Raw genomic sequence first — 72,089 nt, forward strand, 5'->3', positions numbered from 1 at the left:
TTTGTTTCACGCAATTTTATTTACTACTGTTCCGACCGTCGCTAGGTACAGACATGTTGTCTGTAATAGTAGTATTTGATTCATGTAATTTTATCCTCCAGTTCTGACGGTTCCAGTCGACAGACATGTTGTCTGTGGCAGGATGTATTTCATGTTATTTTAGCCAGACATAATGACTGTGGAAAGATATGTTCAATACGTTGTGATCAAGAATAGTTTCTCGTGTCTATATCGAATAAAAACGCGAGTGGCATCCCAAATGAGTTATAGTTTATTCGTAGCAGCAGTTCCTTGCGAAGTTAATTTCAGCCTCAAGAAAAAGAATCCACGACCTGCGTGCTGTTTTCTGCGCTAGGGACATCATCATCATGGAGACAGCAGGTTCGTGAAGTGTACAAGAACTTATGTATTCCACACAGGGCAGTGGAAACAACTAGGCACCTCACGTGTACTGCATGCACAGTACAAATGTGCTCAGTGACACGTCATCTGCAGTAATGCAGAGGAGGTAAAGAAGGATGAAAGTATTAACTCTATCCCACTTTTATTCCTTTTTTCTTGCCGTAAAGTGTATTGTGCTACCCCATTGGAAACTGCTGAATGGACGTCAGCGTGTTCGTCGCCACAAAAATGCTACGGTACTTCTCCTTCTCCATGACAACGCAAGGCCTGACAGAAGTCTGCGCATTAGAGAGGAGCTCGCAAAATTTCATTGGATTGTTCTTCCTCGTCCATTCTACAACCCGGATTTCGAACCTTCCGACTTCCATCTCTTGCGCTCAATGAAGGATGGACTCCGCAGGAAGCAGTACGTGGATGAGGGTGAGGTTACTGGTGCAGTAAGACGGTGGCTCCGATGCTGACAAGTGAAGTGGTAGCTTGTGGGCATGTAGGCGCTGCCAGTAAAGTGATGTAAAGCCGTCGAACTGATAGGAGATTGTGTTGAAAAATAAAATTTAGTGGCCAAAAGAGTGGAGAATAATATGGTGTATTCGAATACTGAATAAAACCAACCTACTTTCACAAAAAAGTGTATTTCGTAACCCATTGAACGTCCCTCGTAAATGTTCACATGCAGAAGAAGAACTGTGATACGTGGACAGAAGGAAGACTGCATTTATAATAGTCGAAGACATGTAAGGGAAGCAGTAGCTGATACTTGAGTAGCTATCCCCGATGTTATTCAGTCCGTATGTTGAGCAAGCTGTAAAGGAAACGTAGGAGAAATTTGTAAAAGTAATTATGGGACAAAAGATAAAACCTTTGTATGCCAATGGCATTTTAATTCTGTCAGAGGCAGCAAAAGACTTGCAAGAGCAGTTGAACGAAATGGACAGTATCTCGAAAATATGTTATGAAATAAACATCAACAAAACTTGAACAAAGATAACTATGTAGACGAATTAAATCAAGTGATAGATTAGGAAATAAGCCACCAAATGTAGTAGATGAGTTTTGCTATTTGGGCAGCAAAACAACTGATGACGGCTGGAGAAGAGAGGATGTAAGACTCAAATTCGCTGTAGCTATAGTTCCGAAAAAGAGGAATTCGTTAACATCGAATGTAAATTTAAGTGTTCCGGTGCGAAGCGGTTCAGACAAGAAGACAACAGAATCTTTCGACTGTGGTAATACAGAAGAGTGCTGAAGATTAGATGGATAGACCGCGTTACTAACGGGAAGTGCTGTATCGAATTGCTAAGAAAAGAAGTTTGTGGCATGACTTGAAGGGATCGGTTAATAGAACACATCCTGAGGTATCACGGAACTATCTGTTTGGTAATAGAGGTAATTGTGGAAGGTAGAATTTGGGGAGAGCGAGCAGGGGATAAATACAGTAAGCAGTTTCAAATGGGAGTAGGTTGCAATAGGTATTCCGAGATGAAAAAGCTTGCACGGGTAGACCAGCATGCTGTAACAAAATATTCTTCTACGTCTACATCTATACAGGGTGTTACAAAAAGGTACGGCCAAACTTTCAGGAAACATTCCTCACACACAAATAAAGAAAATATGTTATGTGGACATGTGTCCGGAAACGCTTAATGTCCATGTTAGAGCTCATTTTAGTTTCGTCCACCTACGCTCAATGGAGCACGCTATCATGATTTCATACGGGATACTCTACCCGTGCTGCTAGAACATGTGCCTTTACAAGTACGACACAACATGTGGTGCATGCACGATGGAGCTCCTGCACATTTCAGTCGAAGTGTTCGTACGCTTCTCAACAACAGATTCGGTGACCGATGGTGTGATAGAAGCGGACCAATTCCATGGCCTCCACGCTCTCCTGACCTCAACCCTCTTGACTTTCATATATGGGGGCATTTGAAAGCTCTTGTCTACGCAACCCCGGTACCAAATGTAGAGACTCTTCGTGCTCGAATTGTGGACGGCTGTGATACAATACGCCAATCTCCAGGACTGCATCAGCGCCTCAGGGATTCCATGCGACGGAGGGTGGATGCATGTATCCTCGCTAACGGAGGACATTTTGAACATTTCCTGTAACAAAGTGTTTGAAGTCACGCTGGTACGTTCTGTTGCTGTGTGTTTCCATTCCATGATTAATGTGATTTGAAGAGAATAAAATGAGCTCTAACATGGAAAGCAAGCGTTTCTGGACACAAGTCCACATAACATATTTTCTTTCTTTGTGTGTGAGGAATGTTTCCTGAAAGTTTGGCTGTACCTTTTTGTAACACGCTGTATATTTAGTCCACGAGCTATCGTATCTTGCACAGCGGAGAATACTCTGTACCACTACTAGACATTCCATTTCCTGTTACACTCGCAAATAGAGCGAGGGAAAAACGACGATCTAGCCTTCGTATGAACCCTAAATTTCTCTTATCTTTGTGGCTCTTACTCGAAATGTACGTTGGCGGCAGTAAAATCGTTCTGCAGTCAGATCCAAAGGCCTTTGCTCTAAAGCTTCTCAACAGTGTTCGTACAAAAGAACGCTGGCTTCTTTCCATGGGTTCGCGTTTGATTTCCCGTTGCATCTCTGTAATACTTGCGTGAAGTTCGAACTTACCGGTAACAAATCTAGCTCCCCGTCTCTGAACCGGTTCGATGTCTTCGTTTAATCCGACCTGGTGCGGATCCCAAACAGTCGAACCGTACTCAAGATTGGGTCGTTTACAGATGAACCACACTTTCCCAAAATTCTCTCAGTAAACCGAAGTTCACCATTCGCCTTTCCTACTACAGTCCCCACATGCACGTTCTACTTCACAACGCTTTGCAACGTTATGCCTAGCTATTTAATCGACGTAACTGTACCAAGCAGCATATTACTAATGCTATATTGGGTTTGCTTTTCCTACTCTTCTGTCTTACATTTTTCTGCATTTAGAGCTAGCTGCCATTCATCAGACTAACTACAAAATGTATGTAAGTCATCTTGTATCTTCCTTTAGTCACTCAACGACGACACCTTTCCGTACACCAAAGCACAATCAGCAAACAGCCGCAGATTACTATACACCCTTTCCGCCAGATAATTTATGTATACAGAGATAATAGCGGTCCTACCACACCTCCATTGGGGCCGGCCGGTGTGACCGAGCGGTTCTAGGCGCTTCAGTCTGGAACCGCGCGACCGCTACGGTCGCAGGTTCGAATCCTGCCTCGGGCATGGATGTGTGTGATGTCCTTAGGGTATTTAGGTTTAAGTAGTTATAATTTCTACGGGACTGATGACCTCAGCTGTTAAGTCCCATAGTGCTCAGAGCCATTTGAACCATTTGAACACTTCCATTGGGATCTCCTGAAGATACTCTTGTCTCCGATGAACATTCACCGTCGAGTACAACGTACTGTGTTCTGGTACCTAAGAAGTCTTCGAATGACTCCCATATCTGGGAACCTATTCCTTATGCTCGTACCTTCGACAACAGTCTGCATTGGTGCACCGTGTCAGAAGGTTTCCGGAAATGTAGGAATATGGAATCTGTCTGTTGACCTTCATCCGTAGTTCGCAGGATATCAACTGAGAAAAAGCCACGCAGTTTTTCGCCAAAGCGATACTTTCTAAAACCGTGCTGATTCGTGGACGGAAGCTCTTCCGTCTCAGTTAAATTTATTATATTCGAACTGAGAATATGTTCAAGAATTCTGCAGCAAACCGATGTTTACGATATCGGTCTGTAGTTTTGCGGATCCGTTCTTTCACCTTTATTACACACAGGATTCACCTGCGCTTTTATCCAGTCGCTTGTGAATTTGCGCTGCCGAGAGATTCGCGATAAATGCAAACTAAGTAAGGGCCAGTGCCGTAGAATACTCTTTGTTGAAACGAGTTGGAATTTCATCCGGAACTGACGACTTATTTGTTTTCAACTCTTTTAGTTGTTTCTCTACCTCGGGGATTACTATAACTACATCTTCCACACGGGAGATTATGTGGCAGCCAAACGACGGTATGTTTTTACGATTCTCCTGCGTGAGCGATTTCTTAAACGCGACATTTAGAACTTCAGCTCTTTCTATATCCTGCTGCCACACCAGACTAGCCAAAGTGTCACTGGGTGGAAGACTTAGACTCGCTTAGTGATTTTATGTAGAACCAAAATTTTCTCGGGTTATCGTTAAGATCTTTTATTAAAATATCTCGGTGGTAGTTCTATGTTTCGGGCATCAGTCTTTTTACAGACGCACGAATTTGTACTAACTTTTGTCTGTCGTCGCGTGCGAGACAACAGCGTCAACTCCTTCAGCATTTTCCAAATTTCGTTGTTAATCCATGGTGATTATTTTCCTTTTTAATCCACTAATTCGGCACATACTTCTCAAGCGCATGGTGTACAATCCGTTGAAACGTTGATTTTTGATAACTTTTCCCTTGGAGTACTGTGTACATGGAGTCGTAGCGCGCGCCCCTTCACAGCCACCGTCTACCAAATGGTATGAGGTCTGAAGGTGGTGTAAAACAAACCGAAACCGGTAACCTCTTAAAAAAGAAGTTTCTTGTGGTTGTGACCGTTAATGTTCATTTTTACGTTGAAACTTTGCCCGTCATTCCTCTACGACCATCGTACTGGAACTAACGGATGTCAGTTCATTGCCTAAGTGGGATGCTAACAACGCTTATCTGCTCTTTCTAGCAGAAATACTCTCCTAGCCTTCTTTACTGATTTATTAACTTGAGTAGTCATAGTCACTACGATGACGTCATGATCACTAATCCTGACTCTATAATGAAATCGTCGATAAGGTTGTAGCTGCAAGGTCTAAAGTATTTCTTTTGTGTGACGGCTCTCGAACAAGCTGCTCAAGACTGTTTTCGGAAAAATTATTCTTGAGTACTTTGCGAGATTGTCTGTCTGCACGCCCTGCAATGAATCTATAGACATCCCAGTCTATACTCGGTGGGTTAAAGTCGCTTGCAACTAACATTGCGTGGTCTGGTCGCTACTGGTCGTATACTTTCTGTGAATGACTCTGAAAGTGTCCTCCACTGAAGACCATTACGCCAACGTAAACTCGTTTTGAACAACTCCGCGCAACATACTAATGATAGCACATAGACAGGAACACACTGTCTGATGCAAGAAAATTATTATGAAAGGAAAGTTGGTGAAGAACGCGCAGTTAAGCAAAAATTGTTATTTTGACATTTTCGTGATAAGGAACCTTTACCTTAGGTTAGTAAACTCTCGTAAAATTTACGATTGCAATTGGTATCTTTATGCGATTCCCAGAAATCTGGACACATTAGCGACTTAACGCTCTTGAGTGCCTTACTAGCGAACATTTTTGCTAAATATGGCTGAATTATTTATTACTTGACTTCAGCTCTTTGCTAAGATTGATTCTCTTGTCGTGGCCGGCCGCGGTGGCCGTGCGGTTCTAGGCGCTGCAGTCCGGAACCGCGGGACTGCTACGGTCGCAGGTTCGAAACCTGCCTCGGGCATGGATGTGTTTGATGTCCTTAGGTTAGTTAGGTTTAAGTAGTTCTAAGTTCTAGGGGACTGATGTCCTAAGATGTTAAGTCCCATAGTGCTCAGAGCCATTTGAACCAATCTCTTGTCGTAAATATTACGAATGTTTGCTGTTGGTTTGTGGTTTACTAATGTTTTCTAAAAGTCGACGTATTTTTTTATAGCTTAGAATTTATCTTCGTGTGACATCTTCGATGAAATATCAAGCATTCACAGTCAGAAAAGCATTATTTCACCTCACATTTGGCCCTCTTTAGTGTTAATGTCATCTTTTACGACGAAATTATTGCACCATATTGATGGTCTTGAGTTTGATTTTGATTTTGACTCTAAAGTACTGGGCGATTTACTTGAAGAATTTGATAGAGACACAGACAGCGGAGAATTTGGTGAAGAAGAACATTTTCTTAAAGAAGATAATGTGTGTTGTAGGCTCAGGCTTCGTACCAGCAACTGAGGAAAGTGATGATTCTGGAGAAAAATCCCTTGGTGACCATGGAGGAAGTACCGAGGTATGTCTTACGTAGATTATAATAATAGTGTCTAAAGCAGAACACTCTACTCATTCTGTGTGTAAAATATCTAGGAGTTGTAATAATTACAATAATTTAAAACTAGTGCAGAACATAAATAATAATTTCTTTTCCAGTAACATTTTGAGTATTAAAATTATCATTATGAAACAGGACATTTTGTACATATTTCGTATTTAACATACTCCTGGAGATTTAATAATTGTAATTAAAGTCGTTTATATCCTATAAATTACCCCATCATTTGAATGAAATTTGATGTAGTAAAATTTACGATGTTTTAATAGCAATATAACATTTTCCCTCCTTCTGTACTCTGGGATTAAGCCGGAGATGCCAGCAGTAGTTCGAATTCGTCGTGTTTTTTGCAAGCTTCATATGTTTAATGTGTGCAGTTACCCGCTGCTCACAATTTCCCTACTGTTCTTTCCACATACAGAAGTCGACAGAGTTGCGCCATGAACATTTTGCCCGAAAGCGGCTAAATCTACAGTCTAGTATTTCCAAACCTACGGAGTACATTGATTAAAGTTTTATCCTTATGCGAGCTTATTTTCAATATAAAAAAGAGCCATTCCTACAGATGAAGAATGGAGTGAGTACAATGAGTGCGTTTAATGTTACTGAAGCTTTTCAGATGGAGATCGGAACATAGCATGTCCATAGGACGTTTATACGCTCTTCGTCCGACTCATTAGCATAAGGGACATGGGAGTTTCATACGAAAACCTCGTTCTGACAGAAGGTTGTAGTGCAATGACTGTAGAACTGGCGGTGACAAGATGGAATCAGCACAAAAATGTGGCTAGAAGAATAGGCACGGGTGCTGGTAGGAGAATTATATCACGTGAAGACCGTAGAATCGCTCGTTTCAACGTCGCGAATAGACGGATGACAAAAGCTGAACTCTGAACAAACGGAGTGTGTAGCCACGAACCACGGGGGAAAGATTACTGAAAGCTGTGTTTAGATCTCCAGTTGCGACTCGTCGTTTACCATTATGATAATGTCGTGTGACGAGGGCCTCCCGTCGGGTAGACCGCTCGCCTGGTGCAAGTCTTTCGATCTGACGCCACTTCGGCGACTTGCGTGTCGATGGGGATGAAATGACGATGATTAGGACAACACAACACCCAGTCCCTGAGCGGAGAAAATCTCCGACCCAGCCGGGAATCGAACCCAGGCCCTTAGGATTGACAGTCTGTCGCGCTGATCACTCAGCTACCGGGGGCGGACGTCGTTTACCATTGATACCGTACCATGGACAAGGGAAGTTTGCTTGGTCTAGAACCAGAATCAAGTGGGACATTGAGTGGCGCTCTATGGTGTTGAGTGACGAGTCTCATTTGCTGTTTGTGGCGGTCAGATCGATGCAGATTTGACCGTGGACGACCCTGTGAAAGGATGTCAGAAACAGCTAGATCTACACCTTTCCACCATCTGAATCGTAGTGTGGGGGAGGTATTTCATATGATCTACTCCTCCGTAGCTGGGCACTCACCGTGGCGGACTGCTAATCGAAAGGGCCCAGGTTTGATTCCTGGTCGGGTCGGAGATTTTCTCCGCTCGTGGACTGGATGTTGTGTTGGCCTTTCATTCGTATTCTCATAACTGACACGAAAGCCACCTCAAACGCATTGTCATAATACCTGTCCACTATTGAGATGGCTGTATGGGCAAGAACTGAAAGCCAATAAATTGAGAGAAAAAAAATGTGAAAATAGTACTGTTTGAAGTGACGATGAATATTGCCCAGTACATGACAAGAAGGGTAAACCCTGTTGACACATCCTTCATGACCGAGGTACCAAACGACATAGCCCAACAGGAAAATGCAGGACTTCCCATTGCAGCCCAAACAACAGTCACCTTTAGGGATGACCGGATCCTCGACTGGCCTGCCCAGTCGCCAGATTCGCCATCCATGAAGCATGTCTGGAATGTGATGGGAAGACATATACATTCATATGAGCTTCCAGCTAGTAATCTTCGTGAAATGATACAGCGTGTGTTTCATGTATGATGATACAGTCAATTTGCTTCCATAACAAGAGTTCAATAGTGTATGCGTGCCTGTTTGGATCAAAACTCATACTGATACTGATCATTTCCTAAAGGACTGAAACTTCAACCATTTAATACCTGTTATGTGAAGAATACTTCCATAAAATTTGATAAATATACTCAAGTGCTGGATGGTGTAGCACTATCCATTTCCGCCAATCTGTGAATGGTGCCAGACACATCATATACATTGGAATGCATGTCTGATAAATAAATAAAAGGGAATAAATGACCAGAAGTTCGAGCACTGTTCAGTACAACCCAGAAACAGGCCATGTCCGCCACATTGATATAAGCCATTCCCAATAACACTGGACAATTGATCGGCGACTCCATGGAGTGCTGTGTGCACAACGACCATATACGTGAAATTAGAAGGAAGGTCAGCGCTGGCCGTAACATTGATGTTTTATTGATAGAAAAATCGATTTTCAATCACATAGTGATCATCTTCAGTCCTGTGGTATACAAATTAAACTCATAGGCACCGGCGTCAGGTTATTTTCAGTAACCAAAGCTATGAAACCATCACAATCATGCATGGTTACTGAAAATAAGTTGACACCAGTGCCTATGAGTTTAATTTGTATACCACAGGACTGAAGATGATCACTATGTGATTGAAAACCGATTTTGCTGTCAATAAGCCATCAATATTACGGCCAACGCTGACCTTCCTTCTAATAACACTGGATAAGGTATCGAACACAAGAGCACCATGTGAAACGGTTTGTTTTGCTCCATATCTGCAAGGCCCTGGAATGTAAAGGAAACCCCTCCAGTAAAGAGTTTCGTTGCGTCCAGCAACACCAGTCCAAAGTAGATTCACACCCCTTACCTTGAGGTCAACTCTCCCCCATTCAATTGTGAGCTCTGTTATTGGTGAAAACCAGTAGCGTCAGTTGGATTTTGTCCATCGCTCCAGCAGGGAAGCTGCTATGCCTGGGCAGCAGTCGTTTAGCGGTTGGTTACTTGCCATGAAACGTGTTTCATAAGGAAGTAGTTACTTCAGTACTCTCCTCCTACATTCCCATTTCCCTTCTAACCTATGGAGGTGTGAGGCGACGAGTTACAAATCTGCAGCTTTCATTTACGACGCACTCAAAGTCCTTAGCATATACAGCTTTATACTACACTGGGCTAGCACATTCGCTAGTGGGGAAACAACTTAATAAAGCTTTGGTTTTCACAAATGATGGTTTACCTACTGAGTATACCGTGCGTGAATACACCCTTGACACCAAGTCTAACGCTATGCGAGAAGGGATTCGGTTTGGCACTGACTGACAGAGTTAATGGATATTGGATAGCCTCCCGAGGGATAAAATTCCAAATTTCCTCCAACTGTCGCGTTAGATCGTCAAAATCTCGAACTGACTGGCGGGCCCTGCCCATAATGTTCCAAATGTTCTCAAGTGGGAAAGAGACCCGGGCGCCTTGCTGGCTAAGGTAGGGTTTGGCAATCAGGAAGACAAGCAATAGAAACTCTCGCTGTGTATGGGCGGACATTATATTGTTGAAATGTAAGTGAAGGGCTTGCCATGAAGAGCAACAAAACGGGGCGTAGAATACCGTCGACGTACCGCCTGTGCTGAAAGGGTGGCGCGAATGACAAACAAAAGAGTCCTACTACGAAAAACAATGTCACCTTACACCATCACTACTTGTTATTGGGGCATTTGCTGGCCAACAGTATGGTTGGTCTCGAGATACAGCTTTTCTAGTCAGTGCTCTGTTCGAAACGCGACTCGTCACTGAAGACAATTCCACTCCACTGAACGAGATTATAGGCCGAAGACATGTCTGGAGACTCCCTGGACAGCCCTGGGATAGCAGCCTGACTTTCACTCACCACACGGACCGTCAAGCAGGAGTGGTGGTCTGGGATGCAATTTACGCCCCGTTTTGTTGCCCTTTATGGCAAGCTATCCTGGGTGTACATTTCAACAAAATAATGCATGCCCGCACACAGTGAGAGTTCCAACTACTCGTCTTAGTGCTTAACAAAGCCTATCTTGGGCAGCAAGGTGGCTAGATGTCTGTCCAATTGAGAAACTTCCGAGCACTATGGGCAGGGGCCGCTAACCAGCTCTGATTTTCATGATCTAATACAATAATTGGACAGAATTTGGCACAATATTCCCCAGGAGGACATACAACAACTCTATCAATCAATGTAAAGCCGAGTAGCTGCTTGCATTAGGGCCAGACGTAGAACAACGTGTTGTTGACTTGCTCAATTTGTGAAGATCTTTCTCTTGAATAAATCATCAAATTTTTCTGAAATTGTAATTACTTGCCTGTCTGTGCATGTAGATCACATCAACCGATTTCCATCCCATTCGGATAATTCCCTCATGGGGCATCGTTTTTTCGTGTCTTACAGTGTATTTTACACTACTGGTCATTAAAACTACTACACCAAGGACAAATACAGATGATAAACGGACAAATATATTGTACTCCAACTGACATGTGATTACATTTTCACGCAATTTGGGTGCATAGATACTGAGAAATAGTACCAAGAACAACCACCTCGCGCCGTAATAACGGCCTTGATACGCCTGGGCATTGAGTCAAACAGAGCTTGGATGGCATGTACAGGTACAGCTGCCCACGCAGCTTCAACACGAGACCACAGTTCATCAAGAGTGGTGACTGGCGTATTGTGACGAGCAAGTTGCTCGGCCACCATTGACCAGACTTTTCAATTGGCGAGAGATCTGGAGAATGTGCTGGCCAGGGCAGCAGTCGAACATTTTCTGTATCCAGAAAGGCCCGTACAGGACCTGCAACATGTTGTCGTGCATTATGCTGCTGAAATGTAGGGTTTCGCAGGGATCGAATGAAGGGTAGAGCCACGGGTCGTAACACATCGGAAATAAAACGTCCACTGTTCAAAGTGCCGTCAATGTGAACAAGAGGTGACCGAGAGGTATAACCAATGGCACCCCATACCATCACGCCGGGTGATACGCCAGAATGGCGATGACGAATACACGCTTCCAATGTGCGTTCACCGCGATGTCGCCAAACACGGATGCGACCATCACGATGCTGTAAACAGAACCTGGATTCATCCGAAAAAATGACGTTTTGCCATTCGTGCACCCAGGTTCGTCGTTGAGTACATCATCGCAGGCGCTCCTGTCTGTGATGCAGCGTCAGGGGTAACCGCAGCCATGGGCTCCGAGCTGATAGTCCATGCTACTGCAAACCTCGTCCAACTGTTCGTGCAGATGGTTGTTTTCTTGCAAACGTCCGCATCTGTTGACTCAGGGATTGAGACGTGGCTGCACGATCCGTTGCAGCCATGCGGATAAGATGCCTGGCATCTCAACTGCTAATGATACTAGGCCGTTGGGCGTTCCGTATTACCCTCCCGAAACCGCCGAATCCATATTCTGCTAACAGTCATTGGATCTCGACCAACGCGAGCAGCAATGTCGCGATACGGTAAAACGCAATCGCGATAGATTACAATCCGACCTTTATCAAAGTCGGAAACGTGATGGTACGCATTTCTCCTCATTACACGAGGCATCACAACAACGTTTCACCAGGCAACGCCGGTCAACTGCTGTTTGTGTATGAGAAATCGGTTGGAAACTTTCGACATGTCAGGACGTTGTAGGTGTCGCCACCGGCGCCAACCTTGTGTGAATGCTCTGAAAAGCTGGTCATTTCCATATCACAGCATCTTCGTCCTGTCGGTTAAATTTTGCGTCTGTAGCTCGTGATCTTCATGGTGTAGCAATTTTAATGGCCAGTAGTGTATTTCTACTTGGCGGCGGAATAATTGTTCAGGAAATGTGGGATGCTATCGAACATACAACATGAAACTCTTTCTTACAGGAAATGCAAGACATGTCTTTCGTTTTTATGAACCCCGAGCTGCAATGAACCTCTATTGGTCTGCTATATTCTTGGAGTATTGTGTATGGTTTTGCAGATTTGCATTATACGGACAGGAAGACTATGCATTTGTATCGGCGTTCGATACGCAAGAGCTTTGAAATGTCCCTACAGACAGTAATCTAGTGTGCTTAGGACAGCAGAACGCGACGAATAGGGAACTGGTCCACTCGTTCCTCTCCATTCATGTTCACGGGCATTAACACTGAAATGTGAATGAGCATAGTGAAAGAAGTAAGTGTTTCATTGCACTGTTACAGGGACATCTTCTAGCAAATTAAGTACAATATTTTTGGAGGAAGCATTTAAAGTTTGCTCGATCAGCCGGAGTGAAAGGACAAGAGATCCGAAACGTAACGAATAACTCTGGGACAAACATTTTCTTAAAATGTGTTGTAGGTTACGTATTTCAACAGTTGCATGAGGAATCATATGCGGCCATTCGTATTGATTGTGAAACTTTACAGTCTGATTATGTTGAAATATTGCCTCATCAAGGAACACATTTCCAGTCACAGTCGCCTAACGTGAGAAAACATGAACACCCTCTAATATTAACCCTCCTAGAAACGACCATGCTCATTTATTATTAAAGAACGCATATAGTTCGCTCATGAAATTTGCTCAAAATATCATGAAGGCTACTTGATTTTGGAGATAGTTAAACGAAGAAAACTTTGGTTTTTTCCAGAATTAATTGAATATTATGCTCATACGGATCGAATCGAGTATTAACGTTAAACAAACAAGTAAGTGAGGCCTTACAATAGCTTAGAATATTACAGTATGACGAATACTGCTAGGTGACCAAATGCACTGCAACACACATCTGTTACAATTTAAGTTTCCCCACAATCTTAATACTTCACCAATGGGACCACACTTACTACTTTGTGAACGACTGCAGCCAGCTACCGTAATGGTAGACACAGCACAACGCCCATGTTTCTCCAACACTCGGCAATAAACAACACAGTTTACTATAAAAAAACCGGGCAATGAGCAAATGCAAGAATAACACCCACGAATATATCAAATATACATATACAGTGTGAATCACCTAAAACTTGCACCGCAAATACTGCCGTAACGGAAAGTGGAATTGATGTGTTGTTTTCGCAGAATGGATTAGTAGACAGCGGCTTTTGCTGTTAGCCAATAAACAGATTGTAGCAATATTTAGAAAGCGTATTTTTTGTTCAAAAGTACAGTTTTTAAATGTAACAATGCCTGTTGACAATAAAGAACAAAAGGAGGATAAATTAGAATGACAATGGTAATTGTTGAAGAATTCTAGGGCCAGTCGTTTACGAGAAAAGTTCCCACAATGAGATATGTACAGTACCGGTGGAAGTATAGATTTCAAGAACAACACGAGTACATATATTACTTGTATGGATTGTGACTAGTAACAAGAATACTGACCATCACAGGTCGCGTTCAAAACGACCACCAGCAGCGGCAGTACACGCTTCCAATCTGGTATGGAACGACTGCTGCACACGTGCGGTCGTTTCAGCGGAGATGTCCGAGAAAGCTGCAGCAATACGTCGTTGCATATCATCGAGTGTAGTTGGCATGTCCTTGTATTTCAGCTGTCCCCACAGCAAATGTCTACAGGCGTCAAATCCATGGAACGAGCCAGCTAAGGTGCAGGTCCTCCTGCGAAGACATGCTGTAGACCTTCGTGCACTACGGGCTGTACAGCCACAATAGTGGTACCACGGGCTCTTCCTAGTCTGCAGGGCAACATCTTCTAGCATCCGTGGGAGATGGAGGCTGCGGTACTCGTGCCGTTCTGTCTTGTGAAACGGGTCTACGAGCTGATGGTTCACCATCCCACATCACACTTTTACACTCCATGGCCGCTGACTTTCCACCTGACGAGGCCAACGGGTATTGTTAACAGACCAATAGGACATACACTCCTGGAAATTGAAATGAGAACACCGTGAATTCATTGTCCCAGGAAGGGGAAACTTTATTGACACATTCCTGGGGTCAGATACATCACATGATCACACTGACAGAACCACAGGCACATAGACACAGGCAACAGAGCATGCACAATGTCGGCACTAGTACAGTGTATATGCACCTTTCGCAGCAATGCAGGCTGCTATTCTCCCATGGAGACGATCGTAGAGATGCTGGATGTAGTCCTGTGGAACGGCTTGCCATGCCATTTCCACCTGGCGCCTCAGTTGGACCAGCGTTCGTGCTGGACGTGCAGACCGCGTGAGACGACGCTTCATCCAGTCCCAAACATGCTCAATGGGGGGACAGATCCGGAGATCTTGCTGGCCAGGGTAGTTGACTTACACCTTCTAGAGCACGTTGGGTGGCACGGGATACATGCGGACGTGCATTGTCCTGTTGGAACAGCAAGTTCCCTTGCCGGTCTAGGAATGGTAGAACGATGGGTTCGATGACGGTTTGGATGTACCGTGCACTATTCAGTGTCCCCTCGACGATCACCAGTGGTGTACGGCCAGTGTAGGAGATCGCTCCCCACACCATGATGCCGGGTGTTGGCCCTGTGTGCCTCGGTCGTATGCAGTCCTGATTGTGGCGCTCACCTGCACGGCGCCAAACACGTATACGACCATCATTGGCGCCAAGGCAGAAGCGACTCTCATCGCTGAAGACGACACGTCTCCATTCGTCCCTCCATTCACGCCTGTCGCGACACCACTGGAGGCGGGCTGCCCGATGTTGGGGCGTGAGCGGAAGACGGCCTAACGGTGTGCGGGACCGTAGCTCAGCTTCATGGAGACGGTTGCGAATGGCCCTCGCCGATACCCCAGGAGCAACAGTGTCCCTAATTTGCTGGGAAGTGGCGGTGCGGTCCCCTACGGCACTGCGTAGGATCCTACGGTCTTGGCGTGCATCCGTGCGTCGCTGCGGTCCGGTCCCAGGTCGACGGGCACGTGCACCTTCCGCCGACCACTGGCGACAACATCGATGTACTGTGGAGACCTCACGCCCCACGTGTTGAGCAATTCGGCGGTACGTCCACCCGGCCTCCCGCATGCCCACTATACGCCCTCGCTCAAAGTCCGTCAACTGCACATACGGTTCACGTCCACGCTGTCGCGGCATGCTACCAGTGTTAAAGACTGCGATGGAGCTCCGTATGCCACGGCAAACTGGCTGACACAGACGGCGGCGGTGCACAAATGCTGCACAGCTAGCGCCATTCGACGGCCAACACCGCGGTTCCTGGTGTGTCCGCTGTGCCGTGCGTGTGATCATTGCTTGTACAGCCCTCTCGCAGTGTCCGGAGCAGGTATGGTGGGTCTGACACACCGGTGTCAATGTGTTCTTTTTTCCATTTCCAGGAGTGTATTTCGGCGGTTTACCTGGCCATCACTGCTAGATGTTGCTACATCACTAAACAAGATATGTAATACATCTGGATTATCCACGTACAGAAGTTAACAGGACTCGCATTATCGTTTCTGTGCAGCTGTTGATGGAGACAGATGTGATAGGAACGGAAACGGTGTCGATGGGGAATGCGTTGGACGCTTGACTGACTCATGCCACATCCTTGAGCGATTGCGCTGGAGCTAACGTACGGATAAACTGCAATAGCAGCAAGAACATTACTGTTCCCCTCTTCTGTCATTACTTTATTCCTTCTGTTACGTTGTCTAGGTGTTACAATGCCGCTTTCACGTAACTGGTTGAAGATGTTGATAAATAATTGCCCAGACAGTTGACGTTTAATGGGATATCTTGCCGCCTACACCGTACAAGAACGAACTCTATTCTTCCTACGCTGTCTATACACCATCAGCATGTCGGCTTTTTCTACATTGGTAAATCCCATCTGTAGAACCCGTGGTCTAGGGGTGGCGTATTTGATTAATAATCAAAACGTCCTCGGTCCCGGGTTAGAAACCTGCAAGCGCTTAAACTTTGGTTAATGATCATCATTGGCGGCCGAAGACTTTAGCATTAGGGGTCACCCTTATTCTGCCAACGGCCTTGTCAAAAAGGGCGGAGGATCGGACAGAGGTTCAGGGCACTCTCATATCCTTGGGGTAGGGTACTGCCCCTAAAGGCGGAAGAATCAACAATGATCAACGGCGTGAGGGTGCAGAAGGCAATAGAAACTACAGCGTTGAAGACACATAACGTGTATCCACAGGATATGTGGCCTGTAATTAGAAAAGTGTCAAGATGATCTCTCAATTGGAAAAAGGTTCTGGAATATTGCCCCATTCTGATCTCCGGGATATTACTGCCAAGGGGGAGGTGACTACCAGAAAAAGATTGAATAACCAACGGAAGAATAACGTTCTACGAGTCGGGGCTCGGAATGTCAGAAGCTTGAACGTAGTAGGGAAGCTCGAAAATCTGAAAAGGTAAATGCAAAGGCTCAATGTAGATACAGCAGGGGCCAGTGAAGTGAAATGGAAAGTAGACAGGGATTTTTGGTCAGATGAGAAAAGGGTGAGAAAGAAAACTGGCGTTCTGCGGATCGGAGCGTGGAATGTCAGATCACTTAATCGGGCAGGTAGGTTAGAAAATGTAAAAAGGGAAATGGATAGGTTAGATATAGTGGGAATTAGTGAAGTTCGGTGGCACGAGAAACAAGACTTCTGGTCAGGTGACTACAGGATTATAAACACAAAATCAAATAGGGGTAATGCAGGAGTAGGTTTAACAATGAACAGGAAAATAGGAATGCGGGTAAGCTACTACAAACAGCATAGTGAACGCATTATTGTGGCCAAGATAGATACGAAGCCCACACCTACTACAGTAGTACAAGTTTATATGCCAACTAGCTCTGCAGATGACGAAGAAATGTATGATGAGATAAAAGAAATTGTTCAGATAGTGAAGGGTGACGAAAATTTAATGGTCATGGGTGACTGGAATTCGAGAGTAGGAAAATGGAGAGAAGGAAACGTAGTGGGTGAATATGGATTGGGGGAGAGAAATGAAAGAGGAAGCCGTCTGGTAGAATTTTGCACAGAGCATAACTTAATCATAGCTAACACTTCGTTTAAGAAACATGAAAGAAGGTTGTATACATGGAAGAACCCTGGAGACACTAAAAGGCATCAGATAGATTATATAATGGTAAGACAGAGATTTAGGTACCAGGTTTTAAATTGTAAGACATTTCCAGGAGCAGATGTGGACTCTGACCACACTCTGTTGGTTATGACCTGTAGATTAAAACTGAAGAAACTGCAAAAAGGTGGGAACTTAAGGAGATGGGACCTGGATAAATTGAAAGAACCAGAGGTTGTACAGAGTTTCATGGAGAGCATAAGGGAACAATTGACAGGAATGGGGGAAAGAAATACAGTAGAAGAAGAATGGGTAGCTTTGAGGGATGAAGTAGTGAAGGCAGCAGAGGATCAAGTAGGTAAAAAGACGAGGGCTAGTAGAAATCCTTGGGTAACAGAAGAAATATTGAATTTGATGAAAGGAGAAAATATAAAAATGCAGTAAATGAAGCAGGCAAACAGGAATACAAACGTCTCAAAAATGAGATCGATAGGAAGTGCAAAATGGCTATGCAGGGATGGCTAGAGGACAAATGTAAGGATGTAGAGGCTTATCTCACTAGGGGTAAGATAGATACTGCCTACAGGAAAATTAAAGAGACCTCTGGAGATAAGAGAACTACTTGTATGAACATCAAGAGCTCATATGGAAACCGAGTTCTAAGCAAAGAAGGGAAAGCAGAAAGGTGGAAGGAGTATATAGAGGGTCTATACAAGGTCGATGTTCTTGTGGACAATATTATGGAAATGGACGAGGATGTAGATGAAGATGAAATGGGAGATACGATTCTTCGTGAAGAGTTTGACAGAGCACTGAAAGACCTGAGTCGAAACAAGGCCCCCGGAGTAGACAACATTCCATTGGAACTACTGACGGCCTTGGGAGAGCCAGTCCTGACAAAACTCTACCATTTGGTGAGCAAGATGTATGAAACAGGCGAAATACCCTCAGACTTTCAGAAGGATATAATAATTCCAATCCCAAAGAAAGCAGGTGTTGACAGATGTGAAAATTACCGAACAGTCAGTTTAATAAGCCACAGCTGCAAAATACAAACACAAATTCTTTACAGACGAATGGAAAAACTAGTAGAAGCCGACCTCGGGGAAGATCGGTTTGGATTCCGCAGAAATACTGGAACACGTGAGGCAATACTGACCTTACGACTTATCTTAGAAGAAAGATTAAGGAAAGGCAAACCTACGTTTCTAGCATTTGTTGACTTAGAGAAAGCTTTTGACAATGTTGACTGGAATACTCTCTTTCAGATTCTGAAGGTGGCAGGGGTAAAATACAGGGAGCGAAAGGCTATTTACAATTTGTACAGAAACCAGATGGCAGTTATATAGGTCGAGGGACATGAAAGGGAAGCAGTTGTTGGGAAGGGAGTAAGACAGGGTTGTAGCCTCTCCCCGATGTTATTCAATCTGTATATTGAGCAAGCAGTAAAGGAAACAAAAGAAGAATTCGGAGTAGGTATTAAAATCCATGGAGAAGAAATAAAAACTTTGAGGTTCGCCGATGACATTGTAATTCTGTCAGAGACAGCAAAGGACTTGGAAGAGCAGTTGAACGGAATGGATAGCGTCTTGAAAGGAGGATATAAGATGAACATCAACAAAAGCAAAACGAGGATAATGGAATGTAGTCTAATTAAGTCGGGTGATGCTGAGGGAATTAGATTAGGAAATGAGACACTTAAAGTAGTAAAGGAGTTTTGCTATTTGGGGAGCAAAATAACTGATGATGGTCGAAGTGGAGAGGATATAAAATGTAGACTGGTAATGGCAAGGAAAGCGTTTCTGAAGAAGAGAAATTTGTTAACATGGAGTATAGATTTGTCAGGAAGTCATTTTTGAAAGTATTTGTATGGAGTGTAGCCATGTATGGAAGTGAAACATGGACGATAAATAGTTTGGACAAGAAGAGAATAGAAGCTTTCGAAATGTGGTGCTACAGAAGAATGCTGAAGATTAGGTGGGTAGATCACGTAACTAATGAGGAGGTACTGAATAGGATTGGGGAGAAGAGAAGTTTGTGGCACAACTTGACTAGAAGTAGGGATCGGTTGGTAGGACATGTTCTGAGGCATCAAGGGATCACCAATTTAGTATTGGAGGGCAGCGTGGAGGGTAAAAATCGTAGAGGGAGACTAAGAGATGAATACACTAAGCAGATTCAGAAGGATGTAGGTTGCAGTAGGTACTGCTTGCACAGGATAGAGTAGCATGGAGAGCTGCATCAAACCAGCCTCAGGACTGAAGACCACAACAACAAACAACAACGAGAAAAGGGTAATATCAACTTCAACAGAAAATGGCGTAACTGGAGAAGGATTCGTTATGAGTAGGAAGGTCGTCCAGAGAGTGTATTTCTGCGACCAGTTCAGTGATACGTTTGTTCTTATCAGAACAGAAAGCAAACCAACATCGACAACGATAGTTGAGGTATACATGCCGACATCGCAAGCTGTAGATGAAGAGACACATAAAGTATATGAGGATATTGAAAAGGTAATACAGTGTGTAAAGAGAGATGAAAATCTAACAGCCATGGGGACTGGAATCCAGTTGTGGGGGAAGAAGTAGAAAAAATGATCACAGGAGAATGTAGACTTGGGACAAGGAATGTGAGAGGAGAAAGAGTTCTGTAATAAATTTCAGCTAGTAATAGCGAATACTGCGTTCAAGAATCACATGAGGAGGAGGTATACTTGGGAAAGGCCGGGCGATACGGGAAGATTTCAGTTAGATTACATCATGGTCAGATAGTACTGAATTGTATGGCGTTTCCACCAGCAGATATAGACTCAGACCACAATGTAGTAGTGATGAAGAATAGGCTGTATTTTAAGAGAGTAGATACTAGATACTAGACAGAGGTGTAGAGGGCAAAAACTGTGGAGAAAGACAGATATTGGAATTCATGCAGGAAATAATTGAGCATGCAGGTTACAAGTGATACTCTGAGATGAAGAGGTTGGCACCGGAGAGGAATTCGTGGCGGGCCCCAACAGACCAGTCAGAGAAATGACGGCTTAAAAAAAAAAAAAAAGCCCATCTTCCACTCACGAACTGCTGCTTGGAGTGTCACAAACTAATTGACTACCAAGTCGCAGTGCATCCAAGGAACACACAAGCACGCTGTAAGCAAACGTAACGACGTCGTACCTTGCAAATACCAAGGTGGACTGGCACAAACAAGTGTCGGTGTGGTATTTTTCAAAATACGATATCTCGTAAACGGTTCGCACAAAAACCACTGACATTTTAATTTACCCTACTATTAGTTTTTTATTGTCAATAGGCATTGTTCCATTTAAAAAGTGTATGTATGCACAAAAATATAATTTGTAATTATAATTACAATCTGTTTATTGGCTAACAATACGGGCGCCTAGTTACCAATTCATTCTGTGAAAACCGCACATCAACAGCGCCTGCCATTTCCGTAGTATCTGTAATGCAGTTTTATGTAATTCGCTCTGCATCTACATTAAAAGCTGTGAGATAAGTAAGCTGCAAGCTCGGATGACTGATGGAAACTGGGTACTGATTTCCACCTGTTCTATCGAAAACCTGAATTCGAACAAGGACCTAACATTGCTCACGTAAAATACAACAGTAAAATATCTTGCGTAAGGAAAGGTGAAAAATCACGTAATGAGTTAATTACAGAAGCCTGCATGATCTACCTCCAACATGTCCATTTATTTACCACAAGAGAAAGAGTCTATGGTAAACAAGTCGCCACGTGCAGCAGCAGACTGAAGGGCCGAAGTTTCTCCCTTTGTCTACTACCCTTGCTAACCAGTCTTCACGCAAAACAACGCTTTTGGCTGACTCACCTCAGAGCTTAAACTATTTGATTAGGAAATGCCTTGAAATTCGAAACAATGAGACGTAAATCTAGGAAGTGGTTATGTGGTTAAGATTGTTTTAGGTGTAAAAGTGCTGGTTGATATGTTTATGAATACATAACTTGAAAGATGTCAATTACGATTAGTGAGCAAGAAACTCAAGTGAACGAGAAAATGGTGAAAAAAGAACACTCACGGTGTTTCTAAGGCAGACACGAATCAATTAACGGTAATGGAGGCCAAATGAGTAGAGTTCTGTCCGCGGAACTGTCACAGGAGATCATTGGGCGAAAACTTTTTTATGTGAAAGACTGTGTTTTGTATAGAACTGCAGTTAGTTTAATGGTGGAAGGCCCTTTTCACCGATTGCTAGTGGCAGCCGATATATACTGAATAAATGCTGCTCACACGTCAGCTCCAGTCGCCTTTTTGTTAGAATAACAAGTTTTCTCCCCTGGGAGCATCAAAGGCTAGAAAATCTCGTTAAAAGCTGTTTTGAGCACGTTCAGTGCTCATTTAATTGCTCTAATTGACGAGAGTGAGTCCGCAGATGCACTTCGTTTCTCGCGGTCATTCAGGCGCCGATCGAAACTATAAACAGTCTTAAAGTTGACTAACGTAAAGGTTTCAGCGCTGTTCCTATGCTTCTAAGTAATTGCTATCACGTTAGCAAATATGTATTCACGGTCATTTTGTAACCTCCCCCTCACTTATCGACCTTAATGACAGTGAAAAATTAAACCGCGTGTACCTAATGGAAATTTGGGAAAAGCAATCGTCACCGAAGTTAATCTGTCGGTAAAGAGGGAGGAAAGGGTTACATCTAGATGAAAGGAAAAATGCAAATGAAACTGGTGGAAATTAATTTTGAAAAGGGGTAAAGTTAATAAAGAAAGTAAATGTGCGGCCGTTACGCCAACAATTAACCAGCGGTAAATAGATATTTGAGATTTGGGGGAAATTACGGTCGCCAGTCCTAAGGACAATTACTATAGTAACTGAAACAGAAAGGTTATTACACATATAATTAGCACTAGAAGCGTGGCAACTGAAGGTTGACACGTGTAGTGTGAAAACTGAAAGTTTGTCAGAAGTAATAAATTTCGCTACACTCTGATTTAATTTAGCAAAAGAATTAATAAAACCAGAAAATTGAAAGTTAATTTAGTGACTGAAATTAATAGTGAACTTTGTTTCTGAAGCATATTGAAATTCAGTAAAATACAGTTAGTCTTGGGCTACCTCAACAATCATTTCAAAAGCTACTTGAATCTACGCAATTTAGAAATAAGAGATTTAACTTTGAACTTGAATTAAATGATTCTGAACAATTAACAATAGTAAAATTTAGTACGTACCAAGCTGAGCTGCAGTCACAGGTAAGCTAAAATATGCTAACAAAACTCGCACTCTTAATTTGTGCTCGTGTAATCGAAATACTGTAGCCAGCTATAAATACTTTAACTGAACTTTGAAATTAAAGCAGTGAAATTGAATTATATTATTTTAATGCTGGCGTTTGAATTTCAACGACAATCGGGTTCATTTCGGAAAAGGAAGGGACCCTGCTTGGCAATGCAATTGGGACAATGAGCAACAAAGGTTCATGCTAAGTTGCTGTAATTTTGTGATGCAACAATTTTAAAAGCTGAGGTCTGCCATACAGTTCTGAAACTTTACGTGCTTTTAGTCTTCCTTGTTGGTTGATTGAATATTTGAAGTCGCCGATCGAGGAAGTGGCGTCAGTCACTCATTGTCGGCCGTCGCTGTTGCAGAAGCTGGATGCTGGCGCGCCTTCTTCTCGACACGGTCACCAGGCGAAACGGGCTCTTGATGTGTGCCAGCTAATGCTTCCCGTCCGCGACACCGTGCTAGAAACTACCATAGCCAGTCGATCGCAATTACATGCTGCCAAACCCCGAAAGCCCAGCAACTTGCGGGAGCGTCACACAACACACCTGCTCAATCGCACTACTCCAACCAGACTCCCCCTCGCTGCCCGCGCTCCACGCGGCAGACTTAACACTACCAAAGATCCTACACACTTTCGTTCTTCACACGACCTATCGATGTATTCGTTCGATAGCATAGTTTTCCCTAGGCAAGATCCAGCGTAAAATACAAATAATATTTACAAAACAAACCAATTATACATCGACATAAATGCATAAATATATGTATATCCAAATATTAAAACAATTACAATATATAAAGACACAGAAATGTTATATCTTCAGGTAACAAAATAAGGAAAAAATTATGGTACAATAGATGGAAATAGGAGGATATGCATTTCTGGCGTTACAATTTTCGTCAAGAGGGGAGAATGAACCACATACTAACGTAATACAAGGTGATGTAATAATACTAGATAGCAAATATACCCTTTCGATATCACATAAACCAACGTACACCAGAACTGTTGCTGAGGAATGATCACATCATATGCATATTTCCAAGCCTATTTTACTGAATTAAGAAACTGAGCAATTCGAGGATTACTTAATTAAATTACTGCTAATTACTTAATTAAAATGCGGTAAAATTGACGATTAAAAGATAGCAATAAACAATTGTAACACAACAAAAACAAGAAAACGTGATTGTAAAGTGCAAAGAGCAAAAGATATTTGAAGACGATTGTTAACATCAGAAGAATTAAAAACGTTTTATTGTTGCGATGCTCTATTTAATTCAGATTATATTAGCATTAAGAGGTAGTTACCAAGGTAAATAAAATGTGATTACTCTAAAATCATCGTGATCGACATCAGTAACAATATCAATACATACTAGTGTACAAGTTGTAGGTTACAGGTTCTACAGACCTACAAAGAAGTTTTCAAAATCTTTCTTCAAAATAAAGACTGCGATTAACAGACTTTGAGTTGAGACAAAACGAACCAGTGGAAAAATGCTCCAATCGGAACAGAAAAATGCGAATGTATTCCTGTTTATTTAAAAGAATCTTACTGAAAAGTGGGGTACCAGCTGCCTCATTCTTCTTTCCTCTGTATCTTTAAAAAATTTACCAGTGATTTATGGATGCTAAAATATTTGTCGTTTTTCTATTGCGTAACTCACTTCTAACTCTAAGAAGTTCATTGTCATTATCTCTTTGTGTCTCTCTGTCACTGTCTCATGTGTTACAGCCACGGTCTTCTTCGTTCTGTCCTATTACTACAATCTCCCCTCACTGTCACTCCCTCCCTCTTGTTCTCTTTCACTGCTGCTCTCTCATTCATTCCTTCCCGCTATTGCTGCCTCTTCCCACTATCACTGTCTCTCCCTTCCTTCTTACCTTTGTCATAGACTCTGTCTCTCATTATCAGCGGCTCTCAACCACACATACTTTCATTTTCCCTTTATTCCTCTTCCAGAGGCTTTTAAATAAGCAGGAACATATTCGTTTTTTTAAATGCTGCTATATGGGAATTTTTCCGTTGCTTATCTTCTCTTCCCTGCTGCAACAGGGAATGTCATACATATGAAAAGAATCCTATTGGTCAGTAAAATTTAAATAGTTTACTTACGTGAAACTATAATAACTTGAAACTAATTTTACACCTTACACCGCATTTTACGTGCAAAAAAAGGAAAAAAAATTGCATATGTATCAGTACTACATCATGGGGTCTCCAGAACCCTTATGATGATAACGAAGACACTTCACAGCATATTTCTCCGTGCTGCATTACTTTACAAACTACATTTTTGCCCCACACTGGATTTTACGTGCGTATTTTACGTGCGTATTTTACGCGTACAAGTAGGTTAACTTTTTCTGTATCTGGAGAACGGATAAAGATATCAAGAAAATTTTTAAGGTTGTCCGAGATTGCGATCTTAGGAATATACAGTAAATATTGCAGATATTTACTGAGCATAGTCCTCTTTGAATCCGCGGCTCTATCGCGATACACCAGGACGACATTTTTTTCGTGTTTCTCGATAATAACGGATAGTATGGGGTAGCTTTGAACCTCTGTATTTCCGAAATGGATAAAGATATAAAGAAAATTTTCAAGACTGTTCAACATCGAGATCTTGGGAATATGTCGTAAAACTGTGAACCATTTGCTGTGCAAAGCCGTCTTAATATCCGTGGCTTGGTTTTGGTACGAGAAAAAGGTAAAAAACGATTTTTTCATGTTTTATAATCAACTAATAGCACCTCCATAAACCCCTTAAGGTCCACTGTACATCATATCAAATGCAAAACGAAGCGACCGATATCCTCCATTTGCCTAAAGTGAAGGAAGTGTGTACTGTTCTTACTTTGAACCTGTGCTGTAGGAGGTGACACAAGGACAAAGATAGTGTCTAGCCCTAGGACTATCCAAAACACTTGATCTTACCTTTCTATCATCAACAGAAACCGAGGTATGAGCTCCAGAAAAGTCTCGTTGTACGGTACCAGTTACCACAACACGTTTCATATCTTGGAATTCCATGGTTTCCGCAACTTCCTGATAGCTAGAAGTAAACGAGAAATGTACTGTTGTAGACATTCCAACTAATGAACTAAATTGTAATGTATATTACAATAAATAATTTGTGTATTTACGTTTCGCTTGCCTGCTTTGCCAGAAAAAGTTTAAGACATTTTCTAAACATATAAAAATCGCATTAATATTGAAATTTCAGAAATAAGCATTCTAACAATGCTAAACGATAAATTGTCTATATTTTGATAATTATGCTCGAGATATAACTCCTACCATTTACAGATGATGAGAACGAAGTTCAAATGGCTCTGAGCACTATGGGACTTAACATCTGAGGTCATGAGTCCCCTAGACTTAGTACTTGAACCTAACTAACCTAAGGACATCACACACATCTATGCCCGAGGCAGGATTCGAACCTGTGATTGTAGCAGCAGTGTGGTTCCGGACTGAAGCGCCTAGAGCTGCTCGGTCACAGCAGCCGGCGCTTGAGTACAGGTAGACGAAATGTTGGCAATATAACATTACTACAACACCATGTAAAATGTCATAAGGCCATTTATTTTAAAGTCACAAACACCCTAAACCTAGGATGTGCTGTGCTAGTCACTCTCATGCTTCATGACACACTCTACGAAGGGAAAAAAATACGCACCATGAGGGAGTTAAATGGTATGGTCAGAGATTGATTTTCGTAGAGGTATCGACGGAAAAAGCAAAATTGTAAACTTTGGTGGCCGGTGGATGATGCTCCAGCGCAGTTTCACGGCGCAGCTCGCAAGATAGTAGACGGAGGACATGTCAACAGCAGGGCATAAAGTCTTTGCAGATTTCATTTCGTGGACATTAACTGTCTTGCTATGGAGTGTAGCCATGTATGGAAGTGAAACATGGACGATAACTAGTTTGGACAAGAAGAGAATAGAAGCTTTCGAAATGTGGTGCTACAGAAGAATGCTGAAGATTAGATGGGTAGATCACATAACTAATGAGGAGGTATTGAATAGGATTGGGGAGAAGAGGAGTTTGTGGCACAACTTGACTAGAAGAAGGGATCGGTTGGTAGGACATGTTTTGAGGCATCAAGGAATCAGAAATTTAGCATTGGAGGGCAGCGTGGAGGGTAAAAATCGTAGAGGGAGACCAAGAGATGAATACACTAAGCAGATTCAGAGGGATGTGGGTTGCAGTAAGTACTGGGAGATGAAGAACCTTGCACAGGATAGAGTAGCATGGAGAGCTGCATCAAACCAGTCTCAGGACTGAAGACCACAACAACAACAACAACTGTCTTGCACACGGGTGCGTGAACAATATAATGCAGATGTCAGCATTTGAGAGAGGACGTGCATTTGGTCTCAAAGCTGCCAGTTGGAGTAATCAGTGAATCGCACGACATCTAAATAGGAGCAATGTTACTGCTCGACGATGTTGGCATGAATGGGTGAACTATGGTCGAACACAGCGTCAAGGAGGAAGCGTCGACTATTGTCCTAAGCTCAGTTAGTGATGTGGTGTCTCTGAGTCGGCATACAACATAGGATCCCAGCAGGCTCTTCCATTTGAGCCAGACTTATCCTATTGCCAGTTCGGTCCAGCCATCTTTCTTAAGTCTCTGTCCCATTTCTCCAGTAGTCTTCCTTTTGGGCTTCTTTTTGGGCATTTGGGCTCCAATCTATTAGCTGTTATGTCCATTTGTCATCATTTTTCCACGGACGTGATTAGCCCACTGCCGTTTCAGGTATTGAATCTTTCCATTATGTCACTGACCTTTGTTGTACGTCTGAACCAACTGCTTTCTTCCTGTCTTTTTTGTATAACCTAACATCGACCTTTTCATTTCTCTTTGGGTTAGTTTTCTAAAAAAGTACCCATTTAATGTCCATGTCTCATAGCGTAGGGAAGCAGACTACTCACGCTGTAGTAAATTCACATCAGTCTTTCCATTGTGTACCAGCCAGTCCGCTGTAACTAGCTCTGACGTCATAAATGTTGCGCAATACTTTAAAAATCAAACAAATAACCTAAAACATTTCTAGCATGTCAGGAGTAATACTAAATTAATATGTGTTGAATATCAGTTCGATAACTTTAGCCATTTTTGAAATTTGGACGTTTTTCTGTAAAAATCATTGGCGCAACAGAAAAGAGCTAGAGACTTCAAAATTTATATTTAGATTCATCTGTCATAATAATTTAATAAAAACAGTACTCTGGATCACACAAATTAAGATTTTAGTGGAAATTCATGATTTTCTGGTTTTCGTCTCAAAACTTAAGGAAGCAAGATAGATTAAGTAGGCTAATAAATAAGGCTAGGATGTTTAGATTTAAGGAGGTTGGAGATCCGCTATAGCTATGAAGATGTGAAAAGTTTCATTTGAATACCTATAAAAGTATAGCGATAGCGTATCTCTAAAGGGCCAGTTCAGAGCTCGTCTACTGCGTGCAGTGTAATTAAATTAATTCTCTCGCCCAAAATATTTAACTTAGCCACGTCAAAATTTTATTATCAATACTTAACTGCGTGCTGAATGCACATTTAATTTAAGAGCTTCATCGGCCATCAGCAAGAGAAGCTATGATTTATTCGGTAACCTAAAGTGGTGCGTTACTAGCCCAGCGGCTAGTCGGGAGAGCCGATTTGATCAGGCGTTCCCTTTAGCCGTCCGCACCGCGGTTTTATATATAAGAACGCTGCGCGAGGAAGGAAGGCCCCAGTTCTCTCCAGACGCTGAATAACACGCCATCTGTGTCGGGAGTCGCGTCGCGTCGCGTCGGTATCACTGCTACAAACAGCCTCGGATGCCGTATTAAGTTATTCGAGATGCGCGTAACCAGGAAATCATTTTCAAGTGAAGTGTTAATTCTGGGATGACTTTCATTATCTAGCTTCAGTTTGCGTATTGTCGTATTTTCACGTGCCGTCGCGGGACAGACATTCTACCAATTATTTAGCGTGGCATTTGATGAAACTAATCATCAAATTATGGCGAGCATTCATTTCAACATTTAATTCGGACATTTATAGTTGCATCAGCGCATTAGACTCTGAACTGCTCTGTTAGTTAGGTTGTATGGATACTTGTGTTTTTCATCTGTGACTTTCAGAATATACTCAACTATTTTGGAATATCGTTTTTGATTAGAAATCCCGGACAATCACCTATTTCCTCAGAGCTATAAGCTGCAGCTATAATTGTATTCTCAGATGAAGTGGGCACTAGGAATTCTAATTACAGGCTTCACGTTTTGCTAACTCACTTTCTGGTTGCTAAAGTGTAATTAGAGAGCCAGTGTTGAGAACGGCGAAAGACAGCATAAATAACATTAAAAAATAATAGGAACTGATTAAACATTCAAACTTTTATACAGCAGCAATCATAATAATCCTAAACCGCCGCCCCACAATAGCCATAAGTTGTAACTGGCAGTATATGTTGGTTAGAAACTGTTTTCTTAAGTTCACACCTTAGACTTTGAAACTGAGGGTTATCTTCCGTAAGTGTGTCAGCCCAATTTAATATGTCGGAATATTCCTGGTTTTCGGTCATCTTTCGTATTCACAAGTTGACCCAAACAGACATTTTCTGTGACGCTTTGCAGTTGCGTGCTTTGAACGCATATACTTCCATTTGGTGTCCCCTCATTCATCATGTTCTTGGCTTTATCATATGCACTACACAAAATTTCTGCATAAAAGAGACTTTCAGTCCTGTTACGAACGGAAGAGGTAATCCCCTGATTTATAGAACTAGGAATATTCGTGGCAAGAGAGAGAAATTTGAAGGAGTGACTGTAATTAAATATCGAAAAAATATTTTAGTTAATTAATGAAAGCCATTAGTATTAGCCTGTGTCTCCAGTTGATTGTGGGGATATGTATTTTACGTTCACAGTAGAATAGCATTTAATTTCAGCTCCACGATAAATATTTGTGCGTGACTGGTATATAATAAATTCCAGTGATTGATTGATTAACGGTTAATTACGCAACGCAGTGGAGCGGAGCAGGCAGTTACTCCGCGCAAACCCGGCTGTAGTCACAATGGCCGATTGTTTCCGCCAGTTTCAAAACGCGAATTACAGCCCTCTGATACAGCCAGCCGTCAGAGATGAATGGCACATTCAGTTTCTATATTACAATGAAATGTTGTTTGCTTCTAAATATTTAGTTTAGCAAAAAACAAAAGACAGAAATTAGTACGCATGCGAATCTCTCCACTGGAAAAGCTGCTCGAAAAGGGATAGTGGGTTTTGTTGCAGTATAATTCCAGGAGGACAACCGAAGGTCTTGCACTCTGTAAAGTAGAAATTGTTTATTTTGTGGACTATAGATTAAGAAAATTGCATCTAGAGGCTCTGTCATTTGATGGTAAGTTCGCACATGACTTTCTCGATAAGAGCAATCATTTGCAGCTTTGAACTTAGGAGAAGGTGAATGCTTTTGAGTTTTCTTCTGTTTTATTACTGGATATTTCTTAATTAAAAAGCTACAAGCAACATGGAATGGGTGGAAATTCTCGATTCGGATGCTGTACCTTTTGAGCGCCGCTTTCAGAATGACAAACCAGGACACATTGATACTAATAACTTGCATGTCTTCATGAAGTCGCTGATTGATTCCGTATCGGCAAGTTCCTCTGCAATGTGATTGTATTTTGAAAAGTCTCAATTTTAGACCACATTCCACTCCCATCATCTTCTCTGTTTCGAATTCGTTTCCCGATATTAGTTCCCAAGAACTCCAACGTGGTCCTAGAATTATTTGTTTTGTGCTATACACGGCTGTGCATAGTTTAAGGACGAAAATATCTTTCGCATTATGTGCCACTGCAAAGTAACATAGCTCTTTTAGCTCTTTGGAACTTGGACCATACATAGAGAGAGCTTCTACAGTATAGCGCAGAGGGCAACTGAAACAAATACGTAATGAAACAGACAGAAATGACACTTTGAAACGTCCCCTTGGATAAATTACGAATGACTGTGCTGCCGGCCGGTGTGGCCGTGCGGTTCTAGGCGCTTCAGTCTGGAACCGAGTGACCGCTACGGTCGCAGGTTCGAGTCCTGCCTCGGGCATGGGTGTGTGTGACGTCCTTAGGATAGTTAGGTTTAAGGAGTTCTAAGTTCTAGGGAACTGATGACCACAGATGTTAAGTCCCATAGTGCTCAGAGCCATTTGAACCATTTTGAATGACTGTGCTAGTAAAGAAGACAGCTGAGTAAAACTGAATATACTCAGACAGTTCTCTCTTTACTTATTCCGATCATCACTAAACTGACACATAATATTTTTTTAGAGCCAAGCTATCTGACGTTCAATAATCCCTAAAAAAATGTTCAAATGTGTGTGAAATCTTATGGGACTTAACTGCGAAGGTCATCAGTCCCTAAGCTTACACACTACTTAACCTAAATTATCCTAAGGACAAACACACACACCCATGCTCGAGGGAGGACTCGAACCTCCGCCGGGACCAAATCCCTACAAAAGAATGGCCCTGACTCTAACATTCTGCGTGGTGTCTGTTTGTTCTAAGTCGTGTCTCCCTACCACTCTCCAACAACGACGCTCTGAGCGTGTTTTTTAGGGAATTGACTAGTTTGAACCTGGGACCTGTTGCTGGTAAGGAGACGCTAGACCACACATGACATGCAGAATTCAGAAGAGTTCAGTGAGACTAGCGATGATATAACAAAATACTTAATGATTTCAGCGTCAGCTCCACTGCACTCCCTGTAAAAGAATCTTAATACTAACTAAATTTAGTGGAAGGGGTTCAAGGCTTTCCTATTTTTAGTTAGCTGGCAAAAAACGTCGAAAAAGCAGTTAAGTTTACCATTGGAAATTTTATTCTACTCACAAAACATTGTTTATAAATTGCACTATTGATAAAAGGAAATGTTTTAATACAGGATGGTAAAAACCAACTGCGTTCAACAAAAATGTGAAAGAATATTCCCTGAATGGGTTTCCAAGTTCTACAATGGATCGAAGGATGACCTATGCCATATCATCAATAATCTAGGTTTAAATTAAGTTTCACAAAAGAGAAAACTATCAAAATGGTCTACAGTGACCCTCAATTATCTTTAATTACTTATCTAACTTGTCGAAAATTACAGTGGTTGATGTGGCTTCTCAATAACTAGATAACAGAAAAATCATCGCGTTTCAGATTTTAACTTCAAGTGGCAAATGTGAACACCACGAGCTAAAATTGACGATCGACACTAGTATTACGCAAAAAGGGGGTGTAACAGATGAGACTTCTGCAGTTCTGAGTGAAGCTTTATGCGCTGTTATGCGGCATCGCGTGCGTTCATTACCTTGTCGGTGTTCGTCAGGGGGCGGCGGATAGCACAGCTCCGCTCACCTCGCCGTCTCGGAAGCAACTCTTCTCCTAACTTCTCCTTACTACAATTTACCGAAGTTGGTTTTAAAAAAAAACTATCTGGCTGTGTTTTCATCTGACCAATCAGGGTCTCAATGTTAACCTTAAGCTGCGCCTACAAAAATTCTGTCTATCCAATGAGAAACGTTATACTTTTCGTGGTGGGGCAATATTTTTAAAGTTCGCAACGTAACAGAGACGCGAAAAAGTCTCACGCTAAAACTTGCAGGCTGGGGTGGCCCTTTTTGTGTTATCGTAAGATCTATACTGTTCTTCTGGAGGGCTCTAGCTTTTAACATGGGCTGGGGGGTGGTCCTAGCGTAACAGAGACGAGGAAAAGTCTTACGCTAAAACTTGCGGCTGGGGTGTGGTCCTAGCGGTTAGCTGGCGACGTGGGTGTCCGTCCCTTATTGTAGGGCCTTCCAGCTTAACACGATTCTGCTCTCGGCTTCTGTTCTCGTTTCTCCCCTCGGAACTGCATCTATCTCACATTGGGAAGGTATGACATGCATTTAGGCATTCTTATGTTAGTCTGTGGTATTCCATTTGTTCACTCGTTACTCGTATTACTTTGGTTGATTTAATGTCACGATTTATTCGGAGCTATGTGACATACTACTGGATTTGCTTATTATGTCAGGGTTTTCATGGAAGGTGTTGGATTTGCCTGACACCTTACATGACTAACAATAACCTATACCTTTCATGAATCACTTACCCCACAAAAATCTTCGCTACTACTGCAATATAGAGATTACCAATACTGCCAGCTAAATTAATGATTCTAACTACTGAAGGCACTAACTACTGATAGGCATAGTTAGCAAATGAAAGATTTTGATAGAGAACAAACAATGTATTTAGCTTAATAATGTTCGAAAGTCATCATATGAATCTATCAATTCACGACAACCATCTTTAGAAATTTCCTTTTTCTGGCGGACATACGTCCAGATCGGCCGCTTATAGTAACTTCTCAAAATTTTGGCATCTCTCTCCCCACATCCGCCACTGCTGGCTGCTCACCTCCAACTGCTCAACGCTATGTTCTGTTCACATCCATCTGCCCAACAGTACACAAGCGAATATTCCAACAATCAATGCAACCAGCCACAGACTGCACATAGCACAGTCAGTGATTTTCATACAGAGCGCTACGTGGTGTTACCAACATAAAAACCTAAACAGCCTACTTACAACTTTTATTCAAAGACAAAAATTACACTGATGTCGCCGCGCTTCATGATGGTCTTCTGGACATTACAAGATGCGGGACACGTTTCTTAATAGCGCGTGTGATCACCACGGATGGCAATGCGTGCTCTGTAACTTGCCTGTATGCTGGCCACAAGGTTAGCCAGGAGTTCTCGGGGTATGGCTTCACATTCTTCAACCAGCCCAACTGACAAGTGATCGATGGTCATTGGCGCATGTGGATATGCTGCAATATGTCTCCCCACCGTATCCACACGTGCTCAGTGGGAAACAAGTCGGGGGAGCGGTCAGACCACTTCATTCACCGAACATCCTCTAGTTCACAAGAGCTCCCCAGTCAGCGCAGTTAGGTACGGTCGTGCATAGCCAACCGTAAAAATTCAGTCAAAGCTGCATGCAAAGCCCTGGAAAAACGCACTCGGAGCAAGAGTACAGAGTCACAGTAACGTTGATCGGATAGCGTACTGTGCTCAGAGATTTGGAGGTCAGTAAACCCATGCAACATTACGTCTCACCACCCTGTAACACCTAGTCGTCCAAAACGAAGATGTTCGCCGATTACCACGGATGCATCATGTGTTTCCACCCATCGCCATATAAAGGTAGGTGCAGCATTCTGGAATATGATCGTCATTTTTAAAACTTTATCTGCTAAGTCCCCTCTGGAACACCAGAAACCTGTAATATGGTTTGTGAAACGCCCTGTCACGATGAGAAGTTCCAGAATAGAACTTTTATGCAATGTAAACGTGGTGCAAGGTAGCAGTAGTGCCATAACCGCATACGGATTATGGGCGTCACCAGATGTTTACCGAGTTTTAGATGGTCGAACCATTGCCTGGAGGACACCTTTGTATTACTGCTAGCTGTCTTCCTTTATGCTGTTGAGATTCGTGACCATCGTCAGGCAGAAAGGAGACGTTGAGTTATGAGGAGTTGGATAACGCGCACTGTTTTGTGCGGAGGAGTTTAGCTCACGCAAGCTGTGTGGAAGGCGATTATAGAGTCCCTGCAAGTATAAATAACTTCAGCAGAGTGTATTTTAGCTTGTCCAAAGGGTTGTTATTGGCCACGTAGGTTTTTTTTTTATGAAGATGATCTCAATAGGGAGGATTTAAAGACGAGCCATAAACAAAACGTCAATGCAGCGCAGTTAAGGGGAAAATTACAGCATTTGCATGGAGACGACAGGGTCGCGTTGGAGGAATTACACTCCTGGAAATTGAAATAAGAACACCGTGAATTCATTGTCCCAGGAAGGGGAAACTTTATTGACACATTCCTGGGGTCAGATACATCACATGATCACACTGACAGAACCACAGGCACATAGACACAGGCAACAGAGCATGCACAATGTCGGTACTAGTACAGTGTATATCCACCTTTCGCAGCAATGCAGGCTGCTATTCTCCCATGGAGACGATCGTAGAGATGCTGGATGTAGTCCTGTGGAACGGCTTGCCATGCCATTTCCACCTGGCGCCTCAGTTGGACCAGCGTTCGTGCTGGACGTGCAGACCGCGTGAGACGACGCTTCATCCAGTCCCAAACATGCTCAATGGGGGACAGATCCGGAGATCTTGCTGGCCAGGGTAGTTGACTTACACCTTCTAGAGCACGTTGGGTGGCACGGGATACATGCGGACGTGCATTGTCCTGTTGGAACAGCAAGTTCCCTTGCCGGTCTAGGAATGGTAGAACGATGGGTTCGATGACGGTTTGGATGTACCGTGCACTATTCAGTGTCCCCTCGACGATCACCAGTGGTGTACGGCCAGTGTAGGAGATCGCTCTCCACACCATGATGCCGGGTGTTGGCCCTGTGTGCCTCGGTCGTATGCAGTCCTGATTGTGGCGCTCACCTGCACGGCGCCAAACACGCATACGACCATCATTGGCACCAAGGCAGAAGCGACTCTCATCGCTGAAGACGACACGTCTCCATTCGTCCCTCCATTCACGCCTGTCGCGACACCACTGGAGGCGGGCTGCACGATGTTGGGGCGTGAGCGGAAGACGGCCTAACGGTGTGCGGGACCGTAGCCCAGCTTCATGGAGACGGTTGCGATTGGTCCTCGCCGATACCCCAGGAGCAACAGTGTTCCTAATTTGCTGGGAAGTGGCGGTGCGGTCCCCTACGGCACTGCGTAGGATCCTACGGTCTTGGCGTGCATCCGTGCGTCGCAGCGGTCCGGTCCCAGGTCGACGGGCACGTGCACCTTCCGCCGACCACTGGCGACAACATCGGTGTACTGTGGAGACCTCACGCCCCACGTGTTGAGCAATTCGGCGGTACGTCCACCCGGCCTCCCGCATGCCCACTATACGTCCTCGCTCAAAGTCCGTCAACTGCACATACGGTTCACGTCCACGCTGTCGCGGCATGCTACCAGTGTTAAAGACTGCGATGGAGCTCCGTATGCCACGGCAAACTGGCTGACACTGACGGCGGCGGTGCACAAATGCTGCGCAGCTAGCGCCATTCGACGGCCAACACCGCGGTTCCTGGTGTGTCCGCTGTGCCGTGCGTGTGATCATTGCTTGTACAGCCCTCTCTCAGTGTCCGGAGCAAGTATGGTGGGTCTGACACACCGGTGTCAATGTGTTCTTTTTTCCATTTCCAGGAGTGTATTATTGACCGTTAGCATTTTTCTCGGAACGGAGGGTAGATTACCGGCTACACCGATTACGAAGCATCACATACCAACGGAGGATAATACACCAGTGTTTAGGAAACCATATAGTGTAGCATGGCATATGCAACTGCTACTAGAGGAGTTTGCGGAACAACGACAACGGGATGGATTCATAGAGCATAGCGATAGTCCATATTCAAGCAATGTAGTTCTTGTACCTAAGAAGTCGGTGGATGGTACAAGGAAATATAGGTTTTGTTGTGGTTATAGGTTTCTGAATGCGAAAACCATTTGGGACGCATATCCGATTTCGAATATGACGGACGCATTGGACAATCTGGGATAATGTAAGTATTATACGACGACGGATTTACGGAGTGCATACCACCAGTTGGAAAATAGTCGAACCATTGCCTAGAGAATACCTTTGATTGTATTACTGCTAGCTATCTTCCTTTATGATGTTGAGATTCGTGACAATCGTCAGGCAGAATGGGTTCCTTAGCCTGTTTACATTTGAAATGTTACATTTCCTCACAAAACCGATAACTTCATCTCTCATTTTCAATACTTTATCAGTCTTCGTCACCAGTGGTCGGAAGATGCTCACTTCCTTCTTCGTTCCCGAATGCGTTACTCCAAAACCAAAAAATGTTGAAATGTGTGTCAAATCTTATGGGACTTAACTGCTAAGGTCATCAGTACCTAAGCTTACACACTACTTAAGCTAAATTATCCTAAGGACAAACACACACACCCATGCCCCAGGGACGACTCGAACCTCCGCCAGGACCAGCCGCACAGTCCATGACTGCAGCGCCCAAGACCGCTCGGCTAATCCCGCGCGGCTACTCCAAAACCGCTTCGAACATGTATTTATAAGGGTGTTCGCAAATTCCCGATACAATCTTCTAGGAATTGTAGGGGGGAGACAACATTCTACGCCAATGCCTCACCATAACTCCGGACAGGCTTTACAGTGGTGTTCACAACATTTTTCCTCGACTACAGCTGTTGTTGAGGAATGATGGTGGACATATTGAGCATTTCCTGCAAAGAACATCATCTTTGCTTTGTCTTACTTTGTTATGCTAATTATTGCGATTCTGATCAGATGAAGCGCCATCAGTCAGACATTTTTTGAACTTTTGTATTTTTTCGGTTGTAATAAAACTCTATGTCATTCCAGGGATGTGTATCAATTTGTACCTCTCTATCTACATTATTCCGTGATTTATTCAGTTTTCAAATTTATACTGACTTTTTGATCATGTGGCTCGATCAGCGATATTTCCGCCGCCGGTGTGGGTCATCTTTCCGGTGGTATGCGCAGAGCGCGTGGATGGCGCCACCTACCGGGCCGATCGGTGCGCGAGGGGTAAGCTCTAGCAAGTAGCGAGGACATTGCTTTGGGACGACTCGGAGTAACGTCGTTTGCCCAGTCTGGCGGACAGTACAGGTGGCGTGCGAGGCAGCAGGAAGAGCACACCTAAAAGGGCCTGTTTACCCGGGTGACGGCGCCGAAAGAAACATCGCCAGCGTGGAAGCTGTCACGTTACTGGGAAGCCGTTGGCGTATTTCGCTTCCTGCATGTCTCCTGACACCGGGATCTGCGGCTGCTGGCTCCGACGAACAAGCAACAGGCTTGAGGGCATTTCTTCCGCTGTAAATTGTGGCCGGAATCGACTACTGTGTTCAGTGCTGTTGACTTCATTTTATTGGTCAGCCGTTGCTACTCCTACTGAGTCTGTTCTCAAATGTGATTAATTTCAATTTGCTTAGTACAAAAGGTTCTAGTGAGAGCTGTACGTGATGGGATGATTAACATTTACACTACTGGCCATTAAAATTGCTACACCAAGCAGAAATGCAGATGAGAAACGGGTATTCATTGGACAAATATATTATACTAGAAATGACATGTCATTACATTTTCACGCAATTTGTGTGCATAGATCCTGAGAAATCAGTACCCTGAACAACCACCTCTGGCCGTAATAACAGCCTTGATACGCCTGGGCATTGAGTCAAACAGAGCTTGGATGGCGTGTACAGGTACAGCTGCCCATGCAGCTTCAACATGATACCACAGTTCATCAAGAGTGGTGACTGGCGTATTGTGGCGAGCCAGTTGCTCGGCCACCATTGACCAGACGTTTTCAATTGGTGAGAGATCTGAAGAATGTGCTGGTCATTTTCTATATCCAGAAAGGCCCGTATAGGACCTGCAACATGCGGTCGTGCATTACCCTGCTGAAATGTAGGGTTTCGCAGGGATCGAATGAAGGGTAGCGCCACAGGTCGTAACACATCTGAAATGTAACGTCCACTGTTCAAAGTGCCGTCAACGTGAACAAGAGGTGACCAATGGCACCCCATACCATGACGCCGGGTGATACGCCAGTATGGCGATGACGAGTACACGCTGCCAATGTGCGTTCACCGCGATGTCGCCAAACGCGGATGCGACCATCATGATGCTGTAAACAGAACCTGGGTTCATCCGAAAAAATGACGTTTTGCCATTGGTGCACCCAGGTTCGTCGTTTACACCATCGCAGGCGCTCCTGTCTGTGATGCAGCGTCAAGGATAACCGCAGCCCGTCTCTGAGGTGATACTCCATGCTGCTGCAAACGTCGTCGAACTGTTCGTGCAGATGGTTGTTGTCTTGCAAACGTCCCCATCTGTTGACCCAGGGATCGAGACGTGGCTGCACGATCCGTTACAGCCATGCGTATAAGATGCCTGTCATCTCGACTGCTAGTGATACGAGGCCGTTGGGATCCAGCACGGCGTTCCGTATTACCCTCCTTAACCCACCGATTCCATATTCTGCTAACAGTGATTGGATCTCGACCAACGTGAGCAGCAATGTCACGATACGATAAACCACAATCGCGATAGACTACAATGCGACCTTTCTCAAAGTCGGAAACGTGATGGTACGCATTTCTCCTCTTTACACGAGGCATCACAACAACGTTTCACCAGGCAACGCCGGGCAACTGCTGTTTGTGTATGAGAAATTGGTTGGAAACTTTCCTCATGTCAACACGTTGTAGGTGTCGCCATCGGCGCCAACCTTGTGTGAATGCTCTGAAATGCTTATCATTCGCATATTACAGCATCTTCTTCCTGTCGATTAAATTTCACGTCTGTAGCACGTCATCTTCGTGGTGTAGCAATTTTAATGGCCAGTTGTGTATTGGGGCCTGGAGTGCTGATACATTCTATCTGTAGATTGCTACTGTCACTGTTAACCGCCACTGAAAACAGTTTGGGTGGTCCTTGTCTAAGTGCCGCCTGGTTATCGTATTTATATCACACGACGGAGTTAAGCTGCCCAATTGCTATAGATGTACATGGATAAAATTTTCCCTGGATATATTTTGCTGCGAATTGCTATACAATTACTGTTATGTTTCTATCTGAAGTGATAGTGTGTCTGAGAGACACGTGTCTAACTCTAAATGAGTAGTATCATAAATTCTTAAAAACTAGTGAGAGGCCAGTTGTTATTGTGGATTTAAACAGTTTGAAACTGATTCTATTAATGAAAGTACAAGAATCCTTTGTTAAAATTTAGTAAATTGTTCTTCAGGTTGATCATAGTTTTTGAGTAAAAAATTTTAACTCATTTCACTAAATGGTCTTTGAATTTTGAAGTAACTTGCTCTCACGTAGATGGTACTTTCTTGTTTAAATGTGCCAAATAAATGTTCAGTGCAATTGTCGGTGGTGATTACCTGATGTGTCACTTGATTCAGTCCTACCACCCTGGCCGGCCGGAGTGGCCGTGCGGTTCTAGGCGCTACAGTCTGGAGCCGAGCGGCAACTACGGTCGCAGGTTCGAATCCTGGCTCGGGCATGGATGTTTGTGATGTCCTTAGGTTAGTTAGGTTTAACTAGTTCTAAGTTCTAGGGGACTAATGACCTCAGCAGTTGAGTCCCATAGTGCTCAGAGCCATTTGAACCATTTGAACCAACTTGCGAACCCTAGTCATAAATTACAATGAAAGCGTACAGAATAAACTCCTACGTAGCGCAGCACAGTGAGAAAATGGGCAGAACAAGATTCCCTTACCCTGCTTGGGTTGGTCGTAGCTGGGCTTGGCTGGGAGTAAAGCAGTCTGCACGTTCTGCTAATACCTAATGCTAGGTTATCTGCCTGTACAACAAGGAAGCAGGGGCATGTTGAAGCGGAATATATACACCACTGCTCAGGAGAACTCAGTGGCTTCGAATGTGGACCACTCATTGGATGTCCATGAGAGACGCATCAGTCCTCCTAAAGCTGCCCAAATCGACAGTTGGTGTTGAGTTTGTGAAATGAAAACGCGAAGGAACAATCACAGCTAAACCAAGACCAGCCAGCCTGCATGCACTGATGAACAAGGACCGTCGACCATCGCGAAGGATGGTTGTAAATAATCGCATGAAACCTGCAATTACTGGAGAGTTTCAGAGTGTTACCAGTAGACCAGCGACATTTGAGATGATGTAAAAAGTGGCGCCACCGGACAATGGACGACTGGAAGTGGCTGATTTCGGTTGATGAATTACTCTATAGCCTATAGCAATATGAAGAATGTGTTTGGCTTTGGTGAATGCATATAGAATTTTATCCGCCATCATGTATAATGCTAACAGTGATGTATGGAGGATGTCGATATTACTGTATAAGGGTGTTTTTCGTGGTTAGAATGTTATCCCATTATTGCACTTAAGAAAACGCTAAATGGAGAAAGATATGAACTCATTTTACAACATTGTGTACTATGTTGAGTAGGAAAAAAGTTCAGAGATGATTATTGTATCAGTATGACAGTTCTCCAAATCATAAAGCAGCATTTGTGCGGCAGTTGTCTGTGGACAGTAACATTCCACCAATGGACTGGCCTGCCCAGAGTCCTCACCGGAACCCAATGAGTTAGAACAACTTCGTTCTAGACCAAAGAAACCCATAACACTAGTTCCTCTGGTTACAGCTCTTGAGCAAGAGTGATCTATCATTCTTCACAGATATTCAGAAACTCACTGAAAGTATCTCCAGAAGAATTATAGTCGACATAATAGCGAAGGTTGAACCTAGCTCATATTAATGTCCACTGTTAGGTATTTAGATACCTTCGAAATCATAATGTAAGCTGTTATCGGATATAACTTCCACCCGTTATGCAGAACACTATTTCTTTAAATGACTCAACATGTTTCAGCATCTCTGTTCCATAATCAGTGGGTTTTAATTATTTAAGTCTGTGAAATGTGAACGTATTTTAAGTGATAACTAGTCTATCAAAATTAGACCTAAATATAGTTTTTGCATCTTTTGTCATTACCCTAATTTAATTTGTATATCGTGCTGGGCAATTTGTACATTAACATGTACTGGCAGCTTGTCATCTGCGTTCTCATGAGTTATTCGGAACCTTAAATGAAAACTACACATATTCCGCGAAATATTGTTTGTAAGAAACACTTTTCACTCTGCCAAAATATCATGTAAACCTTGTTACTGTGTGTTTCATCCCAAACGGCTTCCACTTGTTCCCAGGTGAACTTGGCGCAAAATTTGAATTTTGTTTACTTTGTATATCCCTATCTATCTTGCTTTCTGTGTGTGTGTGTGTGTGTGTGTGTGTGTGTGTGTGTATGTGTGTGTCTGTGTGTGTGTGTGTGTGTGTGTGTGTGTGTGTGTGTGTGTGGGTGGGTGGGTGGGTATGTGTGTATGTATGCTTCGTAGTTTTCTGTGTTTTCTTTTCCGTAAAGTTCCTGTAACGTGTTAAGTAGTATCCCTTTGCGTGGTGTAGTGTATTCATTTATAGCCTGTTTCTCTTTTGCTGTTGCCTTTCGTGTATGGATGTTTTCAGATTATGGTATAGGCTGTGGCCAGATTTTAGCATATTTAAATGTGTTTCTATTTTAGTTGGGTGAAGGTCGTGGGCTATCGTGGGCTATTAGATGGTCAGCAGGTGTTCTATGTAAGGTGTTACTTCTTAGAGCTCTGAGGTGCTATGAAATATTTGCTTTAATGTTCCTGCACGTTTGTCCTATGTACACTGACTGACAAATGTTGGATGTGAGTTTATATTTGAATTATTTGATGAAGTTATCTGTGGGTGTTTACTGTCTCCTGAGCTTTTTCTGTGTTCTGTTGTCTCTCCTCTATCCTATTTGAAGTCGCTGTTTCTTTAATATGTTGCCTCTTCAATGAGCAGTGTTATTACTCTAGGTGAGGATGCGATACTTACTTTTATGTGTGTGTTTTTACTCTACTGTGCCTAAAAAGTATTCTTCATTTGCGTGTTGTGTCCTGTGTTGTGTGAGATCATGTATGTATGAGGCCCTTTCATTCCTTTTCTGTTGAGATATTTATTCCTTTAGTTTTACTATCATGAAAGCTCAGAACACAGTAAACACCAGCAGATAACTTCATAAAATCATACGTATATAATCTCACATACAATACTTGTCAGTCAGCATATGTAGGACAAACATGCAGGAACTTTTTTTTATATAAAAAAAGGACATATCAGAAATCCAACTAACTAAAATAGAGAGATTTAAAAATTCTAAAATCTAGACTCAGCCTATATTGTAAACTGACAACAGAAGAAAATTTCCACCAAAAGAAGGCAATAGCAAAAGAGAAACAGGTTGTAAATGAATGCACAACACTGTGCAGGGGCTCATTATTTAACACATTAAAGAAACGTTGCTGAAAAGACACACACCCATACACACAGCAAGAGAAACGACAGAGACATAGAAAGTAAACAAGGTTCAAATTCAGTGTCAGATCCACTTGAGAACAAGTGAAGCCTGATTGAGACAGGACAGATAATAGCAACGTTTACATAGTTTTAGCAAAGTTAAAAGTGTTTACTACATACAATATTCTGCACGAAACGTGTACTTTTTATGTACAGTTCATAATAACTCACGAGAACGTAAAAGAAAAGGTTCTGCCAAAGCAAGGTGTAAGTAATGACAAATACATGCGCGATATATCTTGACACAAGAAATGCGTCGTCCGCTTATAGAAATCTCTCAAAACACTGGCACCTCTCTCTCCACATCCACCACTGCTGGCGGCTCACCTCCAACTGCCCAACACTACGCGCTGTTCACATCCAACTGCCCAACACTACAACAGCGAATATTCCTACAATGAGTCCACCCAGCCACAGACTGCAAGTAGCACAGTCAGTGATTTTCATACAGAGCGCTACGTGGCGTTACCAGTATAAAAACCTAAACAGCCTACTTACAAATGTTCCATTTTTGTCGTGAATTCCATTAAGGAACAAAAAATCACAATTTCATCGAAAAAATAAAGTACATATTGATTAAAAAGTTTGAAATATAAAGACACTCTAGCAGGAATAGAATACGATGAATTTCTAGTGTAATGTTGGGGTATATCCAAAAAATCTGGGAAACTCTAGCCTATAGGTACTTACAGCTTGAATTACGATGCTCTAGGTGTTTACCTAACTGGTATCTTATCGCGGTTTGTGTGCAACTTGTCTGCCGAACAGTTACACTGAATTACATGGTTATTAAAGTTTGTTGAAGATTAGCAACAGTCGAACTGGTCGTTCATAACGTTTGAACTAACCAATCTCGCAACGTAAACTTTTATTCTGGAGACCTGCTCTGCTACATTCATAAATTTCAGCCTGCCTCACTATCCACTGAATTAATTCTTTATTATTTTATTCTACGAACTCAGTTTTACTTCTAACTTTATGCTCTTCTTTCACTCTCGCACATACGTCAGTCATCCGCCAAATACATTCTTCCATAGCAAGTTGGTTCTCCATTACAGCGACAATGAAAACTTAAACAATTCAGGAAACAAGATAGAGGCTCCAGAACAATGACAGGTATCCAACAATAGAAGAGAAAATAATATACGTAAAGGACATTCCAAACATGAGAAATTAACGTCCATATATCCCCAAAGGAGGTGAAAGATGCTTCTAATGCACATCTGATCGTGATAAGGAAGGTTATAAAAGGACGCAAGTTTACGTCGAGAGCGAGGTAAGAAAAGTAGAACGTACTGTTTAAACTGTATATAATGCTTAAATAATCGAAAAGAAGAGAGAGAATAAATGAAAAGAAAGTGATATAGATACGGAGGAAAGATAAGGGGAAGGAGAGAATTCGTTGGATTAAAGTTTTTGTCTTTTCACGGATTTCGGTATCCAAAGACCCTAATTTGCTATTCAAGGACCCTATTTTGTCAATCAAGTCGTAAGTATTGACTGGTTCAAAGAACTTACTTTGTTGCTCAGTGCCTGGTTTGAAGAAAATGTTACGTCCATTACTATTTGAGCGAACACATTCAAACCGTTTGATTTCGAACTACACGCCTGACTTAATGTTGGATTCGGTTTCGTTTCTATCTTATCCGTACGATCTACATCCTCCGTAGATGTCTCTTCGAAATACTCCTGATAAGAATCGGTGATCTCCTGTGTTATGGTCACGTTATTTACAGCTTCTACGTGTACCGTACTGTTTATTAGACCGTCGTAAGTCAGCTCGCCATCAAACGGTTCTGAGCCCGGCTGAAGCCTTTTGTAGCTGCCACTCCTCCTCCACTGTCGAATTCGACATTCATACTTTCTCTGTTGTTTGACCAAAAACTTCATTAAGTAATATTAAATTCAGAATCAGATTTTAATTTTCTTAGGCCCAGGATAAAGCTAATCATTGTCCTGTCCACTGCGGTCGTCACGTATAATGGACTTATACTTCCAGTTAATTAGAATTTTTAAGTGACACGGAAACCTAATGTTCCCTGTTGTTTTGGAAAAGGCATTTATTCTTTGGAATAATTAATATCCGGATAAGTACAGATACAGTTATAACCGAATCGTTATCGCGCGACTACTTTCGCACGAAAACGATCGAAAAAAATTTTGACAAAAAAGGTAAAAATAAGAAATAGTGAATTTTGGAGTATCTACATTGAATCGGTTATAATGTTCGATAGCAAACTACTCAAGAAGAGTAGCCAGCTCACTGTGCGGACAAAAGTTACGGTATAACTATTAACTGTTTATTAAATGTAATAACGAACTGATCATTGAACTGTTATCAGGCGAGAACGGAACCAAAAGCACTGACTCGGAACTCAGATGCGAACACACAGTTTATATAATGGCTTAAAGTTAATCAGAAAACCAGCAAAATAATTTGTACTGAACACCTACAAAACAGTTGGTGTAATGAATAGGATTGGGTTATTCAGTGTAATGCTAACTGTTGCTGGTTTTAGAAGTGGAAATATTCATAAATACTTGTGGCCTATTGTAGTAAATAGCTTCTGGAAAGTTCAAAGTGTTCCATTTAGCGAAGAATAAGTAATTTTGCGCTACATTGTTACGTAATTTTCAAATGTGAGCAGAGTCTATAATGCACACAAGGAACATGAAAAACATTATTCCGAAGTAATATTGTGTCAGATTTTGTTTAAATTATGCTTTTACTCTTTTACCGTCAGTCATCATTCTTTAAGTAGATGTTCTACTAAGCAGCAAAGTTCACCACTGTTAAAAGACAGTTTTAGATAGTTCTCGGTTTTGTAAATTGGACTTCTTTACCTCAGTTATCAAAATTAAACAAGCTCATAACTTTCAGTGTTTAACCATTCTTCCATTGGCGATATTCTTGCTGTCAATAATGATGATAGAATCCACAAATGATAGGAGGGAAACTACATTTACACAAACACTCAAGTTATTCAATTACGAGAAAATATTACGTTGGCATATCTTGTACAGTCTAAAAATGAAACTGATCTTACTTTGACGAGTTGCTACAGGTGCAATGTAAGGCCGCTCCAAACACTCTGTTATTCAATTTCGAGAAACTATAAACACTCTGTTATTCAATTTCGAGAAACTACACTCATGCTCATAAATTAAGGATAATACTGATACCTGGTGAAACGACGCTCTGGTGGGCGGTTTGCGGGTTTAAATCACCTCGGGGTATGACCATGCAGTGCATTTGACCTGCGGTCGTCGCACGGTGGCGATAGCAGCTGTCCACATACGCAGAGGTGTGTTGGTGCATATCAGAGTACGGTGCAGCGAGTAAGTGTGCAGACGTTTTCAGACGTGCTAATGGTGACTATGTGTTGAAAATGGCTCAAAGAACACATACTGATGACGTTATGAGGAGTAGAATACTAGGGCAGGTGGAGGGTGGTCAAACAAAGCAGGTCGTAACACAGGCCCTCCGTGTGCCACAAAGTGTGATCTCAAGATCATGGCAACGATTCCAGCAAGCAGGAAACGCGACCAGGCGCTTCAGTACGGGACATCCACAGTGTACAACACCACAAGATGACCGATATCTCACCATCAGTGCCCACAGACGGTCACGGACTCCTGCAGGTAGCCTTGCTCGGGACCTTACCGCAGCCACTGGAACAGGTGTCTCCAGACACACAGTCTACTGACGACTGATTGGACACGGTTTATTCGCCCAAAGGCCTGCAAGGTGCATTCCACTGACCCCTGGTCAGAGGAGAGCCCGTAAAGACTGGTGTCAAGAACACAGTAAATGGTCATAGGAACAGTGGTCCCAGTTTATGTTCACGGACGAGTTCAGGTATAGCCTGAACAGTGATTCTTGCGGGGTTTCCATCTGGCGTGAACCAGGAACCAGATACCAACCCCTTAATGTCCTTGAAAGGGACCTGTATGGAGGTAGTAGTTTGATGGTGTGGGGTGGGATTATTATTGGTGCACGTACACCACTGCATGTCTTTGACAGAGGAACTGTAACAGATCAGGTGTATTGGGACGTCATTTTGCACCAGTATGTCCGTCTTTTCAGGGGTGAAGTGGGTCTCACCTTCCTGCTGATGGATTATAACGCACGGCCCCACCGAGCTGCCATCGTGGAGGAATACCTTGAAACAGAAGATATCAGGCGAATGGAGCGGCCTGCCTGTTCCCCAGACCTAAATCCCATCGAGCACGTCTGGGATGTTCTCGGACGACGTATCGCCTCACGTCTTCAAACCCCTAAGACACTCAGGAGCTCCGTCAGGCACCGGTGCAAGAATGGGAGGGTATAGCCCAGCAGCTGCTCGACCACCTGATCCAGAGTATGCCAACCCGTTGTGCGGCCTGTGTACGTGTGCATGGTGATCATATCCCATATTGATGTCGGGGTACATGCCCAGGAAACAGTGGCGTTTTGTAGCAGATGTGTTTCGAGACGGTTTTCTCAACTTATCACCAATACCGTGGACTTACAGATCTGTGTCATGTGTGTTCCCTATGTGCGTATGCTATAAGCGGCAGTTTTGTGTAGTGCCAGATCGTGTGGCACCACAAACTGCAATTATCCTTAATTTATGAGCATGAGTGTACTAAGCTGGCATATCTTGTACAGTCTAAGAATGAAACTGATCAGATCTTACTTTGACGAGTTGCTGCTCGTGCGATGTAAGATATTATTCGTCGACAGTGTTCGGCAACACGGTCTTCTTTATCGTCGCTCCACAGACAGCACTCTTCTTGAACATTAATTTCTCTTTATGAGAGTGTACTGAACCCATTTACAGCCACTTAATACGCCCTGCTATATATTAAAAGTCTTGCAATTCAATCCTTACATTCGCGAGCATCGAGCTGCACTTGGTCACTTGTATCTGGCAACTCCTCTCTTCCGATTACTTCCGCCCGACTTGGCGCCCGTGTGCCCAGCGACGGTACTCCTTGCTTCAAACATGTTTTTTTGACTCTATAGAACACAAGACTTCCCTGACTAGGTCAGCGCTTCTACTACATCATAATTACAATATTCCCTTTCAATTAGTTCATTTGAATTAGTTCTCTCACAAATAAGCATAAGATAACATAAATAAAATAATAGAAAGGATATATGACAGAAACTACATCACAATTACATTATGGTTACAGAATTAATTATGAGAAACAAATATTAGGCTGTGTGTTGTGTTCCAATATAAACAACAAATAAATACTCATTATATAAGGTTAACACAAAATCATTTGGTTTATATTTTTTTATAGATACATCAATCATCGATCACACTTCATCGAAAGCACCAGACTTACAGTTTGCATCTGAAAAGAGCAAAAATTTTCCTAGATATATTTTACTGACTGTGCAGTCTTTCAAGTTTTGCATAATTTTTCGCAGTGTTTTCCAGTTATTTTCAGGTTTGGTAAGACCATTCCTAGCACTTTTTTGTCACTGCAGTACTATTTTGGGTATATTTAAAGGTGTGAAGCGTCCATTGTACAGACACAGCTCGTGATAAAGATTTATTGGTGATAAAATGCTGACTAAAATATAATTTGGTGCCCTGAGAACCCTAGCGACGACGCTAGAACCCTTTCCATGTGTTTACTACTTCAGTTAAAACTACATTTAGGCCTTAGACCTAAATTATGTGCATATTTTACGTGCATAATTATGGTAACTTTGAACTTCTGGATCTCAGTAACGGATAATGATATCGAAAATACACTCCTGGAAATTGAAATAAGAACACCGTGAATTCATTGTCCCAGGAAGGGGAAACTTTATTGACACATTCCTGGGGTCAGATACATCACATGATCACACTGACAGAACCACAGGCACATAGACACAGGCAACAGAGCATGCACAATGTCGGCACTAATACAGTGTATATCCACCTTTCGCAGCAATGCAGGCTGCTATTCTCCCATGGAGACGATCGTAGAGATGCTGGATGTAGTCCTGTGGAACGGCTTGCCATGCCATTTCCACCTGGCGCCTCAGTTGGACCAGCGTTCGTGCTGGACGTGCAGACCGCGTGAGACGACGCTTCATCCAGTCCCAAACATGCTCAATGGGGGACAGATCCGGAGATCTTGCTGGCCAGGGTAGTTGACTTACACCTTCTAGAGCACGTTGGGTGGCACGGGATACATGCGGACGTGCATTGTCCTGTTGGAACAGCAAGTTCCCTTGCCGGTCTAGGAATGGTAGAACGATGGGTTCGATGACGGTTTGGATGTACCGTGCACTATTCAGTGTCCCCTCGACGATCACCAGTGGTGTACGGCCAGTGTAGGAGATCGCTCCCCACACCATGATGCCGGGTGTTGGCCCTGTGTGCCTCGGTCGTATGCAGTCCTGATTGTGGCGCTCACCTGCACGGCGCCAAACACGCATACGACCATCATTGGCACCAAGGCAGAAGCGACTATCATCGCTGAAGACGACACGTCTCCATTCGTCCCTCCATTCACGCCTGTCGCGACACCACTGGAGGCGGGCTGCACGATGTTGGGGCGTGAGCGGAAGACGGCCTAACGGTGTGCGGGACCGTAGCCCAGCTTCATGGAGACGGTTGCGAATGGTCCTCGCCGATACCCCAGGAGCAACAGTGTCCCTAATTTGCTGGGAAGTGGCGGTGCGGTCCCCTACGGCACTGCGTAGGATCCTACGGTCTTGGCGTGCATCCGTGCGTCGCTGCGGTCCGGTCCCAGGTCGACGGGCACGTGCACCTTCCGCCGACCACTGGCGACAACATCGATGTACTGTGGAGACCTCACGCCCCACGTGTTGAGCAATTCGGCGGTACGTCCACCCGGCCTCCCGCATGCCCACTATACGCCCTCGCTCAAAGTCCGTCAACTGCACATACGGTTCACGTCCACGCTGTCGCGGCATGCTACCAGTGTTAAAGACTGCGATGGAGCTCCGTATGCCACGGCAAACTGGCTGACACTGACGGCGGCGGTGCACAAATGCTGCGCAGCTAGCGCCATTCGACGGCCAACACCGCGGGTCCTGGTGTGTCCGCTGTGCCGTGCGTGTGATCATTGCTTGTACAGCCCTCTCGCAGTGTCCGGAGCAAGTATGGTGGGTCTGACACACCGGTGTCAATGTGTTCTTTTTTCCATTTCCAGGAGTGTAGTTTTGAAGTCCCCCGAAAATATCATTTTAAGAGCATATGGCAAAAAGTTTGACGAGCTGCCATGAACAGAAATTACAGAAGTGGCCTCCCTACAATTGGGACTTTTCATATCCAAAATTATGGTCTTTCGAGATTTTCTCAGGAGCCGCCTTTGATCAAATGGTACTGTTATAAGACGTTTACGGTCTACCTAGACCACACATAAGGCCTAGTTTGCCTTGGCTGGAGCAAGTGTGTGGTGTTTAAATTTTGTCCCTGTTCTGTAGGATAGCTGTAGTATGCCCATTAGTTCTACAGGGCTAGGCCAAGGGCTATCCAAAACGCTTGACCCCTTATAGCTACGGTCAATGGCACCTGGAGTACGACCCAATGAAAAATTGCGTTTTCGCGCGCAGCATTTTGGAACATACTGGTACGTGCACTGCCGTGTGTTAATTTAATCATATTAACATTATATGACAGTAAATGTAACACTTGTATCGTCCATTCAGCATTATGGGGATTCCAATTTAAGTAAATCATCCTTGTAAATAGACCGTTAATGAATTAAAAAATAAGGATAACGCTCTAGAAGACAGACTTGTTAGGATAAAAACAACTTAAGAATGGAAATGAGATATTATGCGAGGGTGAGTCAAATGAAAACCTTAAATTTGTAATAACAAATCGAAAGTTTGCTCCGTTATCCTGTAAATTGGTAAGCGTGCTACAAACAGCGTGCAGGATGGCCTGTAGATGGCAGCATAGTGCAGATGCACACATACTGTCGCAGTATCAGTATAAAGATGGCCACCCCACTTGCGACTTCCACCAGGGAAGAACAGCATTCTGTTATTCGGTTTTTGCGTAGTGAAGGTGTGAAACCTATTGAAGTTCATCGACGAATGAAGGTTCAGTTCGGTGATGCATGTTTGTCACAGCAGCAAGTCTACGAATGGAGTAGGAAGTTCGCAAATGATGTGACTTCAGTGGAAGGTGCTCCTCGTCCAGGTCAGCCATAACGAGTTGTGACTGCACAGAACATTGCAGCAGTTGAAGCCATAGTGAAGGAAAACCGCCGAGTGACACTGAATGACATTGCAGCATATTTACAGATTAGTCATGGGTCAGCACATCACATTGTGCTTGATGTGCTCCAGTTTCACAAAGTGTCTGCAAAGATGGGTGCCACGGCAGCTGACTCCTGAAATGAGAGAACGACGTGTTGATATTTGTGAAGAACTTTTTCGGCGCTTTGAACGAGGAGGTGGTGGTTTCCTTGCAAGAATCGTTACTGGGGACGAAACTTGGGTTCACTTCCACCAACCGGAAACGAAGAGAGCGAGCAAGGAATGGCACCATTCCTCATGACCAAAACCAAAGAAATTTCGAACAGAACCATCAGCAAGGAAGGTTATGCTGACTCTCTTTTGGGACGAAAAAGGCGTGATTTTGGAGCATTACGTGCCTAGAGGGACCACTTTCACCAGTGCATCATACACAGATCTAAAAAAAAAATCATCTGTGGACTGCAATCAAATCAAAGCGACGTGGATTGCTCTCAGCAGGTGTCCTTTTGCAACATGACACTGCAAGACCACAGTTGCAACAATCACAGACCTGCATTTTGAGTGTCTTCCTCATCCACCGTACTCACCAGACCTTGCCCCAAGTGATTTTCATATGTCTGGAGCATTCAAAGACGCAATGGGAGGAAAGAACTTCCGTTCTCATGAAGAGGTACGCTACGCGGTGCATGAGTGGTTGCGCGGACTACCAAAAGAATTATTTTCTAAAGGAATTTATGCACTTCGTAACCGCTGGAAGACTTGCATTGAGTGTGGGGGAGATTATGTTGAAAAGTGATACAACGTTATACCACTCCTGCACAATAAATTACATTTAAAAAAATATTTAAGGTTTTCATTTGACTCACCCTCGTATGTACTGTAAATTGTACAATAATGTTCACAAACGTACATGAATTGTTTCACTACTCAATTACAAACGGCAATCAAAAAGTTTCGATTCGAAGACTGTACAGTCCAGGATCGGTTGGCAATTAGGCAAAATCACCATGAGCATTGAGCCAATGACGCATCAGGTTGAAAATACCCCTTTGGTAAAACACCGTATCCTGCTGTTTGAAGATGTCCGAAACTGCCTGCTGCACATCCTCACCCGAGGGGACTCGTCGATCTTCCGAGGCCTTTTTAGGGGGAATCCATGCGTGAAGACTGCGTGGGGAGAGATCAGGACTACAGAGCGGGTGCTCGACTATTGTTGTTCGTAATGGCCTCTCGACTCCCAGATCGGCCAGCGCCTTGTGTCAAATTGCCACCAGCATGGAAATTGGCGCACCATTCCAGAACGGTAGTTTTTGACAGACATACTACCCCACCCACATTCTTCATTCTGCACTGGATTTCTAAAGATAAGAAAAGAATAACAGCACGTGTGTCCTGTTTGGTCACATTTGATAATAACGTCGCCGTAGTTCACGCTTTTGCATTAACAGTACACACGTCGGAAACACACGAATGACACACTTGTCACTTACCTACGTGTCTTTGTTTGTATACCCATATTTGAGTCGAGCTACGTTGCATATAGGCTGCAACAGTGCTCCCAAATGGAAAATTTTTGATCGCTCCATATAAATGGACGTACGAAAGTGAAATGAAATAAAATAATGAATTAAATGGAGGATGAAGTTCATAGGGCCTGCTGTAGGATAACAGTGGGCCACAAAGCCATCCAATAGTTTGGTATACCTAAATATGTAATTTGGTTTCGATTTATATTTCATTTCGGTAATAACTCCAAAGGGATGTTGGTCCTTTTCCTGACATCTGGCACCTAAAAAATATGTCTCAAAGCGTGCAGTTTTGAGAGTACTTTCATTTTATGTTCACTTGTAGAACAGTAAAGATTGATAACATGGCGAAGAAAACTGAAAACTTTCGAATATGGCGAAGTAACATAAATCCAATATCCTGGACCTAATTTTTCTACCATAAGCCAATGGCACTATAGCTTGTTCTAAATTTACCGTGTCATCTCAGTAGAGAATGTGGGAAATGATGTGGTAAACACTATGGATCGTCGCGGCGAGAGAAATGTTGCGGACTGAAATCTCCGTCAGTGTTGATATTATTTGCAGCTCACACTATAATCTGACCACTTGCTGTGATGGAAATGACGCAAGGAAGTAACAAAGTCTCTTGTAAGGGTGTTACAGCGGCATTCATGTTAACATGTTGCACTTATTTGCAGCTATGAATGTGAAATTAAGTCAAATAAATGAATTAAATGGAGGATGAAGTTCAAACCTCCGTCCGGCCATCCAGGTTTATGTTTTCCGTGATTTCCGTAAATCGCTCTAGGCAAATGCCGGAGGGTTCCTTTGAAAACGTATGGCCTATTTCCCTCCCTATCTTTGACACCTTCCGAGTTAGTGCTCCACCTCTAGCGACATTAAACCCAGTCTTCCTTTTTTTTCGCTGTTTAATGACTTGTGTAGTGTCATTTAGATTAGCAAGCACCATGTGTCACAAAAGGTTCCAAATTATACGGATGAATACCAAACAGTACTAGGAGGCGTTACTTCAAGAAAAGCCTCTTCCCCAACCTTCTTTTTCACTTACTCACTATTCCCCATCTGCCTTCTGCATATCCCTCTCCTCTTCCCTTTCTCTATCAATCTCGTCCTTGCCATCTCTCTGACATCTCCTGCTCCCCTTGTCTCTGTCTGTCCCCTCCTACCCCCTCTCTCGGTCCATCCCATCTGCCCCTCTCCACTCTGTTCAGTTCATCCTCTTCCAAATTATCTCTGTCCATCTTCTCCTCCCCCCCCTCCCCTCTCTCTACCTGCTCCAGCCCCTCTCAAATCATTACCTCACTCCCTCATTCCCTCTCTTTGTCCACCTGTTCCTCCCACACTCTCCTCACCTTATCCTCCCTGCTCCCTCACAATGCATCTCCTTCCCATCCCCCATCTCCCTGCTCAGCTATGCCCTCTGCGTATACAGCCCTCTGCAAGGAATGCTCTATTTTTGAACGTCTTGCACCAACTGATATTGTCGAACGTTTTTTCCAGGTGGATAAATCTCGATTATTCTAAATGTTGCTTCCATTATCAATCGAACCTTCAGAACTGCTCCTCTCTGGTGCCTTTACCTTTCACAAAGCCAAACTGATGGTCATCTAAAACACACTCAGTTTTCTTTTCCATTCTTCTGTATATTATTTGGGTCAGCAGTTCGGGTGAATGAAGTGTTAAGCTGACTGTGTGATAATTCTCCCACTTGTCTCCTCTTGCTACGTCCGGTATTGTGTGGAAGATGTTTTTCCGAAAGTCAGATGGTATGTTGCCAGTCTCAAACATTCTACACACTAATGAGAATATCCGTTTTGTTGCCACCTACCCGAATGGTTTTAATAAATGCGATAGGTTGTTATTCATCCGTTCTGTCTTGTGCGACCTTAAGTCGTCCAAAGTTCCTTTATATTCTGGTTCTAATATTGGATCCCGTATGTCTTCCCTGTGAATCCTGCATCTTATTCTATCACGTCATCAAACAGGTCCTCACTCTCACTGGAGCGGGAACTTGTCGCAAGGTTTATCAATTTTAAGTGAAGAATAATTACTGATTGTCGTTTTTATTTATTGCACTGTAGAGACACTGAATGAAATTACATATGCAACCAGTTAACGTTGCTATTGCGATTTGTTACACAGAATGACTTCGAACCAACTTCAGTATTTTATAACATACACTTTATTGTTATCCTTTTAAGCGGCTAATTAATTATCTGTTCTAATAACCATCGTTTTTTGTTCAGTGATTATCAGAATACGAGGAAGGGAAAGTCGATAATGACTTGGAAAACAGTTGAATGATGACAGTATTCAAATCTGTTTGCTCAAAGTGAAAAGAGACTGCCATGAACAGTCTAGTATGAATGTTAATTGTTTCTCTTACTTTTGTATCATTGAGATGTAACAATAGCGCCGCTGTTCCAAACAGCATCTACTGGTCTCCGTGCTTCCGGTACTTTCTGGATCATCGAGGTACGCTAGTATAGCCCCATTCAGGATGCATTAAAGCGAACCTAGTGTAAAGTCGAGGGCCTTCCATTCCACACTCTTGGCTCACATTGCTGTGTTCACTCACCAGTGATTCCCAGAGAAGCAATATTTCAGACCACTGCAGCTGCCCATATCACAATACATGCGCTCTCATCCACCATCCATGCCAAAATGCTCGGCTAGTGCGGATCGTGTGTCGAAAAGACTCCGTGCTTCATACATTGTAACTAATAATAAGGTATTTGGCGGGCCCCAGAACATTACACTATCTTACCTGATAAGCGTAGTTTGACAGTTTACGTAATGAAAATAGTTTCACAATATTTACAAGTAATGTAAATAAATTAAATTTTACGTGATTATTTTCCTAGGTCTCTGTCTGTCACTGGAGGACAGCGGTTGAGACTCTGACTAAGATCTTACACTTCCAGAAATTAATACTTAGACCTATTGTAGAATGACAGTCCCTTGAACAGTTCATAGTTACCACTAGAGACGAAATATGCCCGTAAAACGCTTTAGACACAGCATTAAGGCACCTTAGTCTTATTTATCTCATTAATATGCTGTCGTAGGTGACTAACTTATCTTAAAGATGTGACACATTAATAGACATTGCTACTTTCAGTTAGAATGAGTTAGATACTACGTAGCCAAACCATTAACACCATTTTAAAAGAGTAAACCTCTTGTGTATTACTATGTCAGTCGTCTGTAATACCTAAATTTCGGCTTTTAAGCCATTATCAAGCGCGATGGTAAAAGTTGTAAGACCATTACTGAAACGCATTTGTTAAGAGAGTCCAAAGCAGTTAAATAAGACTAACACATGTCTTTAAGATGTAACTGTCTTGTTTACCTGCTTTGTACGGCCTTAACGGGTGTGACTTAATAATGGTCTAACAACTTTTAGCACTTTACTTGATAATGGCATGAAAACCGTAATCTAGGTAGTATAGAAGATAAATATAGTAATACACAGCCAAATAGCTGTTTTACTCTTTTAAATAGTATTGCATGACTGTGGAACAACACCATCGACCACACCCGGGTTCCCGGGTTCGATTCCCGGCGGGGAAAGGGATTTTCTCTGCCTCGTGATGACTGGGTGTTGTGTGCTGTCCTTAGGTTAGTTAGGTTTAAGTAGTTCTAAGTTCTAGGGGACTGCTGACCATAGATGTTAAGTACCACAGTGCTCAGAGCCATTTGAACCATTTGAACACCATCGAAAACTTTCCATTGCAATCTACACCGCTGGCCATTAAAATTGCTACACCAAATATATTATGCTAGAACTGACATGTGCCGGCCGGAGTGGCGAAGCGGTTCTAGGCGCTACAGTCTGGAACCGCGCGACCGCTACCGTCGCAGGTTCGAATCCTGCCTAAGGCATGGATGTGTGTGATGTCCTTAGGTTAGTTAGGTTTAATTAGTTCTAAGTTATAGGGGGCTGATGACCTCAGTAGTTAAGTCCCATAGTGCTCAGAGCCATTTGAACCATATGAACTGACATGTGATTACATTTTCACGCAGTTTGGGTGCATAGATCCTGAGAAATCAGCACCCAGAACAACCACCTCTGGTCGTAATAACGGCCTTAATACGCCTGGGCATTGAGTCAAACAGAGCTTGGATGGCGTGTACAGGTACAGCTGCCCATGCAGCTTCAACACGATAACTCAGTTCATCAACAGTAGTGACTTGCGTATTGTGACGAGCCAGTTGCTCGGCCACCATTGACCAGACGTTTTAAGTTGGTGAGAGATCTGGAGAATGTGCTAGCCAGGGCAGCAGTCGAACATTTTCTGTAAGCAGCAACGACCGTACAGGACCTGCAACATGCGGTCGTGCATTATCCTGCTGAAATGTAGGGTTTCGTAGGGATCGAATGAAGGGTAGAGAAACGGGTCGTAACACATCTGAAATGTAAATTCCACTGTTCAAAGTGGCGTCAATGCGAACAAGAGACGTGTAACCAATGGCACCCCATAACATCACGTCAGGTGATACGCCAGTATGGCGATGACGAATACACGCGTCCAATGTGCGTTCACCGCGATGTCGCCAAACACGGATGCGACCATCATGATGCTGTAAACAGAACCTGGATTCATCCGAAAAAATGACGTTTTGCCATTGGTGCACCCAGGTTCGTCGTTATGTACAGCATCGCAGGCGCTCCTGTCTGTGATGCAGCGTCAAGGATAACCGCAGTCATTGTCTCCGAGCTGATAGTCCATGCTGCTGTAAACGTCGTCGAACTGTTCGTGCAGATGGTTGTTGTCTTGCAAACGTCCGCATCTGTTGACTCAGGGATCGAGACGTGGCTGCACGATCCGTTGCAGCCATGCAGATAAGATGCCTGTCACCTCGAGTGCTAGTGATACGAGGCTGTTGGGATTCAGCACGGCGTTCCATTTTACCCTCCTGAACCCACCGATTCCATAGTCTGCTAACAGTCATTGGATCTCGACCAACGCGAGCAGCAATGTCGCGATACGATAAATCGCAATCGCGATAGGCTACAATCCGAACTTTATCAAAGTCGGAAACGTGATGGTACGCATTTCTCCTCCTTACACGAGGCATCACAACAACGTTTCACCAGGCAACGCCGGTCAGCTGCTGTTTGTGTATGAGAAATCGGTTGGAAACTTTCGTCATGTCAGCACGTAGTAGGTGTCGCCACCGGCGCCAGCCTTGCGTGACTGCTCTGAAAATCTACTCATTTGCATATCACAGCATCTTCTTCATGTCGGTTAAATTTCGCGTCTGTAGCACGTCATGTTCGTGGTGTAGCAATTTTAATGGCCAGTAGTGTAATTTGGTAACCGGGCTCTAGGTTGTGAAAACTGAAACAGTCAAGTAAGGTATTTTGACTGGAACGAGAAAGCTTTGCTTCTAGCGGGTAGTGCTATACCGAATAAGCTATCCGCTCATGACTTACAATGAATTATACCTGCATATTTCAGCCAATAGAGAGTTTACCAGCGAAAGGCAAACATTACGTGTACGAGTCTCGCTCCGACATACAGTTTGAATCTAGCAGCAAGTTTCAAATCAGCGCACATTCTGCCGGAGGATAAAAATTCATTCTGGTATTTTGACAGTTTTTCCAGGCTAACGGCAATATGGAGTTATGGAGATGTACAATTTCTGTTACTCATTTAGATGGAAATTCATTAGCCACTCTACAATTCAGTGGTTGTCAAATGCTGGATGTCACTGAGACGGCAGTCCAGCGGGAGCGGCACTGTGCGGGCAGCGAAATAATTGGATTGCTTTCCCGTGTACAGCCCTCGTGGCGCGGTACGGGTGACCATTGCGGAGGCGGCTGGAGGGCCACTCCAGTGTGCGCTGAAACCGCGGGCCAGCCGCGGCCACAGTATTTGTCTGGGGAGACCCACCCCCGGCTCGAATGTCGCTGGAGAGGTACTGCTGCTTGACAGGCGCGCCTCACCTGCTACCCGCCGCTTGCTGCGTGCGCAGATTCCAAGTCACAGGTGGCACTGTTCCTCCTTGTAGTGACTATTTGCCCCGGGCTCCATCTCATCTACGAATTCATGCTGCCCACGTTCGCGGAGGAAACTTTTCAGGCGTGCACCGAGACGCCCACTTATCGTCGAAATAAATGCGTGAGTTCCCACCCGCTCCCCCTCCCCCCTGCCTCAAACACAGACATGCGTGCACACACACGCAAACACACACATACACTGTAATATTTCTGGCTTATTCTGCCATCATATTAGGCCCCACCAAGCTATTCCCAGGGCAGTGGAGATTCAAGAAGCATAGAGATGACGTAATGTGGGATGACGTACCGGTGACAGATGTTAGATTCGGTACCATTCCCGTGAGAAAGACCGCCTGCATGATGCTGCTGCTCTGTGATTGGCTGCTGTGTTCGGTGGTAGGGCGCCAAAACGTTAAACTATAGTTGCTATTATTAATTAAACCTGTCATCCAAATTACTTCATTTTTTTAAATAAACATCTCTCAACAGCCAGCTATCAATCAGTCATTTCAAAATTATTAAAATCAAAGTATTACTAAAACAAAAGACTGATGATATTACTGCCGATGCACTTCGGTGGCGTTCGGGTCACGCCTTGCTGGCTTGGTGCGCGAAGTGTCTCGGGCAGTCCGGCTCTCCAGTTCTGACCGTTCCAGTAGACAGACATGTTGTCTGTTATAGCAGTATTTGTTTCATGCAATTTTATTTACTACTGTTCCGACCGTCGCTAGATACAGACATGTTGTCTGTAATAGTAGTATTTGATTCATTTAATTTTATTCTCCAGTTTTGACGGTTCCAGTAGACAGACATGTTGTCTCTGGCAGGATGTATTTCATGTTATTTTAGCCAGATATAATCACTGTGGAAAGATATGTTCAATACGTTGTGATCAAGAATAGGTTCTCGTGTCTATATCAATAAAAACGCGAGTGGCATCCCAAATGAGCTATACTTTATTCGTAGCAGCAGTTCCTTGCGAAGTTAATTTCAGCCTCAAGAAAAAGAATCCACGACCTGCGTGCTGTTTTCTGCGCTGGGGACATCATCATCATGAAGGCAGCAGGTTAGTGAAGTGTACAAGAACTTACGTATTCCACACAGGGCAGTGGAAACAATTAGGCACCTCACGTGTACTGCATGCACAGTACAAATGTGCTCACTGACACCTCATCTGCAGTAATGCAGAGGAGGTAAAGAAGGATGAAAGTATTAACACTATCTCACTTTTATTCCTTTTTTCTTTCCGTAACACACACACACACACACACACACACACACACACACACACACACAGAGAGAGAGAGAGAGAGAGAGAGAAAGTATTGTTGCCCAGCGGTTCTACGTGCTTCAGTCCGGAACCGCGCTGCTCCTACGGTCGCAGGTTCGAATCCTGCCTCGTGCATGGATGTGTGGATGTCCTTAGATTAGGGGACTGATGACCTCAGATGTTAAGACCCATTAAGTCCCATAGTGCTTAAAGCCATTTGAACTTTTTTTCTTTTTTTTTTTTTTTTTTTTTTTTTAGAGAGAGAGAGAGAGAGAGGGAGAGAGAGAATCTGGCACACAAAGAGAGCAATAATGCACAGACACATTAACGGAATGGACTGGATTGAATATTGTAAGGGCACCGTCGTCGCTGCCTTTACCAACGATCTGCCTAGTAGTACGCGCTACCCGATGAGTTTTTCCCCTCCACTTACCAGTATTTTGCCGGCCGGGGTGGCCGAGCTGTTCTAGGCGCTACAGTCTGGAACCGCGCGACCGCTACGATCGCACGTTCGAATCCTGCCTCGGGCATGGATGTGTATGATATCCTTAGGTTAGTTAGGTTTAAGTAGCTCTAAGTTGTAGGTAACTGATGACCTCAGAAGTTAAGTCCCAAAGTGCTCAGAGCCATTTTTTTTTTTACACCGGCGCGCGGAATAATTTACATGCGAGGTTACTTACAGTAAGAATCGTGAAGAACTAACGCGAACGGGCTGTGGCTTCTTCAGAATAAATGGGCCAGGGTTGTGAATTAAATCAGTGTGAATGAGGAAGACATCGGTAGTCGTGTTTTCTTGTTTGAAAAAAAAAATCGTTCAAATGACTCTAAGCACTATGGGATTAAACATCTGAGGTCATCAGTCCCCTAGACTTAGAACTACTTACAGCTAACTAAGCTAAGGACATCACACACATCCATCTGAAATTCTGTATGCAGAGCGGAAAACTGTCTCCATGTTATTCGTGTCCACTGCCCTTATTATCCTGGCAGCGGCCAGTTCAGCTTACGGTAAGAAATCCAGGCGCTTACTGACATCTTCCGTCTTGCCCTTTTCCTTGTAGTCATACTTTGTATTGCCTGAGCGCGTATATTATTCGCATCTCTAAGTAGCCGTAGCGAAGTGGACGTTCTCTCTCATCTCGCAGGTGTTCCATTGCACTCTGGCAGGGACTTTGGGAAGAAGGCTAGCCTATTTTAGGAATGTTGTTGACGTCAAACGATTGTGTCACAGATGATGCTTTACGACAAGGTGCGCTGTTATGCTGATACAATGGATCAACGTTACCGAACAGTGTCTCTACGTCACACAGTACAGTTCCTGTAGCTCTCTAGATCTTGAGTGTGACGTCACGTCTGCTGTACAAACTGATCAGACCCATGTAAACACTCCTAACAGCAGCATTAAGACGAGGCCGATCATGACGCTGAAACAGCTGCACGAAGTGCACATTGGTGCTACCAGTTTGAGTAGCTATCTTTACCAGATCACAACCTACATCATATTTCCCGTCCCTATCAAGACTATTTCCCGCTCCACCTTCAATCCCTGCCTGATCCTCTTTCGTAAAATTCCTACATAACTCCCCAACGTTGTCAGTCACCTGAGCCAACCCTGCACTAGGCTTCACAACGCTGGTGACAGACATGGTACTCACTCCTCAACACTTCCCGCCACTACTGGCCCACAACTCCACCGTGCGAACTACCTAGCAGCAGAACCTTTTTCTTTCTGATAGAAGGTCAGCTCGTAGTAAAAACATTTCTTACTGATAAGTTGGATATATGTGCAGTATTTAACAATCATTTCCTGAGCACTGCTAGTGAATTAAATAAAAACTTAGTTTCTATAGGGAAACATATAACTCTTGGAAAATGCCTTTCCCAGATTGACATTTGAAATATTCCTCTGTGATATTGGCAAGGGGGATGTAGAGTCAGTATTAAATCACTGGCGACTAAGGACTCTCATGGATGTGAAAGAGTGCCTAGCACACTTTTAAAGTACAGTGCTGCACATGTTAGCCCTGTACTTAGCCTTATTTGTAATCTTTCCTTTCAGAATGGTCAGTTTACTGAACGATTAAAGTACCAGCAGTAAAGCCGCTTTGTGAAAAGGGAGAAAGGGATAATGTAGACAATTTTAGTCCTTTTTCTATACCATCAGTGTTTTCTACAGTTAATAAAAAGGCTGTGTATGTAAGGACAATTGATAATTTTATATCACATAATTTGCTATCAAGTGTACAGTTCGGTTTTAGAAGCGGTTTAATGACTGAAAATGCTTTATTCTCTTTTCACTGCGTGGTATTGGATGGATTAAACAAAAGGTTTCGAACGCTACGCGTATTTTCTGATTTAACTATGGCGTTTGATTGCGTTGATCACAAATTATTGCTCCAGAAGTTGGACCATTATGGAATGTGTAAAGTAGTTCAAAATTGGTTCACCTTTGACTTTAATAAAAGAGAGCAAAATGTCATTATTTACAATGTGGAGAATGGTTGTGATGTAGGATCTGAATGGGGCATGGTAAAATAGGGGGGGGGGGGGGGGTTTGCCTCAGGGACCAATGTTGGGGCCACCCCTGTTCCTTATTTATACACTCCTGGAAATTGAAATAAGAACACCGTGAATTCATTGTCCCAGGAAGGGGAAACTTTATTGACACATTCCTGGGGTCAGATACATCACATGATCACACTGACAGAACCACAGGCACATAGACACAGGCAACAGAGCATGCACAATGTCGGCACTAGTACAGTGTATATCCACCTTTCGCAGCAATGCAGGCTGCTATTCTCCCATGGAGACGATCGTAGAGATGCTGGATGTAGTCCTGTGGAACGGCTTGCCATGCCATTTCCACCTGGCGCCTCAGTTGGACCAGCGTTCGTGCTGGACGTGCAGACCACGTGAGACGACGCTTCATCCAGTCCCAAACATGCTCAATGGGGGACAGATCCGGAGATCTTGCTGGCCAGGGTAGTTGACTTACACCTTCTAGAGCACGTTGGGTGGCTCGGGATACATGCGAACGTGCATTGTCCTGTTGGAACAGCAAGTTCCCTTGCCGGTCTAGGAATGGTAGAACGATGGGTTCGATGACGGTTTGGATGTACCGTGCACTATTCAGTGTCCCCTCGACGATCACCAGTGGTGTACGGCCAGTGTAGAAGATCGCTCCCCACACCATGATGCCGGGTGTTGGCCCTGTGTGCCTCGGTCGTATGCAGTCCTGATTGTGGCGCTCACCTGCACGGCGCCAAACACGCATACGACCATCACTGGCACCAAGGCAGAAGCGATTCTCATCGCTGAAGACGACACGTCTCCATTCGTCCCTCCATTCACGCCTGTCGCGACACCACTGGAGGCGGGCTGCATGATGTTGGGGCGTGAGCGGAAGACGGCCTAACGGTGTGCGGGATCGTAGCCCAGCTTCATGGAGACGGTTGCGAATGGTCCTCGCCGATACCCCAGGAGCAACAGTGTCCCTAATTTGCTGGGAAGTGGCGGTGCGGTCCCCTACGGCACTGCGTAGGATCCTACGGTCTTGGCGTGCATCCGTGCGTCGCTGCGCTGCGGTCCGGTCGCAGGTCGACGGGCACGTGCACCTTCCGCCGACCACTGGCGACAACATCGATGTACTGTGGAGACCTCACGCCCCACGTGTTGAGCAATTCGGCGGTACGTCCACCCGGCCTCCTGCATGCCCACTATACGCCCTCGCTCAAAGTCCGTCAACTGCACATACGGTTCACGTCCACGCTGTCGCGGCATGCTACCAGTGTTAAAGACTGCGATGGAGCTCCGTATGCCACGGCAAACTGGCTGACACTGACGGCGGCGGTGCACAAATGCTGCGCAGCTAGCGCCATTCGACGGCCAACAACGCGGTTCCTGGTGTGTCCGCTGTGCCGTGCGTGTGATCATTGCTTGTACAGCCCTCTCGCAGTGTCCGGAGCAAGTATGGTGGGTCTGACACACCGGTGTCAATGTGTTCTTTTTTCCATTTCCAGGAGTGTACAAACGATGTACCCCCTAGTATTACAGGTAATTCTAAAATATTTCTGTTTGCTGATGAAACTAACTTGGGAGTAAAGGATGTTGTGTGCAACATTGGCTCTTTTTCAAATTGTGCAGTTCACAACATAAGTTCATGGTTTTTAGAAAATAAAGTAATGCTAAATCTCAGTAGGACTCATTTTTTACAGTTTTTAACACACAATTCAACAAAATCCGACGTTTTAATTTCACAGAATGGGCATATGGTTAGTGAAACTGAACAGTTCAAATTCATAAGTGTTCAGATTGATAGTAAACGGTCATAGAAAGCTCTTGTTCAACGACTTAATGCTCCCATTTTTACTATTCGAACTCGTATATCTGAAGTAAGTGATCGTTCGAAACGACAATTAATCTACTTTGCTTATTTTCATTCACTTATGTCTTATGGTAATACATTTTTGGGTAGCTCTTCCCATTTTCAAGGATATCTTTGGTTCAGAAACGGGCAGTTCGGGCAATAAGTGGTGTAAGTTCGCGAGCCTCTCGTCGACTGCCGTTCACTAGTCCAGGTATTCTGACATTGGTCTCTCAATATATGTATTCTTTTGTGTCGTTTCTTTTTAACAGTATCAGCTCGCGGTTCCGGACTGTAGAGCCTAGAACCGTTCGGCCACACAGGCCGGCTTCCTTAACTTCATCTACTTATTGATAACCAATTATGATACTACGTTTATCTCTTTTCTCATTTGTGCCACTTCTCATCACTTTCGCCTTTCCTCGGTTTACCCGCAATCCACATTCAGTAATTATTAGACTGTTGGTCCCATTCAACAGGTCCTGTAATTCTTCTTCCCCTTCACTGAGGAAAGCAATGTCATCAGTGAATCTAGCACTGGTATCGTTTCATCTTGAATTTTAATCCCACTCTTTAACCTTTCTTTTTTTTCCGCCATTGCTTCTTCGACATATAGATTGAACAGAAGGAGGGAGAAACTACATCCCTGTCTTACACTCTTCTCATCCGTGCACATCGTACTTGGTCTTCCAACTTTTTTGGTTCCTGTACCCGTCTTTCCCTATAATTATTTCCAACTTTTTTCAGAATGTCATTGTCGAACACTTTTGCCAGTTCGACAAATCCTATGAAAGGGTCATAAGTTTTCTTCAGTCTTGCTTCCATTATCAAGTGCAACGTAGGAGCCGTCTCAAGGGTGCCTTTACCTTTCTTAAAGCCACACTGAGAGTCATCTAACAAATTCTCCGTTTTCTTTTCCATACTTGTGTATATTATTTATATCAACAACTTGGATGAATGAGCTGTTAAGCTGACTGTACGATAATTATCGCACCTGTCAGCTATTGTTGTCTTCGGAATTGTGTGCATGGTATTTTTCCGAAAGCCTTATGGTATATCGCCAGTCTCGTAAATTCTATACACCAACGTGAATAATCATTTTGTTGCCGTTTCCCTAATGATTTTAGACATTCAGATGGAATGTTATCTACGCCTTCAGCATTTTTTTTTTGGGCCGGGGGGGGGGGGGGGGGGGGCTCATCAGTCTTCTAACTGGTTTGATGTGGCCCGCCACGAATTCCTCTCCTGTCCTAACCTCTTCATCTCAGAGTAGCACTTGCAACCTACGTTCTCCATTATTTGCTGAATCTATTCCAACCACTGTTTACAGTTTTTGCCCCCTGCAGTTTCCTCTAGATCGACGGAGGTCTTTCCCCGATGTCTTAACAGATGTCCTACCATCCCATCCCTTCTCCTAGTCAGCGTTTTCCAGATTTTCCTTTCCTCTCTGATTCTGTGCAGAACCTGTTCTTTCCTTACATCAGTCCACATAATCTCCATCATTCTTTTGTAGCACCACATCTCAAATGCTTCGATTCTCTTCTGTTCCGGTTATCCCACAGTCCATGTCTCACTACCATACAATGCTGGACTCCAGAAGTACATTCTCAGAAATTTCTTCCTCAAATTAAGGCCTATATTTGATACTAGTAGACTTCTCATGATCAGGAATGCCCTTTTTTCCAGTGCTAGTCTGCTTTTGATGTCCTCCTTGCTCTGTCCGTCGTGGCTTATTTTGCTGCCTATGTAGTAGAATTCCTTAACTTCATCTACTTCGCGACCATCAACCCTGATGTTAAGTTTCTCGCTATTCTCACTTCTGCTACTTCTTACTATTTTCATCTTTTTTCGATTTACTTTCAATCCATATTCTGTACTCATTCGATTGTTCATTTTATTCAGTATATCATGTATTCCTCTTCACTTAGGATATCAATATCATCAGCGTATCGTATCATTGATGTCCTTCAATTTTAATTCCACTCGTGAACCTTTCTTTTATTTTCATAATTGCTTCTTCGATGTACAAATTGAACTGTAGTGGGGGAAGACTACATCCGTGTCTTTTATCCTTCTTAATCCGAGGGCTTCTTCTTTGTCGTCCAATCTTATGATTCCCTCTTCGCTCTTGTTCATATTGCATATTTCCTGCCTCTCCCTATGCTTTAGCCTATTTTTCTCAAAATTACGAAAATCTTGCACCATTTTACATTGTCGAACGCCTTTTCAAGGTCTACAAATCCTATGAACGTGTCTTCATTTTTCTTTAGTCTTGCTTCCATTATCAACCGCTATCTCAGAATAGCCTTTCTGGTGCCTTTAACATTCCTAAAATCAAACTGATCGTCATCTAGCACATCTTCAAGTTTCTTTTCCAGTTTTCAGTGTATTATTCTTGTCAGCAAGTTGGACGCATGAGCTGTTAAGCTGATTGTGGGATAATTCCCGCACTTGTCAGTTTTCGGAATTGTGTGGCTGATGCTTTTCCGAAACTCAGATGGTATATCGCCAGGCTCATGCATTCTACACACCAACGTGAATAGTCGTTTTGTTGCCACTTCCCCCAATGATTTCAGAAATTGTGATGGATGTTATCTATCGCTTCTGCCTTATTGGATCTTAAATCCTCTGAAGTTCCCTTAAATTCTGATTCTAATACTGGATCCCCTATCAAATGAACTCCTTTTTATTCTTCTATCACATCAGACAAATCTACCCCTTCATAGAGGCCTTGAATGTACTTTTTCCACCTATCCGCTCTCTCCTCTGCATTTGACAGTGGAATTCCCGTTGCACTCTTAATGTTGACTTTAATGTCACCGAAGGTTGTTTTGACTTTCCTGTATGCCGAGTCAGTCCTTCAGACAATCATTTCTTTTTCGATTTCTTCACTTTTTCAAACTGCCATTTCGTCTTAGTCTCCCTGCACTTCCTATTTATTTCCTTACTCAGCGACTTGTATTTCTGTATTCCTGAACTTTCGTGAAAATTTTTGTACTTCATTCTTTCATCGATCAACTGAAGTATTTCTTCTGTTACCCATGGTTTCTTCGCAGTTACTTTGTTTGTATCTATATTTTTCTTTCCAACTTCTGTGACTGCCCTTTTAAGAGATGTCTATTTCTCTTCAACCGTACTGCCTACTGAGCTATGTCTTATTGCTTTATCTATTGTCTTAGAGAACTTCAAGCGTGTCTCATTATCTCTTAGTACTTCTGTATCCCACTTATTTGCGCATTGATTCTTCCTGACCAATCTCTTGAACTTCTACCTACTCTTCATCAATACTGTATTGTGATCTGAGTCTATATGTGCTCCTGGGTACGCCTTACAATCCGGTATCTCAGTTCGGAATCTTTGTCTGACCGTGACGTAATCTAACTGAAATCTTCTCGTATCAGCTGGTCTTTTCCAGGTATACCTCCTTCTTTTGTAGTTCTTGTACATAGTATTCGCTATTACTAGCTGAAATTTATTACAGAAATCTAGTAGTCTTTTTCCTCTGTCATTCCTTGCCCCAAGCCCATATTCTCCTGTACCTGTTCTTCAACTCCTTCCCCTACAACTGCATTGAGTTCCTCAGACTATGCGATTTTTCACCTAGCTTTACACACTGTATTACCCTTTCAGTATCCTCATATACTTTCTCTATCTCTTCGTTTTCAGCCTGCGACGTTGGCACGTATACCTGAACTATCGTTGTCGATGTTGGTTCGCTGTGGATTCTGACAAGAACAACGCTCTAAATGAACTGTTCACAATAACACACTCTCTGTCCTACCTTCCTATAGATTACGAATCCTACTCCCATTATAGCATTTTCTGCTGCTGTTGATATTACCCTACACTCATCAGCAGCAGCTGAATCACCCTTGGAATGTCAGTGTTTCATTGAGTAGAACGTCATTTTTCTCTTTTTTGTAGTTGATGTCTTTAAACCAATTACGAATACCCATTTAAATGACAATTCTCTAAATTTTAGTTACAGAGCTTGAATCTTCATAGTTTTCGGGGTAGATGCTACATGATGCACATAACTGACTGTGTTCAGATGTGTGTTCTGGTAGATGGTTGTTCTCTTAAGTAAGATGTTCAAAAGTGTGCCCATTTTTCGTTGCACAACACGTCTTCTACATGGCGTTAGAACGAGAAGTTCTGGGGACATGGAGAGCCAAGCTTACTTTGTCGTATCACGTATCAACATCACCTCTTTGGCGTTCTACAGTTGGCAACGGAACAGTAAGTTTCCATCTGACGTCGATAATGGTCACATGACACCTGGTAGAACCAATGGTGTGTGCCCGCTGAGCCACACCTGCAACGGCTCTGGACTATGAGCGCCCTCTACCTCCGTGATGTAGGACGGCCAGTGGCAGCTGCTCAGCCCACTTCCACTTGGATCCTTCTCACTACGACACCATCGTCCATGCTCAGTGCGGTGGGCCTCATCCTAGTTGACACTGATAGCTGGTTTCTTTTTATAGCTGCATTTGTAATGAGTCTTCGTATGCTTCGTGAAATACCAGTAAATCTTCTGTTTGTTGTGTCAACTTGTTTGTTGATCATTTCTACTCCTGTCCAACTTTCCTACGACGACAGTTGCCGCCTCACTCTGTAGCCCACCTCCCCTTGCAGTTGCTTACGAAGTCATACACAACGAATTTGGCGACGAGTACTGCTACCTACGTGTGGCTGTCTTCAAGTCCTCAAATATCCTTCTTCCTGTGTTGTTGACTTTTTGTTAGGTTTTTGCTGTTATTGTTTTTTGTGGGTGTACAGTTTTTGCTTCCCTTGTACTCTTTATGTTCTATGTCCCACGGTTGCTTCTTTTGCACCCCCTTTTTGCTTTCTCTGTGCTTATTTGTCTTGTTATTTTGTGTTTTATTCAGTTTCAGCGTTTAAAAATAGCGTAACTGCTTCCAGTGATGAATTACTTCATAACGGCACAGATGACTCCACACAAGGCGCCGGACTCAAGGGCAGCTTCACCACCTCCACCACTTGCATATGGGGCGCCGTTTCACGACTATGGCGAGGCAAAGGAAGACAGGACAGAACACATCACAGAGTTCACATCACATACCACAGCTCATCACATACAAGATACTGACAAACGTTCTTGTTTCTTACCCATGGAGGCAGTGGCTATTTACCGCTTGAGCACAAAATTTTTTTCCTACGTCCCGCTCTGAACTAGTAGAATAGGAGGAACTATTGCAGCTTCTTACAGAGTATTATGAATACAGGGTATAAATGGTGGCTGCCTGTTACAAATTCCTCAGGCTGCGTAAGCAACAAGGACAGACGTACTATCAGTGGATGACTGAATTACAAGGCCTTACTCGAGGCTGTAGATTCAAATGTGACTGTGTCAAATATTACAGTGTTACAAAGATTAATGATGCCATCATGCACAGTGTAGCTGATTCCCAAATTCGGGAATAAATTCTAATATACCCGGACCCCTTCCTTGCAACAGGTTCTGTAAATTCTAGACTGTCAAGATTCCTGCGAAAAGCGCAGCAGGCAGTTTGGAGGTAGCGCCCGTTTGTTTTGTAGACAGCCGCGACAAACAGGTTCCGCAGCCAGCTCGTAAACAGCAGCCCAGATAGCCAGAGCCACACTGCTTACGGCAACACGTGCCGCGTCTCGCACAGTATGTGAAGTGATGCCGTCGCTGTAATATCGCCGATCTTGCCACTTGGTGAAGCAACTTGTTTTTTTCTTTCCGGCAAATGGGGACATACACGGTATCTGTGCTTAGAGAAGCGTAAGGCACCCCCTTCAGCTACTCTTTTATGCAACTTTAAGTCACAAATAGTGTGCAGTGTGTTTACCATGCCACACAGTCAGTTAGTGCAAAACAGTATAATAGCCACTCTGGAAAGGCTCCCAATTCATCTGCAGTGCTACGTAAAGGCAAAAAACTTTCTGTGTCTCTTGCTATTGTCGGACAATAATCCGTTTGCAACTTGAAACAGGCACTTCAGTGACTTTGCTCAACCGTAGAACTTAGGAATTGCTTGGCAAACCTGAGTTGATCCCATAGCGCCATACACTAACGGCGTATAGCGGCCGAGACATTCCTAAGGAGCGTAATGGCCGAACAGAGGCTGCATTGGAAGATGAGCTTCTCGCAGCGCAAATTACTGAAAAAATACTTATTAAAAATAGTTAGGCATTGCGAGCATTTGAGGCGACAACTATTACAAAGAAATTAATTTTGTGATAATAGTAACAATTTTATTTTATCAGAAATACGAATAACTTACATAAAATATGTGTAGCCACTCAATGGCTGCCTTCCGTATCGCGAAACAAAACAGTGCGTGTACCATAAAATACATTCTTCCTCCTCGGCCGTACAATCGCGTCTCTTTCGATCCTTTTTTATTTTCATAGACATTAAATAAAGATGCTACTCTTAAATTATCGCTGCATATCAGTTTTTTCAAGAACGTTAACTATATATTTTATACTAATTATATTCACAAAATACTTAACTACGGTTTAAAACCGATAAAAAGTCATAATTTATGTGACGTACCGTCACATACCGAAAAGTAGTATTCAATTTCAAATGAGGACCGAACATACAGGCAGAGTTCTAGAGCCGAAACTATGAACCCATCACAGAAGATAAGTGTCTCACATTCTTTGTTGTTTCTAAGGAATTCCGCAGGTGCACATGTCTTTTATCTAAGTGAGAGTCGGCTATTGCGTTTGTGTCTTATCTCGCAAATGCACATTAACTGAGTTGCATATCGTCCTGCCTGTTTCAACCTGCGTAGCGTCAGACAGTTATAGATGTTTCATCATCACTGGACAAGAAAAATATGCACTAAATTGAAAATGTAACATACTGTTTGTGTATTATTTGTTTTTTGTATTATTATGAATATTTAAATTTAATATATGTTATACTGCTGTGATGAAAATTTAGCACAGTGGTTGTATCTGGAAGGAAGATGTTTCAAATCTCTGTCCAGACATTCAGATTTAGGTTTTTGATGAATTCCCTAAATCACGTAAGTTGAATCCCAGGGTGATTCTATCGAAAGGACATGGTCTATTTTCTTCTCCAAGCATCCCCAATCCAAGCTGTATACCATCTCTAATGACTTAGTTGTTGATGGGATGTTAAACGGCATTTTTCTTCCTTTCACTGCTAAAAAATATTTGATCACGCGAGTATCTACAACTGAGGAGCATATGAATAGCATAGAAACCCGCTTCAATTGCCAGTACGTTTTTTTAAATTTATTATCCCGTTGTTTTCAAAGTCTAAAGCTCCACCGTATGGTGTCACTAAATATTTAAAAATACACAGATATCTTTCTGTCGGGCCGTCGGTCTCGAGGAATCATGCCCATGCCAAATAAACTCCTGGATCCACAGGAGCAGCATCCAGGGTGCCCGACTTCCTTGTCAGCTGTCTAGGCGAGACTAATCAGATGCTGTTTTTCTGCTTTCCGTGTATGCGATATAAATCTCCGATGTGATGCCTCTTGAAAGACTGAACATTTTTGATGCCTTACGAACACCAACAACTTGCCACTCCCAAATTCACGCAGCTCCAACGTAATACACTCACTTCACAGAACACTCTTCTGAACACGACTGGCACTTTCAATGTATTCAGAGCACTGCACAGGAGCCACTCATGGTCAAACACAACAGCGCCACCTGCAGGCATAGCTAGCATCTCTGTTCATGTTCAAGCAAGCATTTTTCGCCGTGTTTACATATTTTGTGTCCTAACTCAGTAATTTTAATACGATAAGAGAACTTGCAAATGTTTTATCAAAATATATCCATATAATATACTGAGTAGTTACGCATCTTAGTGTCTTTCTCGTCATA

This window comes from Schistocerca nitens, chromosome 6 (genome assembly GCF_023898315.1).
Source record: "Schistocerca nitens isolate TAMUIC-IGC-003100 chromosome 6, iqSchNite1.1, whole genome shotgun sequence".
Classification (NCBI taxonomy): Eukaryota; Metazoa; Arthropoda; class Insecta; order Orthoptera; family Acrididae; genus Schistocerca; species Schistocerca nitens.